The 72,089-nt window shown below is 44.6% G+C and overlaps 1 pseudogene; it reads right to left on the bottom strand.

The window, feature by feature from the left end:
- Positions 1-37,443: 37,443 nt before the first annotated feature.
- Positions 37,444-37,561, bottom strand: LOC126185916 (5S ribosomal RNA; annotated as a pseudogene).
- Positions 37,562-72,089: the final 34,528 nt, after the last annotated feature.

Below are 72,089 nucleotides of genomic sequence, written 5' to 3'. Positions count from 1 at the left end.
GGGGGAAAATGCATGTTCATGATAGCAACAGGCAATGTGTGCAATGACGATCCAGAATGTAATGGTTTAATTTGTGGCAGTGGTCAGGATGAGGATGAAATTTAAACCGTTCTTATTCCTAGTGATAAACAGCAAACGATTATAGATGAGAGGGATTTAAATATTGAATGGATGGGGAGAGATGAGTGTGATTTTGATGCTGATGACTGGGCTAACTTTGCAAAGTTTCACCAGCAGCTAATACCAAATACAGGGTTGTCAGGAAGCGATGGGGGTCGAGTGTAGGACGTTTAAAATTTAGAGAGGCTTTTGAAGTAATATTTGTAGGGAATGATAATACAGAACTTTTAGTGAATATCACATGTGTACTATGACTCAAGACTGTATATATGGGATATAGGAGGACCTGTTAGCTGAAACTGGTTCAAATGGCTCTGAGCACTATGGGACTCAACATCTGTGGTCATCAGTCCCCTAGAACTTAGAACTACTTAAACCTAACTAACCTAAGGACATCACACACATCCATGCCCGAGGCAGGATTCGAACCTGCGACCGTAGCAGTCGCGCGGCTCCGGACTGAGCGCCTAGAACCGCTAGACCACCGCGGCCGGCAGCTGAAACTGAATTGAAGCATGAATTTATTGAAAAATAATAGCCAATAATAAATACTGGAGTAGATGGGGTTTGTGAAACTGCTCTAATGGATATTGTAAGTTCTATATGTGAGGTGGCAGAGAGTTTTTATGAATAAGAACCAGAAAACTGTTGAATTTTTCAGTCACAGGGGTAAAATTAAAAATGGCACAGGGAATTAGGGTAAAACAATAAGAAAGGAGGTGACATTATATGTAACTGTTTGTGGAGAATCAAAAAATGGTTCAAATGGCTCTGAGCACTATGGGACGTAACATCTAAGGCCACCAGTCCCCTAGAACTTAGAACTAATTAAACCTAACTAACCTTAGTACATCACAAACATCCATGGCCGAGGCAGGATTCGAACCTGCGACCGTAGCGGTCGCGTGGTTCCAGACTGAAGCGCCTAGAACCGCTCGGCCACACCGGCCGGCTGTGGGGAACCATTTAGGCACACATTTCTGGTGGTTCCAAATTCGAGTATAAATCTGGTGTTTGGGATTCATTGTTTTGAGTAAATATGAGGCGTATGTAGACTGTAAGGATCCGGTGTTGGAATGTAATACTGTTGGAGGGAGGAAAAGGTAAAATTTAAAAGTGACTCAATGATGAGTTAGTGGCTAACTTGCACGTGGTATAGTGCTTAATGGATGGAATGGAGGTTGAGAAGGAGATAAGGAACAAAGTAAATAATACTGTGGCGATTTCTTAAATTGAGAAGGCCGAATTATATCAGCTGTCAATTAGAAACAGATATATTTTCAGAACAACATGGAACGTGACAGAATTTTGAATACTCACTTGAAGTGAAACGACATGAACCCATTAAGGTTAGGCCATATACAATAGCATTAGTGGGCAGAGAGGGAGTTAGAATAGAGGTACAGCATATGTTGGAATGGGGAACTGTTGAACAATGCAGAAGTGAATATAGCAATAGTAGTTGTTAGAAAGAAGGGCAAATATGTACATTTGGTTCTACATGCTAGGAGGCAAAATAAAATGATTGTAAGGGACACAGAGCATTCCGAAAATGTGGATGAATTAATCCTAGGTTTCAAAAATGTTAACAGTGGAAAGCAGAAAATGCACCTCCTTTCTGTCAGGTGGTAGGGCATGCCAGAATAAAGTAGCCAAATTGGAGAGAGCACTACCGTTTGTTGCAGCGTTTGTTTGCAGCTTTGTAAAATGGTGGTATGACTCTAAAGTTAAAAAAAAAGTGAGTTTCTCAAGGCAGAAATAAATTTCTTAGGGTATGTGTTGTCATCAGAATGTTGCACCTAATGAAGACAAAATAAAAGCAACAACAGAGTATGCCCAGCCAAGCAATCATAAGCAGTTACAGTCCTTCCTCTGAATGATGAGTTTCTACCAGAAATTCATGGGTGATTTAAGTCTGAATTCACCCAACTTGACACACATGCTTAAGAAAAATGCATAATGGGTGCGGACAGTTGACTGTGATAGAGATTTTAAAGAAAAAAAGATAGTTTGAGTAATAGTAGTTTACTCTGTTACCTGGACATGTCTCTCTCATTTCACTTTGCCACAGACAGCTCAAACAATGAAATAGGTGCTATTCTGTTTCAGAGGAAGTTGGTGGATGGAGAGGTGGAACACTGGAGTGTAAAATTTGCCAATAGGGTTCTTACAAAATATGAACTGACCTATGGCATATCAGAAAAGGAGTTGCTGGCAGTGCTAAGCGGATTCTTGAAATTTCATATATACAGGGTGTTTCAAAAAGGACTTTAGAACTTTAAAAATTCATATACATTTATTGAAAGAAGATATAGAGCTGGATTTAGTGTCATTTTCTAGGGAAAACATCCAGTTTTTTTATCTTGAACTCAAGATGCTGTATGAGGCTTCCGCTGGTTATCCTGCACAAATCCCATCAGAAGTTAATTTCTTCCCAAACTCGCTGTAGCATTGCACGTGTAACTTGCTCAGTAGCGACGTAAATTCTTGCTCTGAGTCCAGGTAGAGAAACCAGCACAGAAGGTACAAACATGATATCTTCGATGAATCCCCATAAAACAAATCGAGTGGTGTCAGTTCTGGGGAATGTGGGGGCCATGTAAGTTGGAGCATCACGGCCAATCCATTGACCTGGAAAGCGGTCACTGAGAAAATCCCGGATGTCAGCCACGTAGTGGGGTGGTGCATCATCTTGTCTGAAGTAAACATTTCGTACTTGGTCATTCTCATCGATCAGTGGTATCAAAAATGTTTGTAACATATGGAGGTACACTATCCCATTGATGGTTCTCTCTTGGGAAAAAAGGGGCCATACACTTTGTTCTTGCTCAATGCATAAAAAACGTTCAATTTAGGGTTATCACAAACATGTTGTAATGTGTGATGCGGATTTTCGCGCTCCCAAATCCTAAAGTTATGTGTGTTAACATGCCGGGTCGATTTCGTAGGGCTGTTGACGAGACGCTGTCTCATTCGATCAACGACGTCGTCTGGTATGCTTGGACGACCTGATGATTTCCCATGTCTTACCGAGCATCCTGTTTTTACAAAACATTTATGCCACTCAAAAACTGTAGGCCTACTAGAAGGATCTTTAGCGTACTTCGTACGGAAATTACTCTTAACTGTTGTCGCCGATTTCCATTCTTCAAACCAAAAGACGCAGCTAGCACCCTAAGGTCCAGTGGAGGCAGCCATTTTTGACGCAACTGCCGCTAGCGCTCCTTACGGTGCGATTCGGCACTAGAAAACTACTCGAGACAAAACTTGACGTATATCCCTACAAACTGACACTAAAATCACCTCTGTAGATACTATGAATTAATTTACATGAATTTTCAAAGTTGTAAAGTCATTTTCGGACACCCTGTATTTGGAAGGACATGAGACCATTGTGAAGACGGATCATAAGGTTCTTAGCTACTTACAGGACTGTAGCCTACTGAATAAAAGGCTCAATTGGTGGCAATGTTCTTGCAAAGATTTCAGTATGAGGTAGAGCATGTCAAGGACACCGATAATGTGGTTTCTGATGCGCTCTCACACTTGGAAGCGTTGGGAATAATGAAGACGTGAAAGGGAGGAGCGAGTTTAGAATGATGTGTAGAAGGGGAAAACACATTAGAAGTATACGTAAAGACATGAGACGGATACAAAATGCTGATCCTAATTTGAAGTTACTAAACACCAGTTTGGGAACCAACGGGAATGAGAAGCTGGACAAGTTTTATAAGATTTACAAAGTAGTGTTGTTCCACAGGAACAATGAAACTAAAGAGTTGTGGTGTCACCGCCAGACACCACACTTGCTAGGTGGTAGCCTTTAAATCGGCCGCGGTCCGCTAGTATACGACGGACCCGCGTGTCGCCACTCTCAGTGATTGCAGACCGAGCGCCGCCACACGGCAGGTCTAGAGACACTTCCTAGCACTCGCCCCAGTTGTACAACCGACTTTGCTAGAGATGGTTCACTGACAAATTACGCTGTCATTTGCCGAGACGATAGTTAGCATAGCCTTCAGCTACGTCATTTGCTACGACCTAGCAAGGCGCCATTATCATTTGCTATTTATCTTGTGATGCATGTACCGTCAAGAGCTATGTTCACCAATTATGGATTAAAGTTAAATATTCCATCAGCTATGTACTTTATTTGTTAGTCTCAATCCCTTTAACTGTTCCAGACCTCACGCCAGTCTGCGTGAGCTTAACACGTGCCTTTCGGCTACCAATCATAGTGGCTTGGCTGTCTTGCCAAGTCACAACAGTTTGGCGACGAGCCAATTCGCGTTTGTACTAATACTACCGCTCCTGCCCTGATTTACTTGTGTAATGGCTTCGCCACATTCTCCAGATGTACTGTCCGAATTTCATCGCTTACAGAATCAGCAGACGCAGGCCTTACTGGATGCCCTTGGACAGCTCGTCCAGGGTCAATGTGCACTGCAAAACGATGCGGCAGCCGCAGCTTCACCGCTACCGCCGCCACAACACGCAGTTGCACCACCTTTTCGTCCTTTTGATGCGGCACTGGAAAGCTGGACGGAGTGGTCACGCCAATTTGGATTCCATCTCGCCGCCTACAGAATTCAAGGTAATGAGCGCAGCCTTTTTTGTTAGCATCCGTAGGCGTCCAGACGTACCGTGTGATAGTGAAATTATTTCCCCGACGCGACGTAGCAACTCTGTCATACGAAGAAATTTTGTCTGCATTAGATGCATATTTCAAAGCATCAGTCAATGTAGTTGCCAAAAGGTATACCTTCTTTCGTACAAAATGTACGGCCGGTCAGACTAATAGGGAGTGGGTTGCAACCTTGCAAGGCCTTACTAGGAATTGTGCTTTTGAGTGTGAATGTGGACTCCCTTATTCAGATACTATGGTGCGTGATGCAATTGCACAGAACGTTTCTGATGTTTGTATATGGGAACAGATTTTGAAACTAGTGAATCCCTCCCTTCAACAAGTGATGGACATATCGGATCGGCAGGACACACTTGACGTTGCTCAGGAATCATTTGAAACTTCGCCACCTGTGTGTCACGTTAACTGGCCCGCCGGGCGAGCTGCACGGAACAGTAAACAGTCCTCGTGCCCGGCCGCGGCAAAGCCGCCTGGCTCTCAGCCACGAGTCCCGCGCCAGCACACAAATGCAGTGAAATCATGCCCGCGGTGTGCTACTAGACATTCGTGTGAGAATTGCCCGTCACGCCAAGCTATTTGCTTTTTCTGTAATAAAAAAGGCAATGTTCAAAGTGTTTGCCACAGAAAGCTCAGATTGGACACTCACAACCATTCCAGGCCCTTTGCTTTGCGCCGGAATCGAACCAAGAATACTCCGGCTCGTGAACCTTCGCCCATGGAAATTCATGTAGTTCATGCCACTCCGCCCAGTGCTACTCTCTCTAACAGTGACTGTGTTCGTCCCACAAATAGTGTGCGTCGACATCGCCGGAAATCCCGTCATGTCGCAAGTGATTCTGTACCAGTGTCAGTTCACGTTGCATGAGACAGTCGCTCTTGTCGTCAGCAGGACAACAAACTTTTTGTTGATTTGGACATTCAAGGCAAAGTGGTACCATTCCAGCTCGATACCGGAGCTGCAGTTTTACTGATCAATCACGACACGCACAAACAGCTGGGCCCACCTCCGTTGCGTGCCGCAAATGTTAAGCTAACTAGTTATTCCGGACAAGCGATCCCTGTGTTAGGACAGTGCAGCCTTCTTGCAACATACAAGGGACAAACAAAACTTGTGTCATTTTACGTCCTTAGTTCTTCTTCTGCAGTGAACTTGTTTGGTTTAGATTTATTTCAGTTGTTTAACTTGTCTATAGTAAATCAGGTCCTATCAGTGAACCAGACTGTGCCTTCAGCCAGTGTTTCTCGTCTATGTGAAGAGTTTGGAGACATTTTTGCACCGGGCCTCGGTTGCGCTAAGAACTATAAAGCACATTTGGAACTGAAAGTAAACGCGCAACCGAAATTTTTCGGAGTGCGCAATGTTCCCCACGCATTGCGTGATGAGGTCGCAAGAACATTACACGATTTGGAATCACAAGGTGTAATTGAACGTGTGCAGGCTTCTCTCTGGGCATCGCCCTTAGTAATTTTGCAAAAACCTTCGGGAAAATTGAGACTTTGCGTGGACTTCAAGGCAACAGTGAATCCACAACTAGTGACTGCAACTTTTCCTTTACCCCGCCCGGAAGATCTTTTTGACAAACTGTGCCCGGGTAAATATTTTTCGAAATTGGACCTAGCAGATGCGTACTTGCAAATACCGGTGGGCGAAAAATCCCAGCGCGTCCTGGTGGTTAACACGCATCTTGGTTTGTACCAATTCAAAAGATTGCCATTCGGGTGTGCATCCACCCCTGCATTGTTTCAGCAATATCTACAAACTCTTTGTGCGTCGGTCCTTACTGCAGCAAACTATCTGGACGATATTGTGATCGCCGGAAAGACGGAAGAAGAACATTTAGCCAATCTCAGAACATTATTTCAGGTCTTGCGACAAAATGGTCTTCGCTTGCGGAAGGACAAATGTGTGTTTTTTGCTCGTGATTTGCCATATCTGGGACATGTACTTAATGCCCAAGGCATACATCCCAGCCCAGAGCACCTCCGTGCCATACAAGAATTGCCTTCGCCGCAGAATTTGAAGCAGCTACAGAGTGTGCTTTGGAAAATAAATTACTATCATCGCTATGTGCGCCACGCCTCCTCCATTTCAGCTCCGCTTCATCGCTTACGCCGTAAAGGTGTTCCGTTCGTCGGGACGACGGAATGCGAACGCGCCTTTCGCCAGTTGAAATCGGCGTTGCTTTCCAATACTTGCCTTACGCCATTCGATCCCCAGAAACCCCTTTTGTTGATGGTGCATGCATCGGATTTCGGGATCGGTGCTGTGTTTGCGCACAAACATGGTTCGCACGATCGCCCTATTTCCTTTGCGTCCAAATTGCTCTCGTCTGCGCAAAGAAATTGTTCACAGATCGAGAAAGAAGCATTGGTTCTCGTATATGGTGTTACAAAGTTTCATGATTTCTTGTATGGTCGTCACTTTACCATCATCACAGACCAAAAACTTTTGACATCGCTTTTTCATCCGACCAAGCCTGTACCTCCACGTACAGCGTAGAAATTCATTCGCTAGTCTATTTTCCTCTCGCAGTACCGCTACGATATCTTGTATCGGTCCACTGCTAAGCACGGAAACGCCGATGAGTTGTCCCGTTTGCCTGTTGCTGAGGATAGAGCATTCGATTCCTCCGAACTTGTTTGCATGTTCATTGATTCGGAAACCGATGACGTGGTCGAATCGTTTCCGATGGATTTTCGTCGTGTAGCTACAGCCACAGCTGCCGACCCTGTCCTTGCTACCGTTTTCCGTTTTGTTGCTACGCAATGGCCCTTGTCAAAGTCACGGATTGAGGATCCGTTGGTTCGCAGATTTTTTGCTCACAAGGAGAGACTTTTTGTACGACGTGGTGTTTTGTTGTTGCGTTCTGATAATGATCAGTCCGGGGTCGTAGTTTCACGTTCGTTACAGTCCTCTGTCTTACGGCTTCTTCACCAAGGGCATTGGGGTATAGTGCGGACGAAACAACTTGCTCGTCAGCACTGTACTTGGTTCGGCATCGATGCCGCGATTACGACTATGTGCTCTTCTTGCATAGTGTGTGCCGAACAACAATCAGCACCTCCGCCGAAATTCTTTGCATGGCCAAAAGCCATTTCTCCGTGGCAACGCTTACACATCGATTTTGCTGGTCCATTCTGGAATGCTCGATGGTTGGTTCTGGTCGATTCCTTCAGTAATTTTCCTTTTGTTGTCCGGATGTCTTCCGCGACGACTTCTGCCACCATCCAAGCGTTGTCCGCTATCTTTTGCATTGAACGTCTTCCACAGACTATTGTTTCCGACAATGGCCCGCAATTCATGTCCGGAGAATTTCAGTCATTCTGCAAGGCCAATGGTATTCAACGTCTGACGTCCGCGCCGTTTTCGCCACAGTCAAACGGTGCCGCTGAACGTTTGGTCAGGACTTTCAAGTCACAGATGTTGAAGTTGAAAGAGTCGCATTCTCGGGAGGACGCGTTATTGCTCTTTTTGTCCTCGTATCTCTCTCAGCCCCGAGATGGTCGCTCGCCGGCTGAGCTGCTTCACGGTCGCCCTCATCGAACCTTGATGTTTTTGCTACATCCGCCGCATCAGGTTCCTGTGCAGCGGCAGCCACCTGCTTTTGCTCCAGGCGACGTTGTATCCTATCGCAACTATCGAGGTTCACGGCGTTGGCTCGCAGGGCGCATTCTTCGCTGCCTCGGCCGCGCGATGTATCTGGTTTTGGGGGCCTCTGGTGAGGTGCGTCGGCATCTCAATCAGCTGCGCCTCTGTCGTCGCACGGAATCTGCCGCTCCCCGTCTGCTTTCAGCGACGGTGCCGTCCGGTCCGCGCCCTGGGGACCCATCTACTGGCTCGCCTCAGCCCCAGGTGTCACCGACGCTGCCTTCCATTTTGCCCCATGGCGACGCGCCGCCGCCGCCTGTTCTCCCGCCGACGACGCCCGCAGTGGACGCGTCGCTGCAACCGCCGGGCGCCTCCCAGGGTGACGCGCCGCCGATCGCTTCCCGTGATCCGTTGTCCTCCGCCATGGACATCTTGCCCGCTCCAGACCATAGGACGTCTTCGCCCGTCGGGTTACCCGACCCGATGGAGGTCGACCCTTCGGCCCCTCCTGTCTCTCTACTGGCGCATACACCGCATGTTGGCGTGCACCCTGGACTAGGTTTTCAGGCGTTTCCTAGCTCCCCTCGGACCGAATGGCAGGGTGCGGGTGGCACAGTCTCGCCTGTAGTTAGGCTCCCCACCTCGTCGCATACGTCAACATGGGGTCCTCCCCACGGCGGGCGGAATCCTTATAACACAACCGTTCGCCGATTTGCGGGGGAGGAATGTGGTGTCACCGCCAGACACCACACTTGCTACAGGGTGTTTCAAAAATGACCGGTATATTTGAAACGGCAATAAAAACTAAACAAGCAGCGATAGAAATACACCGTTTGTTGCAATATGCTTGGGACAACAGTACATTTTCAGGCGGACAAACTTTCGAAATTACAGTAGTTACAATTTTCAACAACAGATGGCGCTGCAAGTGATGTGAAAGATATAGAAGACAACGCAGTCTGTGGGTGCGCCATTCTGTACGTCGTCTTTCTGCTGTAAGCGTGTGCTGTTCACAACGTGCAAGTGTGCTGTGGACAACGTGGTTTATTCCTTAGAACAGAGGATTTTTCTGGGGTTGGAATTCCACCGCCTAGAACACAGTGTTGTTGCAACAAGACGAAGTTTTCAACGGAGGTTTAATGTAACCAAAGGACCGAAAAGCGATACAATAAAGGATCTGTTTGAAAAATTTCAATGGACTGGGAACGTGACGGATGAACGTGCTGGAAAGGTAGGACGACCGCGTACGGCAACCACAGAGGGCAACGTGCAGCTAGTGCAGCAGGTGATCCAACAGCGGCCTCGGGTTTCCGTTCACCGTGTTGCAGCTGCGGTCCAAATGACGCTAACGTCCACGTATCGTCTCATGCGCCCGAGTTTACACCTCTATCCATACAAAATTCAAACGCGGCAACCCCTCAGCGCCGCTACCATTGCTGCACGAGAGACATTCGCTAACGATATAGTGCACAGGATTGATGACGGCGATATGCATGTGGGCAGCATTTGGTTTACTGACGAAGCTTATTTTTACCTGGACGGCTTCGTCAATAAACAGAACTGGTGCATATGGGGAACCGAAAAGCCCCATGTTGCAGTCCCATCGTCCCTGCATCCTCAAAAAGTACTGGTCTGGGCCGCCGTTTCTTCCAAAGGAATCATTGGCCCATTTTTCAGATCCGAAACGATTACTGCATCACGCTATCTGGACATTCTTCGTGAATTTGTGGCGGTACAAACTGCCTTAGACGACACTGCGAACACCTCGTGGTTTATGCAAGATGGTGCCCGGCCACATCGCACGGCCGACGTCTTTAATTTGCTGAATGAATATTTCTATGATCGTGTGATTGCTTTGGGCTATCCGAAACATACAGGAGGCGGCGTGGATTGGCCTCCCTATTCGCCAGACATGAACCCCTGTGACTTCTTTCTGTGGGGACGCTTGAAAGACCAGGTGTACCGCCAGAATCCAGAAACAATTGAACAGCTGAAGCAGTACATCTCATCTGCATGTGAAGCCATTCCGCCAGACACGTTGTCAAAGGTTTCGGGTAATTTCATTAAGAGACTACGCCATATTATTGCTACGCATGGTGGATATGTGGAAAATATCGTACTATAGAGTTTCCCAGACCGCAGCGCCATCTGTTGTTGACAATTGTAACTACTGTAATTTCGAAAGTTTGTCTGCCTGAAAATGTACTGTTGTCCCAAGCATATTGCAACAAACGGTGTATTTCTATCGCTGCTCGTTTAGTTTGTATTGCCGTTTCAAATATACCGGTCATTTTTGAAACACCCTGTAGGTGGTAGCCTTTAAATCGGCCGCGGTCCGCTAGTATACGACGGACCCGCGTGTCGCCACTCTCAATGATTGCAGATCGAGCGCCGCCACACGGCAGGTCTAAAGACACTTCCTAGCACTCGCCCCAGTTGTACAGCCGACTTTGCTATAGATGGTTCACTGACAAATTACGCTCTCATTTGCCGAGACGATAGTTAGCATAGCCTTCAGCTACGTCATTTGCTACGACCTAGCAAGGCGCCATTATCATTTGCTATTTATCTTGTGATGCATGTACCGTCAAGAGCTATGTTCACCAATTATGGATTAAAGTTAAGTATTCCATCAGCTACGTACTTTATTTGTTAGTCTCAATCCCTTTAACTGTTCCAGACCTCACGCCAGTCTGCGTGAGCTTAACGCGTGCCTTTCGGCTACCAATCATAGTGGCTTGGCTGTCTTGCCAAGTCACAACAAGAGTTGTGGCGACTGTGCTCGTCTGAGGAACATATACAGTCCATCATGTATTATATATATCTCAGCCACGGACATTATGGGACACAGAAATGTATAGGAGTGTTACAGGACTAGGTACTATTTAACAGCATGGACTATAGGGTTTGGAAGCAACTAGGTGCGTGTGACAGGTGCGAAAGGGTAAAACACAACACCATTGCGAGTCAGCGGGAAATGCAGAACATCTTGCCCAAAAATGCGAGGGAACTCCTCGTGATTGATGTGTTCGGCCCATTACCAACTGGGTGGACATTCTGTTTGCTGTAGATGTGTTCTCCAAAATACGTAAAGTCGTATGGAATGAAAAAGGCCACTAGTAGAACTATCGTAAAGAAACTGATGCATCTAGGTAAGCCAAAGGTAATGCTTTCTGACAATGAATCTCATTTCATCTCAAAGGCATGGGAAAATTTCATGGAGCAGGCAGGTGTGAAGCATATCAGGACCTCGGTTTATCACCCAGCAGGAAATTTGGCTGCACGGTACATATGCGAGCTTGGACGTTTGTGCCTGACATACTGCAGCCTCAGGCATACCACCTGAGCAGAATATGTGATCATATTTGAGGAGGTGATATACAGTGTGAAAAATGGTGCTACAGGGTTCACAATACATGAAGTGATGTGGAACGAGAAGGCAACAAACCTGACAGCCGAGACAGTGAGTTTCCTGCCAAGTACACCTATCTTTGAATGGGAGAGACAGAAGTTCATTGCAGAGCAAATGGCAGGATGGGCACTACAAAGGAAACATAGACATGGATGTAGGTACGCCCACAAAGAACAAAGTTAGTGACCTGGTGCTAGTAAAAAACAAAGGAACAGTCAAAGGAAATAGATGGTGAGACCAAAAAGCTTTTTGAACTGTACTATGGCCCGTTTGTTGTAACAAGCTGTCCTCACCAAAATGCTCACAGGTTGAAGTACCCCAAGTCACAGAGACAAATGGGACTCAAGGATGTGACTGAGCTCTTGGTATACAAATAGCTAATGTAATGAGTGGTACATAATTTTGATGATATAAAATATATATGATTGTTAAATTGTACGCATTTAGATTAATATTTTGGAGGTAATTTTGTCATGTGTATGTTACTTTAATTTTTTGTGGCGGTCACTTTGGTGTATACAGGTGTGCTTAGTTTAAGAATTTTGGAACGGTAATTTTTGATATGGGTATTTGTTTGTTTATTTAGGAGTAATATTTACTTTGTAACCTAGATTTAAGAATGACTGTCAAAGTGAATACTTGGAAGATGTTCTTTGAGGTTAGGAAACAGATGAAAATTGCATGGGACTAAGTCGGGACTGTATGGAGGATGATTGATGTCACTGAACACCAGGCGTCGGAATGTTGCACATGTCGCAGCGCTCGTGTGTGGTCTGCCATTGTCATGCCTAAGGAAAGGAATTTCAATTAGAGGTACGCTTTTTGCGGTTAAAAACTCGTCTAGAGCACACTGTTTCTGACGCACCGTCGTTATTACGTTACACACCATCATGATACCCGCTACAGTCCGGAGCCCTTTAGAGACTGTAAGTTTGAATCTGCGTCGGCGAAGCGGAAAAGTCGAGCGAGTTATATGCTTGACAGATAATAACTCAGCCGATACTGAGAACAATATAAAAAATTCTGAGGCGTTACTTTTCAGCGTGGCCGCGTAATAATGGTCGGTAGAAGTCTCAAGTCGTCACTGCTGGAACAGCTGCTAATTTATGCGATCTAATAATGTGGTTATACGGTGACTCCCTGCGTGCCTACATGTTAAACATATATTCAAAATGCCACTCCCTTCGCTCCTTATCAAGTAACTGAGTTACAGCAGCTTCCAAGTAACTCATTTCATAATAATTACTACAAATAAGTACCACACTTCAAAAAGACTGTCTCTGTAATGCACTTTCATGAAACCCAGCTGATCTATACAGCGAGACTGTGTGTTCGTCACAGAATGAAGATGGCGATGTGTGTGCGGTGCACGAATGTGGAAAAAATTTACTAAAATGTGATCATACGCGCTAAGGCAACAATAAAGGATTAAAGATGCTATACAAAGGACTAAAACACAAATAAAACCAGGAAGCAGCTAAAAAGACGCCACAGGAAAATGTCACTAGTTGGCCACATACGTAAAATATGGGCGAGCCAGTCACCCTGTATACAAATTACAACCTTCTCCATAAAATATTGGTAAAAACGCTGGAAAATTCACAAAACTATATAACTCTAACCACATTCGTTTGATTATTGCCTAAAAGAAATTGCAGATCAGTCGGCAAATCGGCCACGGCCCTCTGGTCGGAAAATAAGACGCAGTCCTATAAAACGTGGCGCATAGTGACCTGTACGCCACAAGCTCCACACATTGGAGGTTCCTCTCGCCGGAGGAAGAAGCCATGCACCATAGGGCTGTTGCCAGTACGAAGACGAGTGAGGAGAGCCTTGTCCCTTCTAGGTGGCTTGATAGAAGTGCACCACAGCCGCGTTGTGGACTTTACTAAGCAGAGCTTATTGTCGGTCACTTCCAGCCACTCATCCTCCCACCGACGCAAGACTCTTGAGCTCAACAGCGGATGGTAGCATGCAGGGGAATAGCACACTGAAATACCTAAGGATCGAGACACGCCTCCTTGGCTGCTAGATATGCCCTTTCATTCCCCAATTCCGGCGCGCATTGGTACCCAGAAAGGAGACACCTCCTTCCCTAGTCGTCGTAGTTGGAGTTGGATAGTCTGTACTACTTTATCTGCTGGGCAAAAACATTTTAACGAGTGAAGGGCACTTAGGAAATCGGAACATACAAGAAATTTAGCAGTGGAGGAACGTCTCATCTGCTCCAGTGCCCGCAAGATCACATAAAATTCTTTTCAAAGACGGTAAAGGCTTGAGCAGTCGGAGGAAACGACCCAGGAAAACAACAGAGCAACCAACAGAATCCCCCTGTTTCGACCCGTCTGTAAAAACAGCTACATAGTTGTGGTGATTAGATAAAATGTCAGAAAATATAGCGTTAAAAACGGAAGCAGGAGTGCAAGCTCTGTTGTATCGCCCCAAATCTAAAATGGCTATGGGCCTCTCCAGTAACCAGGGCGGCAGACAGTTAAAACTATGGATTCGGGATCATACTGGCTCCACACCAAGGCACTCCAGCGCACGTTGCACATTGATTCCAAACGGCACTGTGGCTCGTGGACGGTTCGGAACAAGGCGTTTCAGAGGCGGACGAGCAACAATATGGTGGACAGGTGAAGCTGGAGCTGCGAGAAACTTACACGCCTGACGCACGAGGAGGAGCTGCCGCCGGATGGTAAGTGGCGGCTACCCGGCCTCAGCACAGAGGCTGGGTATGGCACTGGTCCTATAAGCACCTGCTTGGCCTGCTTGGCAAGCCGGAGCCCCTCATGGTGGACAGCGTCAGTGATCTTCAAATCAGAAGGCCTCACCGATCCATACACTGTGCACCCATAGCCCAGTTGTGAGTGCACGGAAGTCCTACAAAACTGGAGGAAACGCGCCCTGTCCGCTCCCCAAGACCTGTACTAAAACACTTTAATATATTCAATGGCCTCAGGGTTCTGGCTTTCGAGTCTCTCAACTGTGCCAACCACGACCATTTTGAGTACAAAATGAGGCCATAGAACCACACTGAAATTTGGGATGGTGTCCCTCATAAGCAAAGCAGGTGAATTAAAAATATTACGAGAACGATTAATGTGAACACACACACACACATATCCGCAGAAAAATGAAAAGCCGTTTTTGCAGCCCACTCCTCTAATCTCCACACTGTAAGCAGAAAATGACGGCCTGCTGTTGCAGTACTGGAGGAGGGACAGAAAACAGCAATATCGTCCACAAATAAGGAGCACTGTACAGGGCTCCTTACTGTAAACGTGATATAGTTGATGGCTGTGGCAAAGAGGGTAACACTTAAAGCACTGTGCTGAGGGACACCATTCGCCTGCTCAAAAACGATCTGTTAGCGAGTCACCAACTCTGGTCCTAAAATACTGCTGAGACAGGAAAGACTGGATGAAGATGTCGCCAAGTAGTACCGTATGCCTTACTGATGTCGAAGAATATGCCAACACAATGATGTCTACGTAGGCAAGCCTTCTGAATAGCCGCCTCTAGCAGGGTCAGGTTATCGAAAGTGGACCAATATCTTCGGAATACACACTCAGAGCGGCTAAGGAGTTGCCTGGTCTCTAACAGCCAGACTAGACGACGGTTAACATTTCGCTTCAGGATCTTTCCTACACTCCTCGTTAAGACGATGCTCCGATAACTACTGGGACATGTGGGGTCCTTCCCTGGTTTGAGGAGAGGTATCAAAATTGTCTCTCTCCAGGAGTTGGGGAAGTTATCTGTCTGCCACATGAGATTATAACGTTCAAGAGGGATTTCTTTCGGCGCTATTGGCAAATGTCTAAGCATCCAGTACCGGAACTGGTCGTGAGTGGGTGTATTATCACGAGTCTCAGACAAGGCTGATTCCAGCTCCCACATGAAGAAAGGACAGTTCTAAGTTTCGGAATCGTTGGATCTGATGCCCAATTTTCTCCTCTATACAGTCGTACAGTAGCGACAAAACGCCGGATCCAGTTTGTGCAAAATTCTCCACCAGCGTCTGAGCGATGTCTCCCCATGACAGCACCGCTGCTATTGGTGAACGACTGCGTTCACCAGGAATCCTCTTCATGGCTTGCCATACTTTCGTAGAACAATTGGGACCGTTGATGGAGTCGCTTGTCATGACCTATTGTTCCTCTCCTTAATCACATGTCAGGCCTTTGCTCTCGCGATTCGAAAGGCTATGAGGTTGTCTGCCGTATGGCGGCTCTTAAATCGTCGAAGAGCCGCACACCAGTTCCGAATAGCTGAATAGCACTCATCCGTCAACCAAGACACAGGTCGCCTCCGGAGATGACCTGAGGACTTTGGGACGGATAAGCCAGCGGCATGATGGATCACTTGTGTGATATGGTTCACCCATTACTGGACGCTGTTGCAATGTTCAAACACAGCTAGCTGGTTTAACAGCGTCCACTTACCCCTGTTGACTATCCATGTCTGTGGCTTCTCTTCATGTATTGCTCCATTAAGTAGGTGAATGCGGAGTGGGAAGTCGACACTGGAATATAGGTCGTCAATGACATCCCACTGAACAGAGACTGGAGCGCAGAAAGAGAGGTCGATGGCGAAGAATGACTCGGTAGCAGCACAGAAATGAGTATGAGTACCTGTGCTTAGGATTCCCAGCTCGTGAGAGGTAATGTGGCTCTCCAAATCCCGACCCGAATTTTTGTGCTGTTTGAAGTCAGTATAAATGTGTCCGATATCACGACGTCACCATCCACCCGTTTCATTATTTTCTGAACATCAACAATGCTTTCCTGGGACCTCTGAGCTTTCAGTTCACCTTGGGGAATGTCAACCAGATCCCTGCAAGTCACAATACCTTTCGTATAGTTTAACGTGTTGTGCAGTTCACTTTCTGTTGCATACTGCCCGAGGTACTGAGCTTCCTGGATATTCTTCACTTGTTTGGAATTTGATGTTTCTACCAACCGGATCCAGTTTCGCAAACGCTTAACTGATTTTAAGCTTCCAGATATTCCCTCCAACGCTTTTTGTATGAAAAAAGTTGAAGCTTTCTCAAAGCTCCCTTCTTTCCATCCTGTTATAAGAAACACATTCTAGCCACCGGCATGCGTTCTGTTGCTCAATACTGACAGAGTCTGTGTAAAACCAAAGTCTGGAGGACAGGCTACACGAGTCTTCTTGTTTGATTGGGTGTTGGTACCTACCAGCAGCTCATCATTTCCGCTGGGAGGAGGAAGAAAAAATTTCGAAGTATCCATGCTGGTTCCAAGAGCAGCTAGGGAAATAAAAGTCTACCTTCACAGAGCCCCACATGCCTAGGCAAGCCCTATACAACTGAGGTGCGGCAGGTTCCCCAGAGGTTACCCACTGACGACTGTTCCACGTCAACAGCCATGCATCTCAACAGGTGCGTGTTGCAGTAGTGACGTGAGATGGCGGTTGGGTACGGGAGGTTTTGCTTCACTTGCTATGATTTTCGACCTATACAATCAAAAAATGGCACTCCATGCCAAAACTTATGAATTTTCGAAACAAAAGTGAGTTATGGTTAACCGAAAGCAAGAAAAAATAAAGCACCATATACTTGGCTGAAATTCCATATGCCACCTGCTGAACAGTTTATTGTTTGGAGTACGACTTAATAAATAACACACTCATATGTAATGTTTTATCATTGTCCAGTGCTGAGATTCTGATGGTAAATGCAAATGAGCGTATGGCATCGTTGGCCGGGAGGTCCCTATTCGAGAAAGTTCGGCTGCCAAGTGCAAGTCTTATTTCATTCGACACTACATTTGGCGACTCGCGCGCCGGTGATGAGGACGAAATGGTGATGGGGACAACACAACACCCAGTCCCCGGAGAAAATCTCCAATCCGGCCGGGAATCGAACCCGGGCCCGCTTGCATGTGAGGCGAGCACGTTACCACCCAGCTAAGCAGGTGGACGATTCTGATGGTAATTTTAGCCAAATAAATTCTTCAAGATGAATCAAGCCAGTGGGGAACGAAAATGTGCATCAGCTGATAACGTTTAGCTTCTCCACTGAATTGTCTCACGATGAGCCATTACTGTACGTAGTATAATTCTAAAAAAAAAAAAAATACAGCTTGATTTCTATTTTCTTTCATAAATTTAATTAAGAACTCATCTGAGAGCTGGATTTACTGTTAAAATGAGAACGCTCATAATGATACATGATAAAAGTTTTTGTGCTGCAATTGAGTCTTCACACTGTCTTGCTATTGCGAATGAGCAGGTTTACATGCTGAGAAAACTATCGGCAGGATGGTACGTTCCAAATTCTAACGTAGGACATGTCGGTACTTCACATCTACTGTCTTATGTTTCCGATTGCTGCCAGCCTTCGCAATTTATCAGATGGGGCACTATCGTGAAGAAATCGCTTCGTGTTTGTCAATGGAGGAATAAATAGCGTAATGAGTATGTCTGAATGTTAACGTCTCTGTGATGGTCTTTCACGAAATTTGTTACATCCATTTGTAATTTATACCCTAATTGGTGAGGTAGCTGCACGCTTGCTCGGTCACCACTGAAAGACAAATATAGCAGCGTTCCCGTACACCACACGGCGGACATGTTCTCCCTCCGCTACATGCGCTCCCATGAGGCCAAATATGAAATTAGGATTGACAAATTATAGGCCTGTATACTTTTTGTAAATATACTGATGATATAAATATTGCAACAATAAAATTAATTAATGTTGAAAAATGAAATTTCGTGAATACATTTGTCAGTTTAACATATTTAAGTGATTAACATTGCGGGATCACAGATTAACATAAGCGCGAGATAAGCCATTGAAAATGTAAACTGCTGGTAGATTAATAACCGGTGTAGCCGCCAGAATGGTGATACACACAGATACAGGATGTCAGTTTGTGGTCTGCAGTTCCACGCCTGTTACACTTGGTCGGTCAGTACAGGTACGGTTGATGCTGGTTGTGGATGACAATGGAGTTGCCGTCCGATGATGTCAAATATGTGCTCGACTATTAACTGATCTAGTGATCGAGCGGCCAGGGCAATATGTCGCCACTCTGCCACTCTGTACACCATGTAGTGTTAAAAAGGGGTTAGTGGGGAGTGTTCTCCTGTTGGCAAACACCCCCTGCAATGCTGTTCATGAATGACAGCACAGCAGGTCGGACCACCAAATTGGCTACACATTTGCAGTCAGGGTGTGTGGGATGAACACGAGAGTGCTGCTGCTATCATAAGAAATCGCACCCCCAATAATAACTGCAGGTATAGATCCAGGTTGGTTGCAGACCCTCTTTGTAACAGACACTCGGCCATCACTGACACTGAGACAGAACTAATCTTCATCAACAAACACAACAGACTTCCATCCTGTCCACCAATGGGTTCTCACTTGACACCAATGAAGTCCCAAATACCAACCGGCGTGGCCGAGCGGTTCTAGGCGCCTCAGTCTGGAACCGCAGGTTCGAATCCTGCCTCGGGCATTGATGTGTGTGATGGCTTTAGGTTAGTTAGGTTTAAGTAGTTCTAAGTTCTAGGGGACTGATGACCTCAGATGTCAAGTCCCATAGTGCTCAGAACCATTTGAACCATTTGAAGTCCCAAATGACGCCAGTCTGGGGTCAGTGGAATGCAAGCTGCAGGGCTTTTGGGTCGGACATGCAGTTGAAGCAACCGATTTGTAGCAGTTCATTGTGTCACTGATATGGCAACTGCTGCTCAGACTGTTGCTGCAGACGCAGTACGGCACGAAGAGCCATACGCCACACGTGATGGTTTTCCCTTTCGGTAGTGCGATGTGATCGTCCGGAGCCCGCTCTACCTGTGACTTTACATTCTCGTGACAACTGTTGCGAGGAATCACGAACATTGGCTACATTACGCCAAGTCTTTCTGCAATATCGCAGAACGAACGTCCAGCTTCTCGTAGCCATATTACATGACATCGCTCAAACTCAGTGTGCTGTTGATAATGGTGCCTTTGTGGCCTTTAAAGGCATTCTTCATTAACATTAGCTCACTACATCCAATCTCAAAGGTAACTAACTCTCACGGCAGTTACAGCGTGAATTTAAAGAAACCTGGTTAGCATTCTCACAGTGGCGGTATTAGCGCAACTGCTATGCGTCTGGCGAGCGTCTGGCGAGAAACCGGAACAGACATAATATTTCAGATGTAGAAACAAGCCTGTCAACATTCGTTTACGTAGCACAGCTCCTTCTTGGTGTTTCGATTGTTTTTTCCATCACTTCAAATTATTTAGAGCTTAAAGAAGACATTACAACAAAATTGTTTATATTTTACAGAATTTATATATAGCTAAAAAGCAATCGTGAAAGAGAGGAACTTTGAGGGAAGAAAGTTATCACAATTCAAGTGATACATATAGTGGGGATTTCAATGTAAATTTTCTGTAAGCGTCTGACAGAAAGCATGACCTTGGAGTATTAACTCGGTTCTTTCAATCTGACAACAGTTTTTGACTTTCCTACCCGGGTAGTACAGGAAAGCAGCACACTGATTGATAATGTTTCTGTAGACGAAGATAAATTTAATCAAACAAAAACTTTTACTGTTAAGAATGGTCTTTCTAATCATGATGCACACCTACTAACTATTCAACGGTTGCAAATTTTAGGGAGCGCTTGCAACAGTTAGACTGGGATGAGATGCGCAGGGAACTTCAAGCTGATTTAAAATTTAACCTATTTCGTGATGCCTTTGTGAATATATTTGAAAACGATTTCCCTAAGAAAACAGTGAAACATAATTCTAACAAACCTTCTAAAATGCCTTGACTTACTAAAGGGATAAAAATCTCTTGTATACAGAAAAGGAAATATGTATCTTATAGCAAGAAGTAGTAATGATCTAGTAACAGTCAAACACTATAAAGACTACTGCACTGCATTAAGAAAAATAATTAAGAAGTCCAGAAGTACGCTCATTACGTTTGAGGTTAGTATCTTTGATAACATAGTTAAAACAATTCGGAATATTGTTAAAAGGGGCGCCGGCCGCGGTGGCCGTGCGGTTCTAGGCGCTTCAGTCCGGAACCGCGAGACTGCTACGGTCGCAGGTTCGAATCCTGCCTCGGGCATGGATGTGTGTGATGTCCTTAGGTTAGTTAGGTTTAAGTAGCTATAAGTTCTAGGGGACTGATGACCTCAGATGTTAAGTCCCATAGTGCTCAGAGCCATCTGTAACATTTTTTTTTTTTGGTAAAAGGGAAACAGGATAACCGTGAGTGCAGGAAGACTATATTTCTATCAAACTAAATGAGAAGTTTACTAACAAAAAGTCAGATATAGAAAATATTTTTAATAATCATTTTTAAGTGTCGTAGAGGAAATAGGATCCAGCTGTTCATTACAAAATATAAAGCTGTATATGGAGGAGACAATACCTCTGCCATATGATAAAACTGAAATTCAGCCCACCCTTCCTGCTGGAAATAGGATAATAATAAATTGACTCGCAAGTAAAAGCTCGCATGGAATTAATAGCATTTCCGGCAGAGTACTAAATGATTGTTCCCAACAGATAAGTAAGATTCTCAGCCACATATATGTAGTAACTCACTGAAACAGAACATTTTTTGGACATACGGCCAGACAGCACAGTGTGTGTCTCAGACAAGTGATAGAGGATGTAGGATCATTCTGGAAGAGTTTTACAAAGAAGGGTCATGTTGCGATAGGGGGTGGAGTACCAATCAGTATGGGTAGGGATTAGGGCTACAATATTGAGTATGACCTGCTAAAAATAATCAAAATATCCACGGATGTACTGCCGGTCTATAGTGTCCAACGGGCACAATATTTTGGCGATCATACATGTCGCCATAATCAGATGAACTGACGGACTGAGCTCCTGTGAACGTGCCGGCACGGAGATCCGTACGCTATGGCTGCTCAGAGGGAACTGGGTTCGGTCGCGGCGGCGGCCGATTTAAATACCCTCCGCCCGCGGCACTCTCCCTCCGCCGTCCGCGCCCCGCGCCACGGTCGCGCGGTGGAACAGATTGCGACGGCGTCTGAGATGACGTCATAGTGATGGCTCTGTCCGCCGTGGTCGTCACAACTATACGTTTGCTCGATTTACTCTTGATTAACCCAATCGCTGGTTCCCAAGCCTTGCTAAGATTATAGCCACAGTCACCGTTTATGAGGTCGTCATTGGTGCGAATTTCGATGGCCTCTCTAACAACGCTGTCCCAGTATCTCGACGTCTGTACCAGAATCCTCGTGCGTTCATACTCCATAGCGTGATTTTCCGACAAACAATGATCAGTGACCGCCGACTTGCTCGGATACATCAGTCGAGTGTGCCTCTGGTGTTCACGGCATCGATCCTCGACGGTACGCATCGTCTGACCAATATACGACTTGCCACATTGACACGGAATCTGGTACACGCCGGCCTTCCTCAAACCGAGGTCATCTTTGGCGCTCCCCACCAGTGCACGAGTTTTATTCGGAGGACAAAACACAGTTCCGACTCGGTGTTTCTTCAGAATGCGGGCGATTTTCCCCGATGATGATGGCGAAATGTATGATCGCCGAAATATTGTGCCCGTTGGACACTATAGACCGGCAGTGCACCCGTGGATATTATGATTATCAAATACGCCGGGAGAAACTCAAGAATCACATCATACTGCTAAAAATGGTATCTGCAATGATCAATACAAATGTTGAGTAGGTTCCTGCTTTCGTATAGTATGATCAGCCACAACTGAACAGCTCTGTTAGGAGGGTCGATGTGGAGTTCGATCAGCTGCTTCGGGCAGCTACTTTATCAGGCTTAGGTTTGGTTCCTCTTGATGCTATTGGAAGGTGGGACTTCAGAAGGCATGGCGTGCATTTCAACAGGACATGGAAGGGTAAACTGGCCGGAATGATATCAAAATCCTTAAAGGGGCACTGAAACTCATGGAGTACCTCTTATATGGCTAAGATCAATGTCCTGTGATTCAGCATTGAATGAAATTAATCTTAATGAGAAGCTCAGACAGGGGGGTACTAGCGACGTTAAAATATCACAAGATTTGCATAAAAGTACAGTGAAAAATAATGTTAGTATATGACTCGATTTTCAATAAAGTACAGTGAAAAATAAGGTTAGTCAAAAAATGGGTCAAATGGCTCTGTGCACTATGGGACTTAATATCTGAGGTCATCAGTCCCCTAGAACTTAGAACTACTTAAAGCGAACTAACCTAAGGACATAACACACATCCATGCCCGAGGCAGGATTCGAACTTCCGACCGTAGCAGTCGCGCGGTTCCGGACTGAAGGGCCTAGAACCGCTCGGCCGGCATATAAGGTTAGTACATTGCATCAGAATATCAGGGGATTAAGAAACAAAGTAGATGAGCTTCTTGTTGTTTTAGAAGATTTAGAAACTGAGGGTGGAATAGATGCACTATGCCTCTCTTAACACCATATAGTCACAGATACAGAATAGGCAAATGTGGTTGGAAATACGCTTTCAGCACACGTAGGTAGAGACACTATGGAGAGAGCAGGAGTTGCCATATGTGTTAAAATTTATCACAGGGTGAAAAGTTTAGGAGCCCGCATCTCGTGGTCGTGCGGTAGCGTTCTCGCTTCCCACGCCCGGGTTCCCGGGTTCGATTCCCGGCGGGGTCAGGGATTTTCTCTGCCTCGTGATGGCTGGGTGTTGTGTGCTGTCCTTAGGTTAGTTAGGTTTAAGTAGTTCTAAGTTCTAGGGGACTGATGACCATAGATGTTAAGTACCATAGTGCTCAGAGCCATTTGAACCATTTTTTTTTTGAAAAATTTAGGACCTAAGAAAATTCTGTAGTGCCTGTGAGCTAAAACTAAATATTGGTATTTTTGTAACTGTAGCAGTGTGTAGGTCCCTATTGGGAAATTTTCAGCTATTTCTGAAAGACTTGAATTCTTTGTTGCGCTATCTGTCAGAGAGAGGGAAGCAAATTATTATTTGTAAGGATTTCAATATAGATTTTCTGAAAGAGCCTGGTAGAAAACATTATCTGGAAGTATTAACTTGGTTCTTTCAATTTGACATCAGTTACTGATTTTCCTACTCGGGTAGTAAAGGAAAGCAGCTCACTGTTTTCATAGACCAAGATAAATTTAAACCAAATAAAATTTTACCTGTTAAGAATGGTCCTCTTTCTAATCATGATATACAGCTAGTAAGACTATATGGCATAGCTCCATACAGTAATGCAAAACAAAATAGTGCATTCGGTTAACGATTTAACAATTACAAAGTTTAAGGAAAGCTTGCAACCCTTCGACTGGGATGAGATGTGCAGCGAACCTGATGCTAATTTAAAATTTAATCTATTTCATGATACTTTTGTGAGTATCCTTGAAAACGGTTTCCCTAAGATAACAGTGAAACATAATTGTAAGAAACCACTTAAAAAGCTGTTTTACAGCTGGTAAACAGTGAAACAGTGACAGCTTAATAAACAGAACTTCACAGTGAAGACGATGAGGAAAAAAAGAAATAATGACCAACTGCGAAAGAAAACAGACACTATAAAAACATAACACATCAGGAAAACCACACCATGTGGTAAAAAGCCATAAAATAAAAGCTCACTGATGATGCTGCAACTGCAGTGAAATATTTTGGGATAAAAAACAAAATTGTATTTTGCTAAAGGCGGACCCAATCTAAAAACATATATATTGTTAAAACAAACATGAATAAAAGAGTTTCAACTTCAAGATGATTAATTCCCACTACATCAAACTTCAACCTGCCCATTTCCATTTTTAAATTTTCTGACCTACTTGCCCGATTATGGGATCTAACATTCCACATTCAGATCAGCAGAATGCCACTTTTGTTCCTTCTGATGGCGACATCCTCGTGCGTAGTCCCCGCCTGGAGATACGAATGGCGGACTACTTTACCTCCGGAATTTTTTACCGAAGAGGACACCATCATCATTTAATTGTACAGTAGAGCTGCGTGTCCTCTTTAAAAATTACAGGTGTAGTTTCCACTTTCTTTCAGCCGTTCGCAGTAACAATATAGCAAGGCCATTTTGATTGATGTTACAAGGCCAGAGCAGTTGCCCCTGTAACTACTGAAAAGGTAGCTGCCCCTCTTCAGGAACCACACGTTTGTCTGGCATCTCAAAAGATAGCCCTCCGTTGTGGTTGTACCTACGGTACGGCTATCTGTATCTCAGAGCCACGCAAGCGACCCTACCGAGAGCAAGGTCCGGGGTTCATGAGGTTCTTTTGACTAGCAACTTATATTTTTCACGCTACTAAATGCAAGTGTGAATTGGCTTTCCGGAGGAAAAGCACTGTTGAGGCTTTATAAAGTTCATAATGCGTTATTGGCCATCCTTACCGTACAAAATAATGCAGGGCTAAGTGTTATTGAGATTTCAAAAGATCCTATATAGTTAATGTAACTTGAGTATCTGGTAAACACTCTTACACAGTCCAACGAAATTAACTTGTCATTGCAAGGAAAGAGCGTCACAATTTTTAATGTAAGAGACAAAATTGCGTATTTTCAGAGGAAATTGGAATTTTTATCTCTTCAGTTCAAGAAAACAAAGTTAATTGCTTTCCAACTTTACATGAATGTTTGACTGAAAACAATATTTAAATAGATGAAAAAGTGTCTGAGCTATTTCTAGAGCACTTACATTACTTGAAAAAAATCTTTTGCAATATGTCCCAAAGATTAGTGAGGATAATTCCTGGGTTCGAAATCAGTTTCCTGTAACAGCTAAACCAGCAAGCTTACGTGCAAGCGACTATGAAAAACTATTTGACTTACTAAGTGACTGATTTACTGCAAAAGCACATAGATAAGCCATTACGTAATCTCTGGGCGAATTTATCAGAAGATTATTCGAGTTTATTAAAACAAGCTATTATTTTACTTCTGTTTTCCACTATATATCGAGGTGACGTAGGGTTTCCTTATTACGCTACGAAGTTCAGACCTGGACCAACCGCAGCGGTCGCAGGTTCGAATCCTGCCTCGGTCATGGATGTGTGTCATGTCCTTAGGTTAGTTAGGTTTCAGTAGTTCTACGTTCTAGGGGACTGATAACCACAGCAGTTAAGTCCCATATTGCTCAGAAGCATTTGAGCCATTTTTGAACCTGGACCAACGTCAAGGAAGCTGCTGAGAACTTTATTCCACATTTCCGTTATCTGTTAGGGAACAAAATAAAATAATTAGTAAATACATTTGAAATATATAATAAAAACTTTCATTTTTTTAAATTTATTATGATTCCTGTGTTATTACTTATGATTAAAAACTGAAGTATTCACTGAAAGAAAGAAGTTTTTCTAATTTTTTAAAATGAGACCATTTGAGTTCCCGAAGCACCTCGGTAACAGTTGCTCGTTATTCGTACCTACTGGTCACATGTCCAGCAGTCCGCCTCTGAATCACTTCGATGTCTCCATATAATCCGACCTGGTGCTGATCCCAAACAGTCTAGCAGTACTCAAGAATTGGTTGCACTAGTGTCCTACAAACGATCTCTTTTACAGATGAACCTCACTTTTCTAAAATTCTCACAAGAAATCGAAGTCGAACATTCGTCTTCTCTATTACAATCGTTACATGCTCATTCTGTTTCATATCACTTTGCAACGTTACACCTACATGTTTAATCGAGGTGGCTGTGTCAAGCAGCACACTATGACATCTGTATTCAAACATTATGTTTCTTTTTTTTTACTACTTATCTGCATTAACTTAAATTTTTCTACGTTTAGAGCTATCTGCCATTCATCAAACGAACTAGATTTTGTATAAGTCATCTTATATCCTCCTGAAGTCACTCAACTACGAGAGCTTCCTGTACACCACAGCGTCATCAGCAAACAGCAGCAGATTGCTGCTCACCCTGCCCACCAGATCATTTATGTATATTCAAAATACCTCCCGCAGCTTTGTAGCCCCATGGTACTTAATCAGCAATTAGTGGCATCACCTGGGACTAGCCATACGTTATGAAACTTGTGAACCCGATTTCTCTTCCAATTAAGGCCCTTATGAAGGTTAGAGGTGGTGGTACACAGTATTAGCGTGAAGTCTGTTCAGAGTGACAAATGTTTTATCCAGTGCGTTAATTTTACTGTATATGTTGTTTGTTATATGTATGCAAGCGGTGTCTGAAGAGCGAAACTAGTTGTGGAATTCGTATTAACATTTCAGTTGCAAGTTTGACGGAATTTAGGGAAAAATATGAAGAACATAGGACACAACAGGGAAAAAATTTCCTCGTGTAAGTTAACCAAAATACAGAAATTGTGAAGTAGCGAAAAGCAGAATTTTTGCAAGAAACGTTGTCAGATATTTATCATAGAAGAATAGTGCACACTGAGGGAGAAATTATTTCTTTAAGCTATAACCCAAGCTCGAAAAAACGAAAATAGACCAAATTGTAGCAAAGGTGAAGTAGTTATTTTGCATCACGTATCAGCTCTCTAATTTTGAAGAGGGTACCTTATCTGTATCGGCAGTATTTTTATTTCAGAATACTCTGTGGCTAAGTAAGCAGATTTACTTGCTGACAACTAGATTCCAATTTCCATTGCATACAAACTTAAATAAATAATTGTCAGACTGATTTTGTCATCTCATCATATATTACTTTAATACTGACATTTGTAGGCCACGAACTACTCGTTTTCAGTGCTGCTGGCGGTATAGTATCCTTAGCAGAGAAATCTTTTGTGTGCGAGCCTTTACAAGCATCAGCTTGTACAGACGGCGGCGATATTAACCGTTTATCGAAGACTAGCTGGTTGGAGCTGGCGACTGACGGCGGGGGATATCGACTGCAGCTAATAACGCGGGCCACGTAATGAACGCCGACACGGCGCAGCACAGCTGCATGGCCCTTGCGGTTAACAGGCATTCATCAGCCCGCTGCCGCGGGGAACAATAGCTAATGCTCTCTGTTAATTGGAGGCAACGGCGCTACAGGACTTCCACGTTTACTACCAGCTTTCTGGGACACGATTATCTTCAACGTATGGACTCAACTCTTTGTCTTGTAACAAAATTAAGCCACCTTTAGCACTTCGTCTGGGTGCTCGTTTACTTGGATATTTAGCAAAGTTTCACGTTTTCAGAGCCTCGTCTTTCCCTTTAACTCAGCAGTCACTTAATGAGGGATATTAAGAGCCTTCAGAGCGTTCGCGTTCGTTGTGAAAAAAAAAAAAAGCTTAGAGTGGTGTTAGACACTTATGATGCTTCGAGTTTAGCGTCCATTACCTATTTTGTCACTTGAATCGGAACGCTAGCTCCAACTGACGTTGATGAGTATGAAAAGTCACTGGAGACAAACTCCCATATTCGCCTGAAATTTTATAAGAAGAAATGAAGGTTATGGTTTAACGTCTAGTTGGCATTAATGACATTAGTACGGGCCAAACTCTCAGACTGAGGAAAAACAGCGCAAAAAACGATCGCGGCTTTTTCAAGCGGACCATTCCAACATTTAAGATATGGGAAAGCAAGAAAAAATTATATTTGGATAGTCTGACAGGGATTTGAACTGGCATCCTCGCGAATGATAGTGTAATGTCTTACTATTACACCACCTTGCTCGTTGAAGCGATTTAAAGATTCTATGGGAAACCCACATCTCGATGGGCAGCCAGTGAAACTGATCTCCTTCTGGGCGAATGCTGTGTTCCCCACAGCACCGACTCACTCGATCGGTTTTGAGGTTGTAGCCATTTAATAAGCTCTAATGCATGCCTATGGAGTATCGTCTCGTTGTGCAACTGGATTCGTGATTTCCTGCCAGAAAGGTCACAGTTCGTAGTAAATGACGGAGAGTCATCGAGTAAAACAGAAGTGTCATCTGGCATTCCCCTAGGAAGTGTTGTAGACTGTTTGCTGTTCCTAATTTATATAAACGAATTAGAAGACAATCTCAGAAGCCCTCTGAGACTGATTGCAGATGATGCTGTCGTTTACTGTTTAAGAAACTCATCAGAAGATCAAAACCAATAGCAAAATGATTTACACGAGATATCTGCATGGCACGAAAAGTGGTAATTGACTCTAAAAGTGTGAAAGCATTCAAACGAGCATTAAAAGGAAACCGTTAAATTTCGGTTACACGATAAATTATACAAATCCAAATGCACTCAATTCAACTAAACGCCTAGGGATTACAATTACGAACAATTTAAATTGCAGCTATCACATAGATAATGTTATGAGCAATGTTATGAGCGAACGAAAGACTGCGCTTTGTTGGCAGAACACTTGGAAGATACAACAGGTATACTAAATAGACTGCCAACACCAGGTTTTTCCGCCATCTTCTGGAGAATTTATCCGCTTTATGGCATCCTTGCCAGATGGGGTTGACGGAGGACATCGGAAAAGTTTAAGGAAGGGCAGCTCCTGTTGTATTACTGTGAAATATCGTGAAGAGTTTTCACGGATATGATACACGCGTTGGGGTGGCAATCATTAAAACAATAAATCTTTCGTTGCGGCGAGATCTTTTCACGAAATTTCAATCACCAACTTTCTCCTCCGAACGTGAAAATATTTTTTTGACGCCCATCTACGTAGGTGGAAATGACCATCGTAATAAAGTGAAAAATTAGAACCGCACGGAAAGATTTAAGACCTCGTTTTTCCCGTGCACTGTTACAGAGGGTAACGGTAGGAAATAGTCTGAAGGTAGTTGAATGAACACCCTGCAAGGCACTTACGTGTCAACTGCAGGACAGACACGTATATGTAGCTCTCTCTTTGGGGCTGGAGTCTTGGTCTGGGAGGCACTGTGGATGTTTGGACGAGTACTGTTAACGGAAAGAAGTAGAGAGGCGAGTTACGACAACGACACTTGCGCCTTTTCTGAGGTTCTCTAGATCTAGATGTAGTATAATACCAGATGTAATATATTACCAGTCCTGCTGTAAAGAGTAAATTTCTCACAGGTGAAGATGTTTCCGCATTGCTAGGTCAATGACGCCTGCTTGTCTGAATAATACAAGATGCATTTTCCAAGTAAGGTTCATTTTTATATAAAACAAATGAGTGTGCGTTTTCAGAAAAATTCTAGTATTGTCTGAAATAATGTACCTTCATCTACTTTTCAACATAATTTGAAACTTTCCGGTAATATACTGACGGAGAAAAATCGCAACACCAAAAAATTATCACTGTAGAGTGATGGAATTTCGGAAATACATTTGTGTAGGTAATACATTTTAGTGACTCACACTGTACGATTACAGGCTAATGTACGCGTGAAAGAGACGTTTCAAATATGAAATGTTAATACGAGAGTTGGAACTTAAATAGTGGGAACTATTTATTCACAACCGATACAAAAGAGTTACATGTTTGCACCTGTTATATGTTCAAATGTGTGTAAAATCTTATGGGACTTAACTGCTAAGGTCATCAGTCCCTAAGCTTACACACTACCTAACCTAAATTATTCTAGGGACCAACACACACACCCATGCCCGAGGGAGGACTCGAACCTCCGCCGGGACCAGCCGTACAGTCCATGACTGCAGCGCCCTAGACCTGCACCTGTTACTGTCCTTCAAAGTAGTCACCACCGTTGTGTAGAACTCGCTGCTAGCGATGTGGAAGGCGTTGTATACCGTTAGCAGAGCCTGTTCTGTTGATGGTGCGAATGGAGCGGTGTAACGTTATGGTGATTCTCGTGTACCACTGTGATGGTGTTATCCTAACGCATTATGTTCCTCCACGGCAGACCGTTAATGCACAGTATTACTGTTGGTTTTGGAGCATCACCTGCGACCAGCCTTGCGAAAGAAGCGGTGACAGTTTCTGTGCAACCCACCCATCATTTTGCACGGCAATGCGCGGGCGCATACAGCGCAAGCTGTGGCTGCTCTGTTCGGTCGATGGAACTGGGAAATACTGTACCATCCACCATACTCCACGGACTTAAGTCCTTGTGAATTTGATTTGATTCCGAAGATGAAGGAACCACTTCGTGGCATTCGCTTCACAACTGTTCCAGAGATTCGACAAGCAGTAGACCGCTCCATTCGCACCATCAACAGAACAGGCTCTGCTAACGGTATACTACGCCTTCCACATCACTGGCAACGGGTTCTACACAACGCTGGTGACTACTTTGAAGGTCAGTAACACATGCAAACATGTGGCTCTTTTGCTTCGGTTGTGAATAAATAGTTGCCACTATTTAAGTTCCATCCCTCGTACATTAACAATCGGCGAAACCATTAGAATGTTGAATGCAAGCATGCAAACGTATATGCTTTGAGTTTTACAGGTACCGGATGTCGGTTCGTGAGTTGGAGTTCAATTCCTATTGCAGTTGGTCGGCCAATACAGGGACGGTTAATGCTCTTTGTGGATGACGCTAGAGTTTTCGTGTGAAAGTGTCCCTTATGTGTTCTATTGGAGACAGATCTGGCTTAGAGCAGTCGAAGGCAGTATTTCGATACTCTGTAGAGAACACTGGGTTACAACAGCGGTGCGTGGACGAGCGTTATCCTGTTGGAAAACACACCCTGCAATGCTGCTGATGAATGGCAGCAGAACAAGTTGACTCACCAGACTGACGAACAAATTTTCAGTCAGAGTGTGTAGAATAGCCACGAGAGTGTGCCTGCTGTCATACGAAACTGCTCCCAAGACCATAACTCCATTTGTAGGTGTAGCGTGTCTAACACGCAGGCAGGTTGTCTGCAGGCATTCAACTGGCCTCCTTCTACCACAAGGTCATCACTGTCACCGAGACAGAACTAACTTCAATCAGAAAACGCAACAGGCCTCCACCATATCCTCCAGTGAGCACTCGCTTGACACCACTGAAGTCGCAAACGGCGGTGGTCTGGAGTCAGTGGAATGCACTCTACAGGGCGCCTGGCTCTGAGGTGACCTTGAAGTAACCGATGTGTAAGAGTTTGTTGTATCACTGTGATACCAACCGCTACTCAGATGGCTAATGCAGATGCAGTACAATGAAACAGAGCCATACGTCGAACACTATGGTCTTCCTTCTTGATAGTGCCACTCGGCAGTCCAGAGACTGGTCTTCTTGTGGCTGTACTTTCTTGTGGCAACCGCTGCCAGTTATCATGTACAGTGGCTACATTACGCCAAGTCTTTCTGCAGTGTCGCAGAAGGAATGTACAGCTTCTTGTGGCCCTATTACACTACCTCGTTCAAACTCAGTGAGGTGCTGATAATGGCGTCTTTATCGCCTTAAGGCACTATTGACGAACGGTTAACTCACTATGTCCCTCTCAAAGGAAACTAGCGCTCATGATCGTTACAGCGAGTATTTAAAGCAAACATGATTTGCACCTCATATTGGCGCTACTACCACCACTCTTATACGACTGGCGCGAAATATGAATAGACATCATCTTTCAGATGTAGAAACATGCCTACCAACTTTCGCTTATGTTGCACGACTCTTTCTTGACGTTGCGATTTTTTTCTGTCAGTATGTTAAGGACCTTATCACAATGAACACTCAACCTATGAATTCCGTTCTCATAAAAATGTGCCACCTGATGATCCAACCCCTGCTCAGTGGCCATCTAGACGTCATAATCGTGTGGTAAAAATTTTAAAACGCCACAATACAATGTAATCATCTTCCTTCAATTTTTGCATTTCTGTAAGAATTCTTGAGTGATAACAGGTGTCCACCCACTTTGAACTTCCAAATGAGGTCTTAAAACGCCATCACCAATGCTTCGCATATAGTGTTTTCTCCGTAAACTTCAATAATGTACCGACGAGTTTCGATTGGTTTCATGTCTTTTGTACACATAAAATGAATCATTGCATGAATTTCGCACTCGACAGGATTTCCAGTTAATTGGGGCATTTTAAATGAGTAAAAACAGAGATAAACATGAACTAACGCTCTTGTTATTGTTTTTGTGGATAACCTCCAGATTCAGCTACTGACAGCACGTTGCCGGTCGCCGAATTCAGCGCATTTACTGAAGACGGAACAACGCATCTGGTATATCAGTTTAAGTCCTGCGAGTCTCCACCAAGAATCCCTTCAAACATCCCAACTGCTTTCCAGGTATAAGGGCGACTGCCAATACAGCTGTTACACTACCTCATACGTCACTGTCAGACGCGTGTGTCAGTTTAGTGTAATGATTTCCTATAGTACATGTTTCATTACTGATGAAGATTGTACGAACCATCATAAAGGATGATCCCAAGTATTTGACGAACGAAAGTAACCTCGCCTCGTTAGAGCCATACGGGGCATATGCTTCAGTTTCCGACGAGAGGCCAAGCGGTTCTAGGTGCTTCAGTCCGGAACCACGTGGCTGCTACGGTCGCAGGTTTGAATCCTGCCTCGGGCATGGATGTGTGTAATGTACTTGGGTTAGTTAGGTTTAAGTAGTTATAAGTCTAGGGGACTGATGACCTCAGATGTTAAGTCCATAGTGCTTAGAGCCATTTGAACCATTTTGAACCGACGAGGGATTCGTGCACAGTGCCTTCCTATGAATTCTGGCCACTGAGTGCTGTTTCCCACGCAAACACTGCAAACGGTTTCGTAACACATACTTCCACGCAGGTCTGTCTTCAGAAGCATTGTACAGTGTAACTACTTTTCAGAGAGTTCGGTCGGAGTCTCTACGTAACGACATCTCTTTGTTAGGATATATCTAGCAAAAATTCGCTCTATTTCAGAAGTTCTAATTTATAACTTTCAACCCAAGGAAGTTTATCATTACAATATGGAAAAAGTTTCACTTCTTAGTACACATCTGCTTTCACCAATAAAGTTATGATTTGTTTAAGGGGATACATGTCGCTCAGTTATCTTGGTACAGTGTTAATGTGGACTGCGGAGTAGTTCAGTTTCTGCTGCTTATTAAACTAGTTGTGTTGCGAGGGATTCGTCCAGATGGACAAACCCAAATACCATGCCGCTGTAAAATTCTTTGTTTGGTTGGTTGATCACCAACAGAAACTCACCTAAAGCCGCTGAAGGCCTATAAACAGTTTGCCCCTTCATTTTCAGAGATTAAGATAAAGGTACTGAGATTAACATGCAGGTCCACTTCTCTGTTCAAATAACCACCTGCAGGACTTTCCAAACATAGTAAAACAGGGTAAAATAAGAAGAAAATGCTCACAATTGTGCTGGGCAATCTACGAGTAAACACGTATAAAGCAGTGATGCCATAGGAATACCACGAGAACAAGTACGATGCATTTTAAAAAACTATTTAATAGCTACTGTGCTTCACGGTTGCCGGGTTTGTTGAATTCAGAAGAAAGAAAATACAAAACTGAATATCTCGGGAACTTTTAGACCGTTTCAAAACTAACCAAATTTGTTTTAGGTTATAATTGTTTGTACTCTATCAAAAAATACCGATTTTATCTGCCGGAGAGGGCATGGCCAGTGTTGTATGGCAAAGGGAAGGAATACTTTTTATTGATTTCTTTGAGATGGGTAAAACGTTAAATGGAAAATATTACGCCATTTTTGTCCACTAACTGTATAAAAAAACTAATAGACGTAGTCTGGACTGTGAAAGAAAGAAATAATAATATTTTATCATATCAACGCAACCACGTATGGAAGTGTTTCGGGAAAAGAAAAACTGAGATATTTTAAGTATCTTTATTGGGCACCTACCCTTTTCACCGTGTTTGGCTAACAGTGACTCTATCTAACTCTAAAGAATTATCATATATGGTAAACATTTTGAATCTGTTTCAGAGGTTATGCTGCCATAGATGGAAATTTGGCGGACCTTCCTGTATCGCACCTCCGTATACAATCCACTCACTACTTTACTGATACTTTACCATTACACTCTTTTTCTTTAATTCTCTGTGTTATCTGGCATCATAGTGATTCACCACTGGGAAGACATTGGAGCTGAGGCTTTGTTGGTACTCCATCTGCCTTAGTCGAAGTGACAGACTTATTACTTAGAAATTACCTGTGTCCTTTTCAAAGGATCCATTCCAGAATCTGCCTTAAGTGATTTTGGTAAGCCGGCCGTGGTGGGCGAGCGGTTCTAGGCGCTACAGTCTGGAACCGTGCGACCGCTACGGTCGCAGGTTCGAATCCTGCCTCGGACATGGATGTGTGTGATGTCCTTAGGTTAGTTAGGTTTAAGAAATCCTAAGTTCTAGGTGACTAATGACCTTAGAAAGTTAAGTCCCATAGTGCTCAGAGCCATTTGGCCCATTTTTTTGATTTTGGTAAGCAGTGAGAAACCTTAATGTGGATGTGGATTGCATGTCCAGTGTCGTACACTCCAATACATCACTCTGCATATGTTAACGAGAAGCAGGCCAATCTGCTTTACTTCTTTTGGTGTTACCTTAAACAGCTTTGTAAATGGCGCAAATCTTCCTTAAAATAGGCCATGGCTGGCTTCCCTATTCGTCCTTGACTAATACAATGGTGTCATGGATTTCTACCGACTGCGTTGTCGACAAGGCATTGTACAACATAATAAACCGAAGGTCACATTCAAGTAATATGAGATGGGATGCTCTGTTAGCAATACGGCGGCCTTTCTGTAAGCCATCATCTTGGGTGCAGTTCATAACTTTAAAAGTGAATGGAGGCCATACGACCTCTTTTTTATTTTATTTTATTTTTATTTATTTATTTATTTATTTTATTTTTTTCTCCCGGGGCGTTCCCATACCCCCATCTCAGTAGAGTAATGTCAGTTACGAATATTACGAACGTAAAGACAACACAACACCCAGACCCCAAGGGGAGAAAAATCTCCGAACCGGCAGGGAATCGAACCAGAACCCATTTGGTTAACAATCGAGCGCACAGACCGCGGAAGACGTGTTAAGCAGATAGAGAATTACATGAGATTAGAAATGGTATCTTATATATGAGCATATCTTTATTCATTGTCAACGAGGTAAAACATATACAAGCTGCATGTTGTGCTACATGTGTTTCTCAGCATGTTTTAAGGTTGTTTTATCCGTTTTACCCATTCATCATGCAGTTTAAATGCAATCTGTGTACCAGAATGCAAGCATAAGCATCAACAATGTACGATTGACACCGGTTTCCTACGAGGTGCGGCGTGTACTGTGTTCTGGACTTTTACTTAACGACGCATGAGCAGCGCTTGGTATTGCCTCAGCAGTATCCAACTTTCCATAGTCCAGCATTCGGTTTGTCTTCGACAGAGCCAATTTTATAGAATTTCGCGAGTAGTTTCATCACCGCACTTTGGGTAACGTGCGGTATGACTAGGTGGCGTCGGTTGAAATCCTTTGCGATAATACGAGTGCTCCTCTCTCGTGATATCGAGACGATCTCAGTGCGTTCGGTTTGTGGTAACGCCATCGGCTTTCAAGTCACTTGTGAGGAAGAAATATTAGACCCTGCTCGGGAATGGAGGAGGCTATGCTCAAATGAGAGGGCATCATTACATTTCTCGTTTAATTTTCTGCTTGTTTAATATGTCACATGACCCGCTTCTATTTGAAACTGCGAGTTGCATCCAAGATTGCGGCTGGCAATACTGCCACCATGTTCGTAACGTAATCTTATAGGTTTCCCACCACTCTCATCTCATACTACTTTAAGTTTTTTTTTTCTGCCGCGCGGGATTAGCCGAGCGGTCTAGGGCGCTGCAGTCATGAACTGTGCGGCTGGTCCCGGCGGAGGTTCGAGTCCTCCCTCGCGCATGAGTGTGTGTGTTTGTCCTTAGGATAATTTAGTTTAAGTAGTGTGTAAGCTTAGTGACTGATGACCTTAGCAGTTAAGTCCCATAAGATTTCACACACACATTAAGTTTCTGTTTGTGTTTCTGTGTTAGAAGGGTGGTTCCACATTTGTGGACCCCCTTGTATTATGTTTCCTTTATTTCCATGTTAGGCTCCAGATATGACAGCTAAAAAATAAAAACCATTAACAGACGAAATATGTTGATAAAACTATGTGCAATTACATCAATAGTTCGAGGAAGTGTACAGCAAAGAAGATTCAGCTCTTTATGAAATCTCGAAGACCAGTTTGCCACGAATGACAGCATAAAAATTATACTGCTTACACAATGAGACTTGGCAACTGTATCAACAGCAAGAGTAATACCAGTGAAGCAAATATCACAATAACATTTTTGATTTCTGTTTCATTAAAGGAAGTTCGTTCCGTCGTGTTGGTGACATTAGATATTTTACTCCTAAATCGATCTTTTATGTACTGTAGTGTGACACCAGGAACAACTGAAACGAGAAAAGCACCTCGGCAGTAGGCGCGCTGAAAATTCTAGGAAAAAAGAATAACCGCAGCTGTGAAGAAGGAAAGGAGTAAGTTTGTGATATTCGGACTACTAGGGCAAGAAAACGACATAGTACTGTGAAATACATCGGTGTTAAAAGTGGTTTTCTTACGAAATGATCAGGCGATAAGAAATCCTTAGTTATTATGAAGGGTGTTAACTAAGCTAAACTAAAATCCGTCCGAACAGGGCTTGGAAGGCCTAACGGCACCGACCGGCCACCGTGTCATCCACAGCCCACTGCATACGTAAATGGAGGGGCATGTAGTCAGCACACGGCTCTCCCGGCCGCATGTTAGTTTTCGAGACCGGAGCCCCTACTTCTAAATCAAGTAGTTTGCCTCACAAGGCTGAGTGCACCCCGCTTGCCAACAGCGCTTGGCAGACCGGATGGTCACCCATTCAAGTGCTAGCCCAACCCGACAGCGCTTAACTTCGGTGATCTGACGTGAACCAGTGTTACCACTGCGGCAAAGCCGTTGGCGAAAGATGTTAGCAGGAGCTGAAACATATGGATCATAGGCGGAACTAAATCGATATACATGACATAAGGATTAATTCACAAACATCACAAAGACAAATGGAACGTCATCACTGCGTATATAGAAATTGAAACGTGGATTGGAGTGCAATGCAAGTGGAAAAATTATATAATAACTCTAAATAGGATGAATAGGAAGATATAAGACGTTGGGTGATCAGCTCCACAGTTGGAATTGGGCAGAGATTTCAATGCATCTAACTCAAACAAGGCAGGAAAAATAAACGACACTTCCCCTACGTTTTTCAGGTATTGGAGGCTACAAAAAACGTTTCAAACTTTTCTGCTTAAGTGTGGGATAATATGATGAACTGAATAATTTAGTTTGATGATTAAATGTGTGGAGATGCAAAGCTTACAGAGAGTTGGCTCAAGCTATTAAGATTTTTTTTAGATAGTTATTCTGGGTGAAGTAAAGTAGAAATTCAAGTCGTGGGAAAGATAAGATAAAAAAAAGGAGAAGGGGTAAGGGAAAGAAGAAGAAAAGATGACCGTAAACTACGTGTCTCGATGAACGTACGCAGCGCGCATACAATTTCGGGTAGACGGTGGACTTCTGAGAATGACTTTTGCCACTGAAGTTTTTTTCGTTTAAGGAAATGATACATAGACAACATCAAATGTACAATGCCTTTCTACATTCTGATCCAACGTAGCCGAGCTGGCCACTAGAGACAGAATATGTGCTTACAACTGCGCTGCATCAAAGGCAAAGCGAGTTATGCAGGCGTGTCAGCAACTTATTGCTGACGAAAACACAATAAATAAAATTTAAGTATGCGAAGAATACAAAGAAACTGAAAAAAACGTCTGATAACTTGACAAGCCCATGCAGTTATTTTGTTGTCCCAAGAGAGACATCGCGGTCAGGCAGGTTCCATTTAGGGGATACGGGACCGATCAATATGAGCAAATCCCGTCCATGTCTGCATGTTAGGAAGCGAATACCATTTTAGTCCTCAAAATCGCTTTGGCAGGAGGCTTGTCCCATCTTTGTGCCATAGTGAAGAGGGTGTGACAACACGACCGGAGGCAAGGATTCTCCAGTGCTGTCACGCACAGGGCCAATGACAAGATCTGGATGTAGCAAGCTGTAATCGGCTCCAATGAGATCTTCTGAAACAGGAGGCCGAGGGAGCAACACCGCGTGCTCTGCTGTATGCGATATAGAGTAGCGGTTAACGCCGCCATCTGGAGTGCTACGGGTCTGCAGTTCAAATCTGATTTCCAGTCATTATTAAGTATTTATCACTTCTAGATAGTTTTCGAGATTTCTTACATTTGTAATGTTTGCATATTCCGCGCTATTCGAAGTGTGTATAAATGGCAACACTCTTCATTTAACGGGGCAATTCTGTTCTGTCTGTACATTGTTATCCTTAATAAAAGTGCTTGAAGTTCTAAGTGTTGTACTTAATTGAGGATCCTGTTTTCGGATTTGAACTTGATACTGGTTCTGATGTGACAGTATTGCTTAATTCTTAACCACTGCGCCAATTTTCTTGTGATTTCGAGTTTGGTCCTCCTCATTAGACGTATTATGAATCTCTAGTAACTCAGGACGTTTGCTGCTAATATAGTTTTACGTAACATGTGTAGTAGTTGAAATTAACAATAAGCCAGACACATAAACGCTGGACGAATATCTATTCCAGAACTTCCGCACAAGCAACAGCAGCTAGACATTGTGTTACAGATTCCTTCGGCCGTACGTGCTGCGAACACTAGGTGATTCATTGCGCTGAGATGGCGGTAGGCCGCTATTTGTTCCCCGCTTCAAAGGTCAGAGTGCCGCTAACGTTGCATGGCAGGCCTGGTTCTCACTTGGAGTCGAGTTGTCAGACGTCTATTGCAAGTTGATGTCGAGAAAAATCCCTTTCCTACTGTAAACTGAAAGCGAAATTTAATATTTCTGTGCTAGGCATGTGACGGAGCGTGATTTTAGAACTGACAGCACTAAAAACAATGCATTTAAGAAGCGACCGTTCCTACTATTCCCGCTACTATATTTGTGTGGTAGCTAGTGATGATGAACGTTCAATAGAAGTGATTAAGAAGTGAGAGAAACTAATACAAAATCATTCTGCGAAATTATGTGCAGCATGTCTGCACAGGAAGACAAACGCCAAACATGGAACAATTGTATTACAACCGTACTTCACAAGAAAGCATATGATACGGGCAATACTTTGTCTTGCATTAATAGATGCTGAAAAACTTTTTCACCAGGTTTCAACGTAATGTGTACTAACAGCTCTTGAGAAACAATGCAGTGCAGACACTGGTTTGGCCTGTGATAATATACCGAATGCCAAGAACTCTATGCGCAACGAAACTTCACGTTTGGTACTGGCGGTGCTGGGAGCGAATGTAAGACATTTTTTTCTATTCCATCACTCCCAATATATGTTGCGTTATGTGTACAGTTACATTGTGCGAAATGTACGTCATCGTAACAGCTTCCATTACGCGCAACAGAAACAGTCGCACAAAGTGATCAGCAGCAGGCCCATAGCAAGTATTGAAGTCATTGACCTGGGAAAAGTGAAACATCTGAGTTACCAACGTTCCGCCAACAAAGCTGTACTCTGTAGCCCTAGAACAGATGGACTTCATTGGTATGACTTAATAAAATAAATGTAAAAGAAGGCCTGAAAATTAACTTTTCTTCGCTATAGAACCATTGTGTTTTGACAAAGCCAGTAACCCCGAACTGCTTTAACTGTCCGCACCTGCACTTAAAACTGATATCCAGTTCTTGGGACGGAGGCCTCATACAAAAGTAAATTGTGAGGACGTATTGAATTAGTCAACCCTTGGCTGCAGAATATGACGGTCGCAGCAACTCTGCAAGCGGGCGTTGCATTATTCCGTAGCCAGCAGCAAAGTCAAACACAAGCACCATAACTGCGCCCCAGTCCGTCCACGGGGGCCTCAATATACCAGCCAGATATTGTCGCGGCTGGACTTGTTTATATCGTGCACCCCGGCTTTTATTATACTGTCCAGGCAAAAATTCTGTTGCACATAAACAGCAGTAAAACCTTTTCTCTTTCCAAAGTTTTCTTCTAAGGAGATCTGAAGTTTATTTTGTGCTAGTATTCAAGTTGAATAAATTTCGGTTTCAGTCCCTCAGTTTTGCATTATCTGATGTGAAATGTCAACAGGTAATAAAATGAGCAACTAATCAGCAGCTCTCGTGAAGATAGTTTTTAATGTTATTTTAGAATGTAGAATAACTGAATTATAGCTTGGCGACCCTCGAACATGAGATGTACAATCAGTCTTGTTCCGATTAGTCTTCAGTTAGGATTCACTAGCCGGTAATTTTTTAGAAAACACGCTATATAACAGATGAGACCGTGAAAGGTAGCACGGTGCAAATTTATGACGTATTAATAATAAATTCTTCTCCCAGTCTCACCGAATTGGAGCACCAAAGCCGGGACTGGAATATCATATGGCATAATATACAAAGCACAGTTTTAACAACGAAAGTGATTGCAGTATGGTACGGAGTAGTTAATTATACAACTTACAAAACTGCGTAACGATACAGAATGAAACTACTGCCCAGCCTTCACTGGGATACTTGCCACGTGATAGCCTGCATTGCACACAGCTTTGTTCTTAACGATCAAGCACAGGTGTGGCACTGAACATCACAAGAAATTCTCAGCGTTAAAAGAGAGTCGTTCCGTGTATCACCTAAAATACTGATACCTTAGAGCTTGATTGGCGCATGTCTTTAAAGATAAAACCAAATAGTTACAGCAGGGTGTCCTGAAACTTCACTTAGTGCACTGCTGGCCATTAACATCGTAACAAAGTGAAAGTCACATGCAAAAAACTTTGAAATGACATGAAATGTACTACACTGCTCTGCAAAACTCAAGGACGAGCTACATAAAGTAATATAACATATTAACTATTGGGTGAAAATGAATGAAAGTGCGGAAGCATACTGACCGAGGTCTGCCAGTCATGAAAGTTGACCGAGCGAGGTGGCGCAGTGGTTAGACACTGGACTCGCATTCGGGAGGACGACGGTTCAATCCCGCGTCCGGCCATCCTGATTTAGGTTTTCCGTGATTTCCCTAAATCACTCCAGGCAAATGCCGGGATGGTTCCTCTGAAAGGGCACGGCCGACTTCCTTCCCCATCCTTCCCTAATCCGATGAGACCGATGACCATGCTGTCTGGTCTCCTTCCCCAAACAAACAAACAACCAACAACAACCATGAAAGTTGGACGTCACACGGCGTCAGTTCAACGCGATTGTAGCGCCAAAGAAGGATGACACCGCAACACGAGGCAGCTGAAGGAACGGGAAAATACAGCGTTAGGACCAGCGAGCAATTACGGAGTGCTATGGCGGTGTTCTTCATTACAACATGGGCTGGCGACAACATCTTGATGACTTCACACGCGGAAGAATCATAGCGACACTGGAATTAGGACGCCGGCCAGAGTGGCCGAGCGGTTCTAGGCGCTTCAGTCTGGACCCGCGCGACCGCTACGGTCGCAGTTCGAATACTGCCTCGGGCATGGATGTGTGTGATGTCCTTAGGTTGGTTAGGTTTAAGTAGTTCTAAGTTCTAGGGGACTGATGACCTCAGATATTTAGTCCCATAGTGCTCAGAGCCTTTTTTTTTTTTTTTTTTTTTTTGTTTTTTTTTTTTTTTTTTTTTTTTCTTTGGAGTTAGGACGAAGTGCGACGTATGTAATCCAGGAGTTCAGTATTGCTCACAGCATTGTTGAACTTGCATGAGGAAAGTTCCGAACCACTGGCACTGCTGACCTAAGGAGAAGACATGGTCTTAGACGGTCAGCTACAGCAGCAGATGGCCGCTACATTGCGCAACAGGCAAGAAGGGGCCATGTCAAACAACGGGTGCAGTTGCAACTACATTTAACAGGACTGAAATATACACAATATGATTTTCCATAGTGGCGCGGCGACTGCTTTGTGGTGGTCTCTCTTCCCAACGACCAGTACGTTGTGTTCCTTTGACACGCGCACTTGGCGGTGCCCTTTGCTATGATCACAATAGCATAGGGACGGGACCATCGAGGACTGTGGTCGCTTGCTCTTCTCGTATGAGAGCAGATTCTGGACGTAATTTCATACGGCGAGAGGTGGAAACACGTAGTACACCGAGGAACATTTTCGAATACTAACGTCGCGACGGCATCGAACGTCGCTGGTGGAGGAGATCTTCGGACGAGAGTATATTCGGTATATGGGCTAGCTGCCCTCCCCCCGATTTCATCCCATCGAGCACGTGCGGGATGCTTTGGCGAGACGTACTGCAACACGTCCACACGCACCAACGGTAAGAACGCCTTACCGTCCTTGTGGCCAGTATGCGAGCACGGTGCACAGAATGCACTGCTGTCTGTGGTGATTACAAACACCTATTGAGAACCATGTCCGTCTTTTGTAATATCCAGGGGACCATCGTATATCACCATGACTTCCATTTATTTACTGTCTTTGAATAAAAGCTTCATCCCTGTTTGTCTCATTGTGTATTTGTTTCAGTTCAAAAAATGTTCAAATGTGTGTGAATTCCTAAGGGACCAAACTGCTGAGATCAGAGGTCCCTAGACTTATACACTACATAATCTAACTTGAACTAGCTTATGCTAAGAACAACACACACACCCATGCCCGAGGGGAGGACTGGAACCTCCGGCGGGAGGGGCCGCGTAATCCGTGACATAGTGTCGCAAACCGTGCGGCCATTCCGCGCGGATGTTTCAGTTACCTTCTGTGCTATATGGTTAAAATGGCTCTAAGCACTATGAGACTTAACATCTGAGGTCATCAGTCCCCTAGCCTTAGAACTACTTAAACCTAACTAACCCAAGGACATCACACATATCCATGCCCGAGGCAGGATTCGAACCTGCGACCGTCACAACAGCGCGGTTCCAGACTGAAGCGCCTAGAACCGCTCGGTCATTACAGCCGGCTCTGTGCTATACTGTTGTAGTTCTTTCTATATATGATCCAAGTTTTGTCGACGTATGTTACTAGGCAGTGATACAGCATACGAAACTACTTTCGCCCTTAAATTGCGCACACCAGTGAACGTGTTTGGATATACAAACGATTATCATTTCAGCGTAACAGCATAAACTAGGTAGGAATAACGCCCTCTATTTTCTAAATACAGGTTGATTCTTATTAACGTTTAAAAACCTCCGAAATGACGTAGATGACGTAATTTAATACTGGGTGTATCATAAATAATGGCATAAACGCACAAAGTTGAAAGTACGCGATACAAGAAGCAAAAAAGTCTCAGTAAACATACGGTCGAAAATGCATACCTTAAGAGCTACGAGCAATTTTTCATCTTCAATACTATGAAACAAATCTCTTCTACTGCAAGTTCTTTGCTTTCCATATTTTGGGAACTGGTAGTATGGACCAAAACAAGAAAAAGAAGTCCAGTAAATATGTGCTCTAAAATGCATTTCTTATAAGCGCTATGAGCACTTGTTCAGCTTTGCTACTTTGAAACACAACTCTTCTAATGATCAAGTGCTCGTAACTTTCAAGGTATGCGTTTTAGAATACATCTTTTCTGGACTTTTTTTTCTTATTTTGAACATGCTACTACTACCCAAAGTAGGGAAAGCAAAGAACTTTCAGTAGAAGAGATTTGTTTCACAGTATCGAAGATGAAAAATTGCGATTCTCTCATTGATCTCAGCTTTTGTACTATTCGTCTCGTGTGTTGTACAGATATGGGTGTTTTTACACTTACACAATAATTACTTCGCTGTCAAGACGCTCCATTTTGACACTTTATAAGATACAGAAAGATGGCCACAGTGACAATAATGCGAGGTTTTATAGTCTGTCTGCATGCTCAACAGCAAACTACCGAGTCCCCCTGTTCCTCTACTCAACTGCGACATAAGTATCAGCTGCACACAGACTGTTTCACAAATTTAGACCGACTCTTCCGCACCGGGCTTGTCAAATCAGGGGCGACACATTGCGCAGACACGTCTGGAGGGTGTTAGTTTTTCACTAGACGCGTTACACTATACGAAACGGAGTAATCAGCAACTAATGTAAATAACGCGAAAAGAAGCACGCGAACAGAATTAACGTGATTCACAGGTCTCTGCACAGATTAGTGGTCCTCACGTGCCGCCGTTCTTTCTGGAAGGCCACTTCCCCTAAATCAGATCATTAAAACGCAGCGTGGTTACCGCAGGTACGGCCAGTGTCCAGCGTGACAAACAGCCGGAAGTCCGCGGGCGCGCGGCGTGCGCAACGGGTCGCGTGGCCAACCTCATTCAGCAAACAGTGGTCTATAATGTCGCCGTGAGTTCCCGCACTCGGAGCGAGGTGGCGCAGTGGTTAGCACACTGGATTCACATTCGGGACGACGACGGTTCAATCCCGCGTCCGGCAATCCTGATTTAGATTTTCCGTGATTTCCCTAAATCGCTCCAGGCAAATGCCGGGATAGTTTCTTTCAAGACCAACTTCCTTCCCTGTCCTTCCCTAATCCGATGATACCGATGACCTTGCAGTTTGGTCTCTTCCCCCAAAACAACCCAATCCAATTCCCGCACAAACGCGCATGAAAAACGCGTTCGTGTGGCCGTAGTCTAGACTTCACAGCGTACCACTCGTCTCCCTACGTAAATATGCCGGCCGATAACGTTCATTGTCCTTCCCGGTAGTTACGTGGTCAGTGCAGCGGAATCGTAAACGGAGGGGTGTGGGTTTGATTCCCGGCCGGGTCGGAGATTTTCTCCGCTTGGGAAATGGGTGTTTTATTGTTCTTACGCTCGTAACGTCGTATTTGACATTCCACTGTTACGAGGGATTTTGGGCACATTCCGAAAGCCAATTATTAAAAAAATAACAATAAATGAAATAAAATAAACAGGTATAGTACGGCCATCCACCCAACGGTCAGCCAGTTTTGCACTCGCGTGTTGTACTATTGGTTGCTGTTATTGCTGTACTACGAACTACTGAGTAACAACCCTGCTTGGCATTTGGTCTTTCTCTCAGGTCGCGATTCGGATTGTGTCTGTCTTTGCTCGGCCGGCCGATGTAGCCGAGCGGTTCTAGGCACTTCAGTCTGGAACCGTGCGACCGCTAATGTCGCAGGTTCGAATCCTGCCTCGGGCATGGATGTGAGTGATGTCCTTAGGTTGGTTAGGTTTAAGTAGTTCTAAGTTCTAGGGGACTGATGACCTCAGATGTTAAGTCCCATAGTGCTCAGAGCCATTTCAATTTTTTTGTCTTTGCTCTTTGTCTGTTGACAGCATTGCGGTAAAGGTTTCCTCTTTGCATTGCGTTGTTTACGTAGGTTTCTTAGATCTTGCCCTTGTCTGTGTCCCGTCAGCTGAGTATAGTTGGGCTACCGCTTGGTGTCGTGTTTTCTTCCGCGGGCGGCCCTTCCTTCTTGCTACTTCAGGTGTTTCTCTCCTGAGTTCGGACGATTGAGCTGACATCCGACTACTCGCGGATACAGCACTAACGATCACTTCTTTCTACAGAACTATCGCTTTCTTGGTGCTCATGTACAAGGTAACCGTTTGTCATCAAAAATAGTCACAAAAGTCCATATCTTCTTAAAAAACACACAAAAAACTCATTCACGTAATTATCTTCCTGTCCCCACAATTTGAAGTTGGCATCCCTTGCATAGTGCTGTCACCACTCTATACTCCTAACTTCAGAGAAAAATGTTCAGCATATCGTGCTGAACAGCCTTCACAATAATGACTCACGTATTCTTTTCTAGCTTCAGCCTGTGCTACCCGAATTCAAACCTTACTCATCAGGAAGTTATCATTTAAATCAGCACCCGTCTTCCATTATTCTGACAACCTTTATCTCGTTCTTACACATTACATGCTACTCTGCATCTATCGCTACCGCCTAGGTTGTAATTGTGGTACTTTTGACCTTGGTGTTCTGGCGATGCCACCGCGTTAACACCAACAAACATTAGTTTGTTATCTTAGTCCTTCAGTTCACTAATTTGATCATATAATCACGTTCTTTAACGTAAAAAATTCTTCTGCAGTAATTCCACAGAACTGTGCAGCACCTATCGTCACGGCAGTTTCATTATAGCCTTCAGTTCCAGTGGAAATGTACTTCCATTAGTTTAGAATTTACGTTCGGCTTTCACGTAGACTATCTGGTCAAAAGCATCTGGACATCTATTCGTGGACATTATTAATTGGGGTGTGTCCACTCGTCGCTTTCATGACGGCTTGAACTCTGTTGGGCGCAGCTCAAATGAGGTGTCTGAAAGTGATTCTTCAGTTTCTCCCGGCGTCCTTAATAACGAAATTGATCACGCACGGCGTACGGATGTCAGGGTCCAACGGGCACAATTAATTCGGCAAGCGAACATTTTACCATCACGAGTTCCTCTGCGACAACGTGACTGCGTGCCGATTAGTGTGCCTTTTGACACGGATATCTAGTCGTTCTCCTGTGAACGATTTCGTCAGGAATCTGAAAGTCTGTGGAGAGATGAAAGCCTCTCCTTCCTCGAGAACTGAAACCAGAGAAGATAGTAATGTTGGACGCTGGGGTCTCGAGAGAAGTCGACGTTCTAACTTTCGGCAGGCCAGCTCATTGCAGGAATGCTATTGTCCACAAATCAATGCCTCACAGGTACTGCTTTATGAGAGGGTGCATTGTCACGCTGGTACAGTCATCGTCTCTGAACTGTTCCTTTGCAGTACGATGTGAACAAAGCTGTAAAATGTGTTCATACCCGTCCGCATTTATCTTTCTCTTAAGCGCAGTAGGAATGCCACAGCTTAACCACGAAAAACACTCCCATACCGGAACACCAACTCTTCTGTACTTCACTGTTGGCACGACACACGCTGACGGCTGACATTCTCCAAGCATTCGCCTAACCCAAATCCTTGCATCGGATTGCCCCACGGTATAGCGTGGTACATCAGTCCAAATCTTAGATTTCCAGTCATCCTGTGCCCAGGGTCGTCGCTCCCTGCAGTACCACTTTAAGCGTCGCTTAGAACTGACTACAGAAATGTGTGCCTTTCGACGAGCTTCTCGACCATTGTACCCTATTCTTGTTAAATCACTACATACAGTCATTGTACTGGACGAACTGCTGATAGCACTTTCGACCTTGCAACTGAATTCTTCCGCTCATTTCATGCGATTTTTTACAACAGCCTTCCGCAATGCTCGAAGGTCCCTGTCCGTCTCTACATAGCGTCTATCTGGTCTTGGTTTAGCTGTGGTTCCTTATTCGCGATTACCCTTCACAGTCACATCACCAACCGTCGACTTGGGCACCTCTAGAAGTGTTGAAACATTCCTGATGGATTTGTTATTCAGGTGAAATTTAATGACCAGCCCAGGTTCGAAGTCAATGAGCACTCCTGACAGACCCATTCTGGTTTTGCTACTTCTACGCTGGCGATGCAATATTCTCTCCTCTCCTTATACTGGCGGGTCCGCCTCTCGTGTCGTCTAGTGGTCGATTGTGCATTACATGGCTTTGTCCAGACTCTTTTAATGAGACAGTTGTCACAAACGTATGAAACAAAGTAAGACAAAAGAAAAAAGAACCTCAGCTCAGGAACGTAAAGGAAGAAAAACGCCTGAAAATAATTCAGGCATTCTGTTAACGTCAATCAATTAACTACTAGAGTACATTCCTAGACACAGAAATCACACATTTATTGATTTGACAAATCCACCTTTCTACCAAATTTATCCTATACCTGTCTGTATTTCTCTGGAAGCCTACGCTTTCCATGGTTTATCCAAGCGAGTCTACTGCGGTGCTTCGTGTAATGTTCAACTACCATGTCATGAACCAGGGTACATATCACATGTTTCGTAGGCTCATCGCTTGGCACTCTTCCTCAAAATACGCTGGCCTCCATTGCCGAATTAAGTTCCTATGGCATATCACTATAAGAAAGAGCAAAGACGATAGGTACTAAAGTAGGAAAGAAGGAAATGAGGAACTCACCTGCAGTTACAGTACACATAGGCTGCCACTAACTCATAATGACATTGCTTGAGTCACTGACGTTGGCGATACCTTCATAACGATTCAGAATGCTACAAACTCTGCTTTTACTTGTCCCATACCGCTTCTGATAACAGTGCAACATGTCCGGTTTGTATGATCATCACTGGATGGATCACGGGTCCTGGGATCGATTCCCGGCCGGGTTGGGTATTTTCTTTGCCCGGGGACTGGATGTTTGTGTTGTTCTCATCATTTCATCAACATCATCATTCGTGACACTGGCTAAATTGGACTGAGTAAAGAAATTGGACTGTGTGAAAAATTGTAACTTTGTATGGGCTCTGATAACCGTACAGTTGAGCGCCCATTAAAACTAAACATCATCATCACTACTGGACAGGTGGGAATCCATTCCTCAGTTGATAAGGGTGGCGAAGCTGTTCCCCATCAAGGTGTTTCAGCTTCGAATGGCGGTGGTGGATGACACAAACCAGTGAACAAGACATCAACATCTCTAGCGGCGCACTACGTTGGCGGCGGCACCCATATGCTCTACAAAATATGTTCGTTGCTATTGACGCAGCGGCGGGATCGGAACAGCTGACAGTCACGGTCTCATGGCCTCACTGCCTGCGGCTGGGACCATTGTTCGCCAAGTCTTGGTTGGGGGGGGGGTGAAAAGTGGGGGAAGGCGGGGGGGGGGGAGGGAGGTTGCGAGGCATTGGGGTGCCAGTAGCAAGGGCACTGGTACGAACCTCAACTTACGAGTTGTGGCTGACGAACGAGCAAAGGCTGCCCAACAGATCGTGGACAGATGGATGGTCCGGCCACATGCTGAACCAATGACTGGACTGGATAAGTAGCAGGGTAGTGGGGCTATCACTCCAGTTTTTACATCAAACTGATATGCAACTTAATTAAATTGATCAACAAACCACCCCACCCCCACCCACCACGGCCCAGCCCCGCCCCCGTACGCCCACCGTCGCCCCCAGATGACGTCACAAGTTTTTCTCAGCTGCACGTGTGCCCCAGCCTCCTCATCCCCCTCACTCCCTCCCCCCATCCCCAGCCCATCCCCTCCCCACAACCTACCCTATTGGCAGACATTTAGAATTTTGGCGGGAATTTAGAATTTTGGCTGTGCTGATATCCCGACCCCCCCCCCCCCGAGAAATGGCGGGAAATTAAAATTGGAAGTACCCTTTCCGGGACTCAAACCCTGGTGCTCCTGGGTAAAAAGCCCAAGTGCACCCCCAACACATGGAAACTGTCCGGATGCGGGAGTGGAAGGTTGGGTTAGTGTACTTATTTTGGTCCAGAAACTGACGCAATGATCGATCCCAATTATGTAATTAATCACAAAGATCGGTCCTAATTAGACAACTATATGCATAGCGCTGCAGAAGGACAGCATAAAATTTCAATACAACTAAAAAACTAACGAACCATACAATTGGTGTTATCCCACTGGCAAAAAAATTTGCAATACCACTCAAAACTAATGACAGACACACTCAAACTCTACCCTACACCTACAAGCTGGTGGGAAAAAGGCAGTGGTGTTAGGTACTATCTTTACTCTTTTTGGCGGGAAATACGTTCAACTGACAAGATGCTGGTGTTGAACAGAGAGGAGTTTAAAAAGTGTATTACCTGCAAGTATACAGCATCTATCGTTGTTTGACATCAGAGTTCGCTTCAGACGCCTACTAAAAATCACTCTCCAGCCCAGCTAACAGAAGTCAATACATGCTATCACAGCTGATGGAAAAAATGCGCCACAGTTCCAATTACACTTCGAAATTCTCATGAAAACCCAGCACTCATAATGAAGGGGTCATAATGCAGCTCATGTACTGGGGAATATTGTCGTCCTAAAAGACTGCAAAGGGCGTGGTAGTTGAACTTGCATTCTCCTCGATGTACAATCACAAACTGCCAAAAATCGAGTCCCTCTCCCCTCTCTCCACCTACAGGGTGGCTGGACGGAGGGAGGGAACTACTCCACCACCAGCCTTCCAGCATGTGTTGGCCACTGTCCACCTTAAGTCGAAGGTCCTTGACCAACACAAAAGCAGGTATAGTTAACTAAACAATAGGAGATAAAAGAACGGCTGTCCCGAATGCATCTTGTTCATCTAAAGTATAGTGACACAGCCGCCCCGAATGGTTAGGGGGCACACCTGCGGTGATGAGCTGTCACAGTCTAGACAAGTCCCCAACACCTTTAATAGGCCTCTCTTTCTGTAATGGAAAACACTTTTATTTTACATCAACTACTCTTTCTTGCAATATGTTAAAAGTATTTCTCAGAATGACGGGAGCCCTTTGGAACAACAACGAAATTCGTGAGAACGATCCAGCTGGGATAGAGGGAGAGCCACAGTCTTGTAGGAAAGTTGCCTGCCGTTCTGCGCTGGTCTATTTAACATCAACTCGACTTTTATTAAAAAAAAAAAAGCAACTATTGAAAAAAAAAGATTCGCGCCAATAATAAATGTCCTCTTTCCACGAAAATAGACGAAGTCCATTTTCATTTAGTTTTATGAGCAAAATCGGTATAGCTTTTTACGTTCGACTGCACTCGCATCTCATTATTTTTTGACGTCCAGCGAAGTGTACTGCCACCGATCACAAATGATCAGCAGAGACATACCCACCCTGTATAAAAGCAGGAAAAAAAACTTCGACTATTTTGATGCAAAAACTAGCAACCACCGCAGAATGTCGTCGTTATTTAGAAATTAAATTGACCATGAGAGCCACTTTACATGGCGAGTAATTTATTTATTTATTTATTGTTCTGTGGCCAGATTACACTCACCAGGTAGGTAAAATGGGAATCCGTGGAACGAACATGATGTTCTTTTCGAGGAACACGATTGAGAAATGACATCTGAAGCTGATCACAGAGGGATTCTACAGCCCACAACATACATTTCGCATAAGGACAGTGCTATTAAAAACACGATCGTTATGACAACGTTACCGTCACCCTGCATAAAAAGCGGTCTTGAGTCTATACACACGAGCCGCTGACTGTGTTATTCTTTCTGGTAGAAATGCTGTCTGCGATTTGGAATCAAGTCTGTCCAGTCAACCACTTACTTGCGTTGCATCCTGTAGAGACCTCTTTTAATGATTACAGCCACTGGTGAATCATATTCGTGGCACTCTTATATCTCGGATTGAGTCACCTTTTTCGAACCTATCTACTAAGGATCCCATACGGCAGAAACTCAAGCACTGTTTTTTAGACAGTCCCTCTGCATCTTGTAACTGCACCTAAGTCTATGCGCCCCCCCCCCCCTCCCTATCCACGCAGCTTACTTATGTGATCGCCCCAATTTAAGTCTGACCTGTACGCAAGTCAGAGAGCGCTATATCTAAAACCTTCTGCATCCTGTAGAGAAATGGACGAGCTGAGTTAATGCGACAGGAGTGTGTGTCGACCACTCAGTAGAAATGGGAACATGATGTCATATCTCCGCCAACCATGTACGTTTCTATATACGAATATAGTAACTGTTATCGAAAGAACAGATACCATTGATGACCGTGCAGCTTCTCTAGAGTAAATGATAATTAATTAAAAACCTCAGCTGCCGACAGATGTTGTTGATAGACCTCGATTGGGACATCTGAAAATGTGTGCCCCAACCGGGACTCAAACCTACGATCTCCTGCTTACATGGCAGATGCTCTGTCCATCTGAGCCACCGAGGACACAGATGAATAGTGCAACTGCAGGGACTTATCCCTTGCACGCTTCCCATGAGACCCACATTCCCAACTGTCCACAATCTACATACGTAATGGGTAAATATCTATTAGGAGCATTACGTATGTAGATTGTGGACAGTTGGGAATGTGGGTCTCATGGAAATCGTGCAAGGGATAAGTCCCTGCAGTCGCGCTATTCATCTGTGTCCTCGGTGTCTCAGATGCAGTCTGCTTTCGGCTGCGGTGGGGCGAGGACGTCCGCTGCGCCCCGCCGTGCGCGACCGTGAGCGCTTGCTTGTGTTTACCTTCTCGCGGCGCGAGTTGTATTTGTTCCAAGTTCAGTGCGACTATGGCACACACATGGCGCCACGATACGATCAAAATTACTTTCCAACCAGATCATGCGCGTCCTCGAGCCTATGAAATAGAACAGTTCATACGCGACGATCTACGTTTAGATCCGGCGACTGTCGTCGGAATACATTTTTCTATAACGGCGAGCGTGGTTTATGTTAAAATGACCAGTGCAGAGGTCTGCGCGACAGTGGTTTCTAAATACTCGAACTCTCTCAGATTCAAACATTCTGACGGGCATATCGGTGCAGTGACGGTGGATCATGCAGGCATGGGCCTAAGGACTGTAAGGGTTTTTGAGCTCCCCTTCGAGGTCCCAGAGGAAGTTGTCAAGGATGCCTTCCGACCATATGGCAATGTTATCAGCCACGTTGCAGAAAAGTGGCAAACTTTCTCGACGTATAGGGTCTACAATGGTGTGCGCCAAATTAAACTTGAGCTCAAGAAACATGTGCCGTCCTATTTGAACATCGGTGGCTGTCGTGCTGTCATCATGTACGACGGTCAACCGCGTACCTGTTCCGGATGTGGGCAGGAAGGCCATGTTCGATCGAGCTGCTTACAACGTAGAATTACGCAGATACCTGTGGGAGACTCCGTTTCCCCGACGGGGACGACAATCCTGCCCCTCACGTACACTCAGACGACGATGCGCACCGTAGTTGAGGACGAAACGGGCGATCAGACACACCCATCGACGCCAGAAGTACCAAGGGAGGAAGAGGAAGGACCCTTTGTGCCAACCCATATGTCGCCCCCTCCACAGCAACAACAGCAGCAACAGTCTCACGGACTCCAGACGCAACATAACATTCAGAACGCGATGGACGTGGACGCGAACATTGTCCCGACCGCGGCTTTCGTAGCGGAAGGTGATACGACGCTGGATTGCCTCCCACATTCGGATACGGATGTCCACGTTCGAAAGCAACGTTCGCCTCGACGACGCAAGCGACGTCGGCGGACCCCTTCTGACGATTGCCTCCTACACACGGCCGGTCAAGAAGGTGACATCTCATCAGACGGCATGGATGCTGCGCCTGCTGAGGGTCTAAGTGGTGTAGACGGTTCACTTGCCCATACTACGAGTGACCAATTACTTCTTGCACCACAAACGCGGCAGGTCGCGTCGATGGATGGCGCTCAGTCTACCTCTACCAAAGACGACGTACGTGAGAGAGATTTAGGTGCCGATCAGCTACACAGCATCGTGTTGCACCCACTGTGGTTGGACGATGTTGAGGAACTTCCTGAAGAGGGCATGGGTGACAGGGGAGGGGGCGACATTGAGGATGCCACTCCTAGCGTGAAAGACTCATAATTTGTGACGGGTTTGGTGGGTCTGGCATCTCTTGCGGTTAGCTTTGATTGCCATGGCGTCTACCCTAGGTGAAGAGGCTAGGCAGCACACCTTTCGCCTTGCCACAATCAATATCAACGCGATAAGGGCACCACACAAATTGACAATGCTACAACGCATGCTTGATGCGGCGGACATCGACGTGGCCCTCTTACAGGAAGTATGCGTCGCTAGTTTCCCTGACTTCTACGGATATACCGCCCACATCTCCCACGCCTCTTCTACCGATTGTGGTGTGGCTGTTCTGCTACGGGACGGTTTGGCGGCTACGGACGTCCTGTACTTACCGAGTGCAAGAGCCATGGCAGTAACTGTCAACGGTGTACGACTCATCAACGTATATGCCCCTTCAGGATCTGGGAGACGGAGAGATCGGGCCCGCTTTTTTTCGGAAGATATTACTCGTCTATTTATGGGCCGCATAGACGATATGGTGATCGGAGGAGATTTTAACTGTACATTATCTCCGTCTGATCAGCAGCCACATCACGTCCCGTGTGCGGAATAGGAAATGCTAGTGCGTGACCTCCACCTGATTGACACGTGGCGCCACATCCATGGCCCAGCTCCTGGTTACACCCATTATACAAGCCATTCATCAAGTCGGTTGGACAGGATTTACGTCACAAGCACCCTTTCGACGGCGACGAGAGGAGCAGAGCTCTGGCCCACTGCATTCACCGGCCACACAGCCTATATTTGCACCATTGCCCTCCAACCTGCATGTGTGTGGCGTAGTAGGCCCCCCTGGAAACTGAACGTCGCCCATCTGGACGAGCCGGCATGTAAAGGTGCTGTCGAAGAGTCGTGGAACGCGTCCTTACAGCGTCGTGGTCGTTACCGATCGACCCTCAGTTGGTGGATTGAATGTGCGAAGCCTGCTCTTAGGCGCACCTTCATGGCTTACGGCCGGGAAGCAGCGGCATGGAGGAGGAGCACGGAAAACTTTTATTACACCGTCCTACGGGAATGTCTTGCTATGGAGCCCTCACCTGACAGGCAGATCATAGTCAATCGCGCGAAAGCGCAGCTCGTCTCCTTAGCACTCCATTATTTACAAGGCGCTGTTATACGGTCGCGTGCTCCAGACATGATACAATCAGAAAGGCCATCTATGCATCACGTGCTCCTAGAACGCAGGAGGCGCCGTAGGGCACTGGTAACCGACATGATAACCGACGACGGTCGACACGTGGTAGAACAAGCAGATATAGCAGAAGCCTTCTATGGGCATTACGCTAAACTTTATTCAGCAGTGCTCCCTGATATGGCAAAGGTAGACACCGATTCAACACATGTCCACGGTACAGTTCCACCAGACATGGTACCGTCTTTACTGGGAGAAGTGACAGAAGAGGAAGTGCTCGACGCCATTGGTAAAGGTGCTCCCCATAAATCACCAGGAATCGATGGATTACCATTAGAGTTCTATCGAGCCTTTAAACAACTGTTGCTACCGTGTTTGATTCAAATTTGCCAGGAATTGATGTCCCCGGGTATTACATTGCCTGCACCATTCTTGGAAGGTCTGATTGTCCCCATCCATAAGCCGAAGGGACGGAATCATGTCCGTGATTATCGTCCCTTAACGTTATTGAATAGCGACTTCAAGATCTTTTCGAGGCTGCTCTCAGAACGTATTCGCGGCACACTATTGCACGTCTTGTCCGGTGATCAGACGTCCTTGGGGGGACCCAACAACATCAGAACTGCGTTATGTCATTACAGAGATCTCATCTCCCTTGCACGGGTGAGACGTTTGCCGGCAGCCCTCGCGTCTATCGACTTTAGCCAGGCTTTTGACCGTGTGGGCCACACTTTCCTCACGGCCGTTCTACGGCGCATGGAATACCCCGACCCCTTTATCACAGTGTTGACACGCCTACTACATGGTGCAACTTCTCGAGTTCTTGTTAATGGAGGACTGACGGCACCCATGCCGATCCGCCGATCAGTACGACAAGGATGTCCATTATCAACATTGTTATTTGCATTGGCCTTAGAACCTTTGTTGTGTGGTCTCCGAGACAGACTCACTGGGATACAGTTCGGCGGCTCCATCTATCGTTGCACCGCATATGCGGATGATTTGATGATCGTCATACGTGGAGCTGACGACATGGCCGCGGCTTTAGACTGGATTGCAACCTACGGTATAGCTTCTGGTACCCACATCAACGTTGACAAGTCCGTCGTCTTGAGCATCGGGATTGGGCTACCACGGGAACACATTGCCCCCTTACGCTTCAGTGACACTGTACGCTGCTTGAGCTTAGATTTCATGAACGACATGCGACGCGCGACGACGCTCAATTATCGACGCCTTCTTAACCAAATTAGGGCCGGAATTGCAAATCAGCGCTTGCGATCCCTCAACATCGTTCAGCGGGCGTATTATGCCAATGTATACCTTGCGTCCCGCATACCGTATGTCGCCCAAACGCTACCCATTCCGAAGCCCTTGGCTCGTAGCATTATGGCAGCGCTGGGATACTTCGTCACCGCTGGTATGTTACTGAAGATCAGATACGTGTCTCTTACCCTCCCCAAGGAAAAAGGTGGTGTCAGCCTAGTTAACGTCCATGGTAGGGCCATTGCCCTCTATGTTAGCTCACATTTATGTCTGCTGCGCCGTTGTCCTACGAGCCTCACGAGTCTGCTTCTGACGGCGCTACGACCTGCTTCACTAAGAGCGCCGGTGTCACTACAGGACATCCCAGCGCCCCTCTTTTATATAGGACGTTTCTATTTAGAACAAAGTTATTGCAGTGTCGCGCTCACGACACCACAAATGGCCACAACTCGACGCCTATATCACGACATGCTGCAACGCCGCCCCCTTAATGTGGTCGAACTAAAATATCCTGACGTACGGTGGCGCGTGGTGTGGAAGACTGTACACGATGCCATGCTTGATTCCGATGTTGTTTCCCAATGGTACGTAGTCGTTTATGGGAAGCTGGTGACGCAAGAACGTCTCTACAATATCCATATGGCAGAATCTCCCAATTGTGTGGTTTGTAATACAGTAGATTCTGACGAGCACCGCCTCAGCTGTGGAGAGGCGGAACCAGTTTGGTACCTAGTGCGGCAGATGCTGGCTTATCTCTTGCGAGTTAGGCCGGAGCATACATCTGCACGCACGTTATTGTTTCTGGATGAGACATTTTACCCCAAGACTCGAACCAACTCTGTCACTTGGATACGTGGACATGCAGTCCATTTCCTCTGTCGTGACGGACACAAGAATTTCCTTGACTTCTGGCTCTATTTGCAAGAAAGACATCATGCTATTTCCGGGCATACCAGATATCGACAGTGCTTCGCGAACTACCTATGGAGTGCCTTCCACAGCCCGCCGTGCAGCTGGAATGTTCCAGGCGGTGGCAGATGAGATCAGAACGAACTGCAAACGAGCATATATTGAACAATCCTTATCAGTGAGCGCAGTCGCTGGGAAGCCTCACTACGACGTGGTAGCTTTATTTTCATGTTATTTATGTTTCATATCTTCGATGGCGTCTTCATTCTGTTTTAGTTTTCCAGGCTTGATTAACTATGACTGTTCGCACATTGATATCTATATAAGAAAAAAAAAAGATTACAACAAAAGTGGGCAGGAGACCTGCGTTCGTATCCAAATAAATACACAAGAACAAAATAAGAACACAATGAACAACAAATAAAATATAATAAAGTATTATACCCTTTCCTTTTCCTTTTATTTTATTTTTTTATACAAAATTCAGAGGCATATTTAATTTTTGTTCGTTGGCGGAACCTGAAGTGGTGGCGAACGGCCGTCCTAGTTAGCTTTAGGATGAAAGTGGCGGTGGCACTAGCTTTGTTTTTGTTTTTAGGCTAGATAGGTTTTTGGGGGTAGTATGGGTGATAGGGGCCAACGCCTGAAGTGGAAGAGGTAATTTTCTTTTATTTAAAAAAAAAAAAAAAAAGGGCGTGCCGGTCCCCGGCACGAATCTGCCCGGTGGATTAGTATCGAGGTCCGGTGTCCCGGTCACTCTATGGATGGTTTTTAAGGGAAAAAAAAGATGGATAGAGCGTCTGCCGTGTAAGCAGGAGACCCCGGGTTCGTGTCCCAGTCGGGGCACACATTTTCACCTCTCCCAATCGAGGTATATAAACAACACCTGTCGGCAGCTGAGGGTTTTAATTAATTATCAATTATATGCATTTCTTGTTGGGAAAATTAGGAAGACTCAGCATCGAAGCAGATCCACGTCCCTCACAATCCATTCACATCTATCACACACAAATTCTATCATTGTTATTCTGTACCATCCAGCAGAGAAATACTACGAACTATCTGCTTGCTGGCATCGAGCACATGTAACGATCGTATTAAATATACAGGTTTTGATCCACTGCACAGACCAGTGTAAAATTGCATCGCCTGTACTATAGGAGGATGACCGTATCCCACAAACTATACAATAAGTCGTAAGAGACGCTCTCTGTGATCCTGTGTCGTTGTATGAAACATTGCTTTTTCTGTTGTAACACGCTTTGTACACTGCCATCTATTTTGTTTTTCTGCCACGACTTCGAGGTCTGTGTCAGGTTCTAAACTGACATTAGCACATTCTGATCCTCTGCTTCTCGCAGTAAACTAGACGTTGCACAGTGTAAATCATATTGCTACTGCTTCTACTATAACACACCACACACACTGGATGATTTTAAATAAAAGACAGTTACAACATAAGGAAACTGGAAGAGTTTGGTGGCATTGTGGAGAGTTTCCAAACTGCTGTCCGAAGGTGATTGACGACATCTACATTTAAACTCATCTGTCACAGTGATGGAGTAGCTAATGGCTCTGCGTTCCGTTTCTACTGATTCCTCATATTGCAATCTTGTAACCGATCACTGTTTCGGTGCTAACTATCCCCAGAAGATGTTGTCCCTCCACCAAAACTATTTCTCTATATCAGACAAGCGATGTCAGTCAATCATTATGTGGTACCACTGGACGGATGGGGTGGAAAAGACACCATCGATGCACTGTAATAATAAGTATCATAGTTGATCGTGCGAACAATTTTAGCAATTTTACAGTAATTTCATCACCGACCAATGATGCGACAGAACGTATCTCAGTTTCTGTATAATCACTAAACCGTCCCTTCTCTACTTTGCGAGTATCATTGCGAATGTAGAATGTGCATTATGTCCATTCATTGTTAATTCTCGAACATATACATTATTAAAGTATACCAGACAGTGCTCATATTCTAGCACCTCGAACATAGTGCATAATTTACGACCTATCTCTATGCGGATGGGAGTCATAGAGCATTCTCTCAGTCTTACGATAAAATTAGAGACTGAACGACCACCTCGCACTGCCTCTGACCAACCCAACCAGCAGTACCGTTACCGATTTAATCTGCAGCAGACCGGAAGTAGTCTGCTACATTCTGCGTCTCGTGAATGAATGGAGCTTGCCGACTCATCTTACAACCAAGTGCACAAGGTTTCTCCAGACACACCCATGTCAAGAAGGTTAGCACCCCTTAGCGGTGTATACTAGTATATTTGAAAGTGCAGTGATGTAATAGCAGACGGTTAAGAAGAACAAGAAACGGGTAGTTTCTTTATGCATGATGGAGCTCCAGACAGATGGAGTTTGAAGCATTTTACGTAAATCAATTACGCTATCAATTTTAAAGTATGTTTCTAGTGTCTGGGATCAGTACCGGGAGGATATTGGTAAGAGGAAACCGTAACACACACACTCCTAAGTTTGCACAGTTCTGCACTTACCACAGGCTGTAATGTTTGCTCACTTCAGTTTCTGACCTATCAGTCATGTCGACTGTAGCACTGTTATCATTCCAATGTAAGAAATATATTTTCAGCGCATGTCATACCTCCTTCCTGCAGGTTTCTCTACGATAAACTATGGTAACAAACTGTAAAATGGAAAAACCACTTCCTTAAAATATCGATTCTGTGTGATACGTGCACAATGTACCATTAGAGGTGGCTGTGTCTCTATACTTTAGATGAACAAGATGCATTCGGGACAGCCATTCTTTTATCTCTTATTGTTTAGTTATCTATATTTGCATTTGTGTCAGTGAAGGACCATCGACTCAAGGCAGACAGCGGCCAACACGTGCTGAAAGGCTGTTGGTGCAGCAGCTGCCTCCCTCTGCCCATCAGCTCTGTAGGTGGAGTGAGGGGAGAGGGCCTTGATTTTCGGCAGTTTATGATTGAACATCGAGGAGAACGCACGTTAAACTACCATCCCCTTTGCAGTCTTTTAGGACGACGACTTTGCCCAGTACATGAGCTGCATTATGACCCATTCATTATGAGTGCTGTGTTTTTCATGAGAATTTGGAAGTGTAATTAGAACTGTGACGCATTTTTTCCATTAGCTGTGATAGCATTTATTGTCTTCAGTTAGCTGGGCTGTAGGGTGATTTTTAGTAAGCATCTGTAGCGAACTCTGATGTCAAACAACGATAGATAGTGTACGCTTGCAGGTAATACTCTTTTTAAACTCCTCTCTGTTCAACACCAGCATCTCGTCAGTTGAACATATTTCCTGCCAAAAACAATAAAGATAATTCCTAACACCACTGCTTTTTTCCTGCCAACTTGTAGGTGTAGGGTAGAGTTTGAATGTGTCTGTCATTAGTTTCGAGTGGTATTGCGAAACTTTTTGCCAGCAGGATAACACCAGTAGTATGGTATCGTTAGTTTTTTAGTTGTATTGCGATTTTATGCCGTGCTTGTGGAGCACTTTGCATATAGTTGTCTAATTTGGACCGATCTTTGTGATTAATTACGTAATTGGGATCGATCATTGCGTCAGTTTCCTGACCAAAATAAATAAAGTACACTAACCTAACCTTCCTCTCCCGTTGTTGGGGGTGCACTTGAGCTTTCCACCCATGAGGACCAGGGTTCGAGTCCCGGAAAGGGTACTGCCAATTTTTAATTTCACACCATTTCCTGGGGAGTAGGCGGGGGGGTGGGGGTGTTGGATGTTAGCACAGCCCTGGGACAAATAAATTCCCGCCATAATTCGAAATTCCCACCAAAATTCAAAATATCTGCCAATAGGGTAGGTTGTGTGGATGGGAAGGGGTGGGGGAGGGGGTAGGTGGGATTGGAATGATGTAAATCGTAAAATCGTTAACTGTGAGGAAACTACAGCAGTAGGCACTGAAAGTACGTCGTACTTTCATGCCGTAACAGCTGCCATAATCAGGGTGTAACTGTGTATTCACAAAGGATATTATCAGGCCAAGAAAGAGTCTTAGAACTGGTGTGTAGTATTGCTCTGGGTGGGCTCTGCCCGTGTGAGGAGAAATGAGGAGCTACTTGACTGAGAAGTAGTGTCTCCAGTCACGAAAGCTCACAACGGCCAGGAGAGCGGTGTGCTGACAACTTGCCCCTCCCTATACGCATCTAGTAACGCCTTTTGGTTCAAGATGACACGGCGCTCGGTAGATAGCATTGGGCCCCACGAGACCTGTTCAGAATTATTTTAATGTAGTATTTCCATTGCTCTCATCTCGAAATGCAGTGTTACTCACAGGATTTATAGTTAATAACGTGGACTCACTCAAAAGGGACAGCAGCATTCACTCAGTGAACAAGAGGCACAGAAACGAACTACTTTTGGATAATAATTCCCTCACAGAAACGTGGACACGGTTATGCAGACACTCTAGCGTCACATACAGAGGCTTATTGTTTCTTTAAAACATCATCTTACATCGCCTTCGGCAGACCTATTTTATTTATACTAAGTGGCAATTTAGACTTTCTCGCCAGTCATAAATAGTAAAAATGTCATAGAGCATTGTTGGCTGGGATAATCCCCCGAATGGATTCAGCTGCCTGTCGGAAAGAATGTTCTCCCTCCGCCCACATTGGCCCCATTCTTTGGGTATATGCGATAGTTCGGTCGTCTGTGTACCTGTAGAGTGTTGGTGAGTGTAATGGTTGCTTGTGTATTGTGGTGTTATGTTTGTGTTGTATGATGATGACGGCGATGAGAGACGGGAAGGGGTGAGGCCCAGTGCCAGCTAATAGCCTACTCCTCACGAAGAGCAGCATGGGAGCGTCGAGATGAACGTCCACTTTCGACACACGGATCACCATCAACACTATCACATGCTCTCACTTCATGAGACGCTGAAAAAAGGTTTGGAATTTAATCAAGAACATCGGTACGAAGACTTGTGATCAGAAGTCTTAAGCCGTAACCTCTCCTCTTCTTACCGGCCAAATACTGCCAGTGAAAACTTCATCCACAACCATGATTCGAACCGGCTTTCCTCAAAATCGAGTGCTATCGTACATGCTGACTTCGTTGGCGACTTAGGCTATCGAAGCGGGTTCACAAGTAGTAATCAGCTATCAACGTAAATATTCGGGGTAAATGTTACTTCACATAATTTTTATCTGGATGTCAAATCGTAATTTTCTCCATAGCTTGGTGTCAACAATGGCCAATGGCACGTATACATTTGGGTAATTAATCATTGGCCATTTGATGGTGCAAATTCCTTACTACTGTGAATGACCTGAAAGCCGAGATTACACGTGTGAATAAATAAAACAGCACATCCAAAGACATCTAAACTAATTTAAACTGTTATGCAAGTTTCACTCCATTAACTGTTTGGCAGAAATGAATGATAAAGCGATTAACCCGAGATATCCAAATGTAAACTGATATTTCCTTGCGCCCAGTGAGATGCAAAAAAGTTTACGTAAGAAATATTTAGATTCTTACAAGCTGCAAATATTTATTATGTGCTGAAGAGTAGAGCATTTCATGGGTCTCACACAGTGATAATTCCGATGGTATCAACGTTACAATAAGGGGTGATCAAAAAGTTACAATTTGAAGGAAAATAAATGAAAGTTAGCGTGATTTGTTTGTGAATATATCTAAGAAACTTTTAAATAAGCTTAGTAATTTTTCATTTCGTAGTTTTTATGTAAACTGTTAGTCTTGTAAGACAATCTCAAGCTCTTCATATACACCGCGCGGAGAAAAGATGCCTTACCTTAAAGGACAGTGTCACTTTATTAACAAGTGATGTGACAATCATTGTAGTAGTACCTGATAACAAATTCAGACCAAATGAAACACACATGCAACAGGACAGGGTGCTAAAGCAGCCGCAGCAGTACACAGTATACCCACTCTGGTGAAAACTGAGGCGAATATTCCCGTACGCAAAATATGATAAAGGTGCCGAATGGCAACCTGCGAAATACTACCCAAGTATCATGCATATTATGTCTGCAATTCGGTAAAGTTGCTGTAAACACTGGGGAACGAGTAAGTTCACACACCACAATGTCCCTCGCGTGTCCAACTGGCGAGATATCTGGTGGTCTTGCTGGTCAGGGCATTTGTTGTACACCACGAAGAGCACGTTTCATAGCAACAGTCGCACGAGGACGTGCACTGTCCTGCTGAAGGAGTACATTACCTCCCTGCTGAAGAAATAGCAGTAGCACGGGAATAAGAGCATGTGCTATGTAGCGGGCACTGGTTATGCTACTCTGTAGGAAGACCGGATGTGACTGCGAGCCTTAACTGATGGCTCCCCACACCACGAAGCCTGGGATGGACCTGTATGTCGTGGGCGAATGCATTCCGAAATAGGCCGATACCAGGTCAAATCTGCAAGCGTGTACATCCATCACTCGCATGCAGACATAAACTACTCTCATCACTGAAAACAGCGGAGTGCCATTCCACTCCTCCGTCGATTCTTTTACGCCGTCAGAGTTTCCCTGATTGGCGGTGTCAGAAGCAGCCTGGCCAGAGGCACTTGTGATATTATACCCTCCGCAAGCAGACAGTTCCCAATTTGCCCTTGGTGACACAGTAGGTGCGACATGTTCCCTGATATCTTCCCTGAGTGATGTTCGGTCGGCCACCGCTGCTCGTACATTGCATCGATCTTGACGTGTATATTTTCTGTACGGACGTCCAGAACCTGGTCAACGGGTGCGAGAGCGTTCCACAGGCCACTGCCGAAAGCAGTGACAACCAGCCCGTGCATTATGCCAACCATTTGGAGCAGTCCTGTCGATGCGTCCATCCAGTTTACTGCAGGCTCACAATTCGACCCCGTCAAACCTGAAGTTGTTCAACAGAAGCATGTACTCGTCGGCGGGGCATAGTTGTACACTGGAATGAATGTTACTGACACTGTCCACCTCTGAACTCAGCACAGTTACTGCTTGCATAGTCAAAACAGAGGACCCACAGACAGGCCTCCTGAGTTCCATCCGATCGCCAATGGCGGTGACTAATGGTTCTTCCATGGTTCTTGCATGCAGGATTCCAACCCACGACCGTAGCAGCCGCGTGGTTCCGGACTGAAGCCCCTAGAACCGCTCGACCACAGCGGCCGGCCGTGACTAATGAATCACTAACACTTCAACAGTTGAGTATGGACATACGATTCGCTGGTGCCACGGAACACAGTTCTTGAAGGTGCTGCATTTTTTTCGGCAATATAGGTCCATCTTATAACCTTTCTTTCAGTTATGAAATATTTTCAAGTTCCTGTTTGTGATTTCTAATTTATGTCCAGCATGTAAAAAATGATTATAGGATGCTCATTGAAACAAGTAGCGGTGTTTGAAATTAAAGTAAAAGTGAATGAAGTGGTAAATCAATGATTTTTGTGTGAAAACTCGTACCTCACATTTCTTAATTGTCCCATCGCCAAGGAATCTGTATCCCCTGGTCCAATGCCCTGATATTTTTCCAGGCTTTCTCTTACAGTGTTTTTTGCGCAGTTGGTCTAGAAAAATAGGGTGGTATTCACAAGGCCTCGTTCCATACTTTCAAAATAACCAATATGAAGAATTTTTATTGTGTCATACAGCTGAAATCGTGTGCAGAACTATTGCTTCTTCTCTCAGCTTTGTTGTTGTTTCGTTCCTGACGTGAAGTGGCCTATTATCTACTTGGTGTACTGAAAGCAAGCTCCCCTTAAAAGATAGAACACAGTGTCCATCACAAATGAAACGAGTCGAGCTGTATCAGATGTCAAGGTAGGTGGTGAATTTCTGGAACCTGTTGCTTAGTTTAAACACTGCTAAATTGTATGAAATGGAGGAACACGTAAAGTCATTAGTAGGGAAGGCGAATGGAAGAACGATCAGATGGAAGCGTTCATGGAATATGGAGTGCAAATGTAAAAAATGTCGCACGGAAGACGTCAATTCTACAGTGCTACTCCAACGTTTGCGTCTGTATCAAGTGCCCATGACAGCAGGCATCGAACGAATTTAGAAATGCTCCGGTAGTACAATATAGGTAACATTTATACGTAAGTAAAACAAAAATTCCTTTTGAACTTAACAGGAAATTTTGGAAGAAGGGTGACATTTTTCACATGAAATCCTATTGGGTACATTTAAAGAAATTCTGTTCAAGAAGCCGTTCTCCTGCATCCATCCCATATCGTGGTAGAAACCATGAAAGTAAGACAGCGATTGAAGTGCGTTCATGGGCATATAGTTATTTTCGCCCCGGTTCATACGGAAATGGAATACGGCAGATAGTTGTTAATATTATTAAGAGGCAACTTCACTGTATAGTAGTATATACGTATATATAAATATCTAAATAAAACTGCTTAGAGAGAAACCAAATATTTAAGGAGATAGGAAACGTTTTCTGTAAATATGGATGACATTTCCCTTGGGATGTAATGCGTATAGCCGAAAGCGACCAATTCGCATCTACCGCGAACTGAAATTTAATTAAACAGAGTAGTTATTTAGACAACAGTACCTTGATTGCCTGGATGCAATTCTATTAACGTAATGTCATTTCATCGTGTAAAAATTCGAAGAATATCACATTCGCCACCGTCGGTAAATACTATCTTTTGAATTAAGTTCTGGTAAAATAGTCCACATCTTTAACAAGCTGTTAATCAAGAGGACACCCTGTATAGTCGCAGAAGTGCGTTAGGAAATTTGAGAAAATGCTGTTGTAACGAAATTGCTGATTCCGTGGAAAATGTTCGCGGAGTCGCTTTGCAGACTGTATGACTGTATGAGAGAAAGAAAAATAAACAGCTGCGTCTATTGGATATTTTGATAACAAACAGACGAGAAAAATCAGGGAGCATTTGAAACTAATTGCAAATGGAGTAGAAATGGGAGCCTAAACTGGGCGGATGCATGGTATAATACACTATTGGCAACTAAAATTGCTGCATCACGAATATGACGTGCTACAGACGCGAAATTAAACCGTCAGGAAGAAGATCCTGTGATATGCAAATGATTAGCTTTTCAGAGCATTCACACAAGGTTGCCGCCGGTGGCGACACCTACAACGTGCTGACATGAGGAAAGTTTCCAACCGATTTCTCATACACAAACAGCAGTTGACCGGCGTTGCCCGGTGAAACGTTGTTGTGATGCCTCGTGTAAGGAGAAATGCGTACCATCACGTTTCCGTCTTTGATAAAAGTCTGATTGTAGCCTATCGCGATTGCTGCTCGCGTTGGACGAGATCCAATGACTGTTAGCAGAATATGGGACAAGTGGGTTCAGGAGGGTAATACGGAACGCCGTCCTGGAACCCAATGGCCTCGTATCACTAGCAGTCAAGATGACAGGCATCTTATCCGCATGGCTGTAACGGATCGTGCAGCCACGTCTCGATCCCTGAGTCACTAGATGGGGACGTTTGCAAGACAACAACCATCTGCACGAGCAGTTCGACGACGTTTGCAGCAGCATGGACTATCATCTCGGAGACCATGGCGGCGGTTACCCTTGACGCAGCAACACAGACAGGATAGTGTACTCAACGACGAACCTGTGTGCACGAATGGCAAAACGTCATTTTATCGGATGAATCCAGTTTCTGTTTACAGCATCATGATGGTCGCATCCGTGTTTGGCGACATCGTGGTGAACGCACATTGGAAGCGTGTATTCGTCATCGCCATACCGGCGTATCACCCGGCGTGGTGGTATGGGGTGCCATTGGTTACACGTCTCGGTCACCTCTTGTTCGCATTGACGGCACTTTGAAAAGTAGACGTTAAATTTCAGATGTGTTACGACCCGCCGGCCGATGTGGCCGAGCGGTTCTAGACGCTTCAGTCTGGACTGCGCGACCGCTACGGTCGCAGGTTCGAATCCTAGCTCGGGCATGGATATGTGTGATGTCCTTAGGTTAGTTAGGTTTAAGTAGTTCTAAGTTCTAGGGGACTGATGACCTTAGAAGTTAAGTCCCATAGTGCTCAGAGCCATTTGAACCATTTGTTACGACCCGTGGCTCTACCCTTCATTCGATCCCTACATTTCAGCAGGATAATGCACGACTGCATGATGCACGTCCTGTACGGGCACATTCTCCAGATCTCTCACCAATTGAAAACGTCTGGTCAATGGTGGCCGAGCAGCTGGCGCGTCACAATACGCCAGTCACTACTCTTGATGAACTGTGGTATCCTGTTTAAGCTGCATGTGCAGCTGTACCTGTACACGTCATCCAAGTTATGTTTGACTCAATACCCAGGCGTATCAAGGCCGTTATTACGGCCAGAGGTGGTTGTTCTAGGTACTGATTTCTCAGGATCTATGCACCTAACTTGCGTGAAAATGTAATCACATGTCAGTTCTAGTATAATATATTTGTCCAATGAATACCCGTTTATCATCTGCATTTCTTCTTGGTGTAGCAATTTTAATGGCCAGTAGTTTATCTGCACTATAAAAAAATATACTACATGATTTTAGCAAGCCATTTTTTCCATTTATATTTAATTGCTATTTGGAACATAATTTCAAGGACTAGAAAGAAGTAAACACATATTAAATTTGAATCTGGGTATAATGCAAAAGAAATATGTATGAAATACAACAACTTGTTTATGAAGCACCTTCCAGGTGAATTCTACCCTATAAGCTGAAGCAGAGCAAACTTACCTCTCTTCAAGATCTACGGTACGATAGAAAGACCAGCAAATCTTCTCAGTCGGAAATCTAACTGAACAGTTCCCATATTCCTAGGCTACTACTCTGAGATGAGAAAAGTAATGGGCTAGCGATATGCACATGTACAGAAGTCGGTAGTATAGCATACACAAGGTGTAAAAGGGCACTGCATCGGCAGAGCTGTCATTTGTACGCAAGTGATCCGTGCGAAGAGGTTTCCAACGTGGTTATAACAACACGACGGGATTTAACAGACTGTGAATGCGGAATGGCAGTTCGAGCTAGACGCATGGGACATTCCATTTCGAAAATCGTTTGGAAATTCAAGATTCCGAGATCAACAGTGTCAAGACTGTGCCGAGAATACCAAATTACAGGTATTACCTCTCACCACGGACAGTGCAGTAGCCGACAGCCTTTACTTAAAGACCAAAAGCAGCGATGTTTACGTAGAGCTGTCAGTGCTAACAGAAGAAGCGACACTGCGTGAAATAACCGCAAAAATCATAGTCGGACTTACGACGAACGTATCCATTAGGACAGTGCGTTAATGGGCTATGGCAGCAGACGACCGACACGAGTGCCTGTGCTAACAGCACGACATCGCCTGCAAAGCCTCTCTTGCGGTCGTCAACAGATCGGTTTGACCGTAACCGACTGGAAAAGCGTGACCTGGCCTACAGAGTCCCGATTTCAGTTGGCAAGGGGTGATGGTCGGGTTCTAGTGTTGTGCAAACTCCATGAAGCCATGGACCCAAGTTGTTGACACGGCACTGTGTAGGCTGGTGGCTTCTCCTTAATAGTATGGGCTGTGTTTATGTAGAATGTACTGAGTCCTCTGATCCAACTGAGACGATCATTGACCGGAGATCGTTATGTTCGGCTACTTGGAGATCATTTACGGACACTCATGGACTTCATGTTCCCGAACAACGATGGAATTTTCATGAATGACAATACGCCGAGTCACCAGGCCACAACTGCTCGCGATTGGTTTGCAGAACGTTCTAGACAATTCGAGTGAATGATTTGGCCAGCCAGGTCACTCGACCTGAATACTATCGAACACTTATGGGAAATAATCGAGAGGTTAGTTCGTGTTTTCAAAATCTTGCACCAGAAACACTTTCGCAGGTATGGACCGCTACAGAGGCAGCATGGCTATATATTTCTGCAGGGGCTTCCAACGACTTATTGAGTCCATGCCACGTCTAGCTGCGGACAAGAGGAGGTCCGACACGATATTAGGAGGTATTCTGTGACTTTTGTCACGTTTGTGTGTACCCAGGATCAAGCATGCCATAAACGTGATTAATACTTGGACATAAATACTTTCGGGAAAAAAAATTGCACGTTATAGTACTTGTCTATCTCACAGGTGTAACGTCAGGAAGTTTCGAGGCCGTTGTTACTCTTTATGGATAAATTTCGAGTAAGTGCTGTTCAGTGGAACAGGGTTAGTCTAATCGACTGAAATTTTCCTTTATTATATGCCTAAGAAGGTGCACTCAGGCGCCAGTCTAGAGTTCATACCATTAGTGCACGTATCTAGCAAAGTCTTACTACAACGCCTATAAGTCCTATAATGAGATGAGAATTTACGTATAAACGTTTAAAGCTGTGTTAAATAACTTCAGAAAGAGCGTCTGTTCATTTTTGCTTTTGCTACTGTATGTGACGAGCTGAAGTATCACACGTCGTTTCAGTTACTTGTTCCTGAAACATTTTCGACATGCCACGGTTTTAATCGCAGATGCTGCTGTTTCTGTTACGCGTTCACGTATCGGTTGTTGGCGTAAAATGACGTAGGCTTGCTATGGCGTCAGCGGCGAGCGCTTTAATAATTGCTCCATCCCGGGTTCGCAGGTTAATCAGAGCGGTCAGCGGTAAATCACGACCGGCGCTAGCAGCCGGAAACCCTGCCCGCAAACGTTTACGTGGCGGCTAAAACGAGATAAACTGCGAGCCACTCAAACAATCAGCTGCTGCCCGCGTCGCGAGTTCAGCAGGCAAGACAACAGCAGTTCGAAGACAACATCATCACAGGCCTGTCGCTTCTTTCTCTTCTTGTTATTCTGCAGAGAAATAAGTGTTTTCGTTTCGCAGCCTCGCGCTTGTTCACGTGGGGCAGTGCTGCTTAGCTGTGCCCCCAGGTTCGTCTTGTATGTTTATGCAAACACTGCGTCATGCGCCATTAAAAGGCATTAGAAATCTCAAATGGAAATCTGTGCAGGCGGCGGGTCCTGACAGCCGGTCAGATTGGTATCCGGCTGCCGCTGCCGCCCAACAACACTTCACCACTCCCATCGTCAGGACGGAGGTTATTTTGTTTTCTATTTCATCTCACTGGACAGGAATGGGAGCGTCAGCTTATTACGTTGCTATGATTTTGCTTGCAACCGAAATAGGGAATGAGGCTCCGCATGACTGAAAGCAGCATTCTGTAATTAGACGCATATCTACAGACGTTACTTAAAACTTGGAGAGCATACAGAACGTACTGTTTCAGAATAATTCGTTTCGAATGCAAGAGAAGTGATAAGCGATTTGTTGGATTGACTATGCTTTCTGTGAAAGCTGCTGTCAGCAGTTCCTCATACACCGTTTGATCTACCGCACTACGCATCCAAAGGTGTCGGGTTAGATCGTCGATCAGTTCTAGGACTTTTTCTACCACTTATTACTTTTTCCATCTCGGGCAGTATTTTCGACGTGAAAAATTCAAAGCCACATCGTAGTTCTGAGTCTGCTTTAAGTTGAATCGGTCATTGCAGAAAGGTCATGAATCGGCTTTTTTACGAAATTGAGTTAACAAGAAGGCCAGTAGTCAACCATCAAATAGGTTCACTATCGGAGTTCGAAATCTTCAGTCGACGTAGAAATTTCATAAATCATTGACCCGAAATGGCTCCGGGCACTATGCGATTTAACTTCTTAGGTCATCAGTCGCCTAGAACTTAGAACTAATTAAACCTAACTAACCTAAGGACATCACACACATCCATGCCCGAAGCAGGAATCGAACCTGCGACCGTAGCGGCCGCTCGGCTCCAGACTGTAGCGCCTAGAACCGCACGGCCACTGCGACCGACTTCGTTGACTCGAGTCACTTTTGCAATGACTATGCGGAAGTGTGTTTAATTGAAAGGAAAAGACGCTGGTGGCCTGTTGCTGTAATTTTTTCTTTTTAAGTGTGACAAACTAACAGTCCGGTTAATGGTTCGCTGTGGAAGGTCCAAAAAATTTTACGGTAAAATTAATGAATTTTCTGAATGCAGTGAAAAGGGAATTAATGTCTGTGGGCAGAAGTATGACTACATGCAAAATTTACCATTACCAAATATTCCTGTTCAAGTTATTTTTTACTTGAAAAAGCGACCGGTCAATGTTTTAAACAAACAGTTTGAAACGTAAGCACTCACGATGAAGGCGAAGCCAAGAAAGACGGAAATGAAGTTTCCTCATTTGTACACCATTACATCCGGAAACATATACCAAAAGATACGAATGAGCTTTACGTGTTATCCACCGGGTGTGCCAGTCAGAATAACAATAACACAATGATTCACTTTTGCTTAAGATTTGTATCAGCTGGGAGATTTAAGGAGATGAAAAATTACTTCCCTATACACAGGAAAAGTTTACTTACAAATGATAAACATAGGACTATAAAGAAGTAGATGAATCATCACGACAGAACCTATTTACTTGAAGAGTATGCCATAATGATCAAAAAGTCATCAAGTAAATTCTCAGTGCAAACTGTTGACGATATTACTATATTAGCATTTAAAAATTAGTGGCCTGTTGGGTTTAAAAAGCTTTGCCTCTCTGAATCAAGTATGGGAAAATTTACTAAGGAGCATAACATTTCTTCTTGCCCTTGTAAATTGATGAGTTTTGAGTATGATGCACATTATCCTGGACAAGTGAAAACAAAACAGTTCATTGTTGGTTCTGTCACAGTGATATTTTAGTTCATTTACAGCTTCACTAAGGATCACGTACTTCTCAATGAGTTAGC

This window comes from Schistocerca cancellata, chromosome 4, assembly GCF_023864275.1.
Source record: "Schistocerca cancellata isolate TAMUIC-IGC-003103 chromosome 4, iqSchCanc2.1, whole genome shotgun sequence".
NCBI lineage: Eukaryota > Metazoa > Arthropoda > Insecta > Orthoptera > Acrididae > Schistocerca > Schistocerca cancellata.
The sequence above is the reverse complement of the archived record's forward strand: the minus strand, read 5'-3'. Positions and strand labels throughout refer to the sequence as shown.